This window comes from Sciurus carolinensis, chromosome 3 (assembly GCF_902686445.1).
Source record: "Sciurus carolinensis chromosome 3, mSciCar1.2, whole genome shotgun sequence".
NCBI classification, from domain to species: domain Eukaryota; kingdom Metazoa; phylum Chordata; class Mammalia; order Rodentia; family Sciuridae; genus Sciurus; species Sciurus carolinensis.
In genome coordinates this window covers 41,777,390-41,845,249 of record NC_062215.1, presented here as the reverse complement: position 1 = coordinate 41,845,249, position 67,860 = coordinate 41,777,390, and the positions used below count along the sequence as shown (strand labels likewise).

The following is a 67,860-nucleotide window of genomic DNA, read 5'->3' as shown; positions in this document are numbered from 1 at the left end:
TCTAGGACTGTGAGAAACATATTTCTATTGTTTATAAGCCACCTATCTTGTGGTATTTTATTATAGCAACTGGAATGGACTAAAAAATTGGGGAAAGGACCCTGTTTCAATAATCCAGTACTCAAGATGGAAGCTATTGTGAGATTGAAGAAAAAAGTCAGATCTAGGATTGTACAAAGTGCAATTTATTGGACACTTACAGACAGAAGTGTATCTTGGATGGGAAACAAGTCAGGTGAGTCCCTGCACCCTAAGGGAGGAGGAAGGGGTTTAAAATGGGCAAAGGTTGGCCACAGCCAATCAGAATGTAGCTGGTCTTTCTCAAAACCTATTAACATATTCAATGTTTGTTAAGAAACAGTCTGGGCATCAGCAACTGGCACGACACACTATCTTAATGACTTTTTTGCCTTATAGGGAAAATCCATGATCGCCTGGCATGTAAAATGGCAGTTATGACCAAGATGGCTGTAGTCATGTCAAGCCAGTTTCCTGCAGAAGCTTTTCCAGAACCCCCCAGTGGACACCATAGCTGGATCATGTGCTCTTTCTTAATTCATGACGGGCCAGAAAGCACACTGAATTACTGACTTATACCAATCCTGGCAGCATATTAGAATCACTTGAAGAACCAAAATCTCAGGATCCTAGGCATCCTTATTGTTAAAGAAATTCTCAAAATTGAGTTCTGTTAGCAAAGAGAAAGGAAGAATGGTTTTGGCATTGACAAGAACAGTATCTGCCACAAGCACCTTGGTCCAGATGGTCAGTCCAAGCCTGTTACATTGACTCCAGAAAAATTCTGGGAAAGAAGAGAACTCAAGAGAAGAAGCCACCCTGCTGTCACCCAAGGGTAGTGCTGGCCCACAAGAGAAGTGGAGCCAAGAAAACCTCAGAAGCAGAGCAGGAAACCTGGGTCCAAGACTGGTATCCACCCTCCCTCCAGACTTCTGGAATGTGAGGTGACAGACATTCTCACTGTTTAACCTTTTTGAATCAGGATTTGCTGTTATTTCAACCTTATTCTGAAGCATGATGATTGGGATCCCTGAGGACTTCAGTGTGAGAACAGAGAGATGACCAGGGACTAACGTGGTGTGTAGGTGAGGGTGAGGGTGTGCAGAACTCTAGACATGGGTCTCCCTATTCAAAGGAGATGGTGTGGGGATGACCTGGGGTTGATGGTAGTGAGGAGAGGAGGGACAAAGGTTATTGCAGGTCAGGGTCTGTGTCATGGGGTGCATGACCTACCTTTCCATCAGTCACCTCCTCTATTGGTCATCACCATGCCAACAGATTTCCTTATTCTCTGCACAGCACTGCATTTTTAAAAACTGTTTTGAAAACTGTTTATTCATGTGTTTATGGTCTACCTCTGTCCACCCTGGAGAGACATTTGCTGCTCAACAAATAATGATTGCTTCTACATATTTCCCAGCACCCTTTCAGCTCTGTGGGCTGTGGTTCTGTCCTTGGGGCATGAGTGAAGGTGACTTGGGGTGCATGCCCCTCAAATTCTTTCTTCCCTTACTTGGGTGAAGCCCCCAGCCCTGCAAGGAGATGGAGTCTCTGGTTGGCTTTGTGAAGCAGAATTTCACCAACCTCCCACTGAAACAGAGCAGGAAGGGTGGAGCCTCCCCCAAAGGGTGTTGTTTTGTTTTGTTTTTCTGTTTTTATCAGAAGGAGCAGTTTTTGCAGATGATCGGAGATACCTGGGCCTGTGGGAGCAGGCACCACCTTGCCCGGTGTCCAGCCCCTGGCGGACAGCTGCCACAGCCCCAAAGTGCAGCCAGATGGCCACACCAGCCTGTTGGACCCTGTCAAGGTGGGATGGGGATCTGGCTGCCTCTTGCAATGCTCATCGCTCGCTCAGAACCCGGATGGGGCAAGAGGCTGCAGGGGAGGCCATCATCTCCCCACCCTGTCCTTGGTGGAGACTCTGGGCACCACAGGGAGGCTGCTGTCGAGGCGGAGGCAGCAACCCTGTCCTGGCTGTGTCAGCTGCTGTTTTTGTGCAGCTGCCCCAGCAACCTCTGCTCTGATCACCACAGCTGCTGCCACCACCATGGCACTTCCCCTGTGTCTGCTGACAGCTACTGCTGTTTCTCTCCTGCTTCTGGCTGCTGCTGCCAGACCCAGTGTGGGTGATGGTCCTCAAGGCTTGCCAGGGTATCTTTGAGTGGCCTCCTGGGGTGGTGATAGGGAGAACCTCCACCATCTCCTGACAGCTAAAAGTAAAGAACCGAACTAGCACGATGGTGCAAAAGGGGCAGCTCTTGAAGATACAGTCTGCTGTTGTTTGCAGAATGATAGAATTTCTTATTATCTTGCAGAAAAAACCCCAATAAAGTCTCGTTTGCATGGTAGTGCTTTGCCTTTTTGTGATTTCTACCTTGAATTGAGTAGAGTAACCCTCAGCTGAGCCAGTAGCTCTAAGGTCTGGTAACACTGAGAGCTGCCAACACTTGCAGCTGAGAACTGATAACACCATAGGAGCTGTACTTCATTTTTTCATGATCCAAAGGACTCTCTACTGATTGTTAACACTACTGTGTTAACCGCAAGTATTCTGAGTTGAACTTGTTATGACAGTGTGACCTAGCCTATCCTGACTAAATATTCCAATCAATGTAAGGTCCTCAAAATGATAGCTTGTTTGCAGTTTTCCCACCACCTGGAACAGCCCACCCAATATACATTTGTTGAGTGAACAAATAAGGATAAAATCTTCCTTTCTGTTCTATAACAAGAACAAAAGATAAAGGGTACCAGCAAAATGGAACAAAGATAGAAGGCTTCTATGGGTAGAAACTTTGCTTTTTAGTTTGTAACTTGAAAGAGACTATGATTACAAAAACAAAAAAAGTTTTAATCAGAATGTAAACACTACAGGCAACAATGGAACTGAAGAATGATTTGCTGAAGTTGTGGCTACTGGTCTATAAATTGGAATGTCATAGGCATTCTCCTGTGTACTGTGCATAGGGAGTCATGGACTTTGTGGGCAAACCAGGAATGTCCTGCTTTCCCTCGTGACACACAGATTATGACAATTCTTGGTCATTTATGTTTGGCTGATAGCCCTTGTTTAAAAGGATTGAATCATAATTGTGCACATAGTTTTTTAGCCCATTCCTTAACCATGAAATAGAAAGAACAAACAGTAGGTTGAATCAGGTTACTGGGGGTAGACCAAGTGGTTTTTTTCTCTTTAATTGATTTAAGTTCAAATCTACTTTGGAAATAAGGATTAGTGGAGAACAGGTCAGGTTTGAAACTTTATGACTAAAAGAGTTTATACTGTAAATTGTGTTATAATACACATGATAAATAGGGAAAGAAAAATAAGAGGATGAAAAGAAGAGGAACAAGAGAAGAGGGAGGAGACAAGGAGGGAAAGGAGACACATTTATAATTACTACCCATAGATACTATTCCTCTCTTTTTTTTATTGTAAACAAATGGAATACATGTGGTTTCTCTGTTTGTACATGGCATAAAGGCATACCATTTGTGTAATCATAAATTTACATAGGGTAATGTTGTTTGATTCATTCTGTTATTTTTTCCCTTCCCTCCCACCCCTCTCACCCCTCTTTTCCCTCTATACAGTACTTCCTTCCTCCATTCTTGCCCCCCTCCCTAAACCTAACTCTAACCCTGACACTAACTCTTCCCACCCCCCATTACGTGTCATCATCCACTTATTAGCGATATCATTCGTCCTTTGGTTTTTTGAGATTGGCTTATCTCACTTAGCATGATATTCTCCAGTTTCATCCATTTGCCTGCAAATGCCATAATTTTATCATTCTTTATGGCTGAGTAATATTCCATTGTATATATATACCACAGTTTCTTTATCCATTCATCAATTGAAGGACATCTAGGTTGGTTCCACAATCTGGCTATTGTGAACTGAGCAGCTATGAACATTGATGTGGCTGTATCTCTGTAATATGCTGATTTTAAGTCCTTTGGGTATAGGCCAAGGAGTGGGATAGCTGGGTCAAATGGTGGTTCCATTCCAAGTTTTCTAAGGAATCTCCACACTGCTTTCCAGAGTGGCTGCACTAGTTTGCAGCCCCACCAGCAACGTATGAGTGTACCTTTCTCCCCACATCCTCGCCAACACCTGCTGTTGCTTGTATTCTTGATAATAGCCATTCTAATTGGGGTGAGATGGAATCTTAGGGGGTTTTGATTTGCATTTCTCTTATTACTAGAGATGTTGAACGTTTTTCCATATGTTTGTTGATTGCTTGTACATCTTCTTCTGTGAAGTGTCTATTCATTTCCTTAGTCCATTTGTTGATTGGATTATTTGCATTCTTGGTGTAGAGTTTTTTGAGTTCTTTATAGATTCTGGAGATTAGCGCTCTATCTGAAGTATGACTGGCAAAGATTTTCTACCACTCTGTAGGCTCTTTCTTCACATTACTGATAGTTTCCTTTGCTGAGAGAAAGCTTTTTAGTTTGAATCTATCCCAGTTATTGATTCTTGCTTTTATTTCTTGTGCTATGGGAGTCCTGTTGAGGAAGTCTGGTCCTAAGCCGACATGTTGAAGCTCTGGACCTACTTTTTCTTCTATAAGATGCAAGGTCTCTGGTCTGATTCCAAGGTCCTTAATCCATTTTGAGTTTAGTTTCGTGCATGGTGAGAGATATGGGTTTAGTTTCATTCTGTTGCATATGGATTTCCAATTCTCCCAGCACCATTTGTTGAAGAGGTTATCTTTTCTCCATTGCATATTTTTGGACCCTTTATCTAGTATGAGAAAATTGTATTTATTTGTGTTTGTGTCCGTGTCCTCTTCTCTGTACCATTGATCCACCTTTCTATTTGGTACCAATACCATGCCGTTTTTGTTACTATTGCTTTGTAGTAGAGTTGAAGATCTGGTATTGCGATACCCCCTGCTTCACTCTTTCTACCAAGGATTGCTTTAGCTATTCTGGGTTTTTTATTCTTCCAGATGAATTTCATAATTGCTTGCTCTATTTCTGTAAGGTACATCATTGGGATTTTAATTGGAATTGCATTGAATCTGTATAGCACTTTTGGTAGTATGGCCATTTTGACAATATTAATTCTTCCTATCCAAGAACATGGGAGATCTTTCCATCTTCTAAGGTTTTCTTGAATTTCTTTCTTTAGTGTTCTGTAGTTCTCATTGTAGAGGTCTTTCACCTCTTTTGTGAGATTGATTCCCAAGTATTTTATTTTTTTCGATTCTATTGTGAATGGGGTAGTTTTCCTAATTTCTCTTTCTGAAGATTCATCACTTATGTATAAAAATGCCTTAGATTTATGTGCATTGATCTTATATCCCGCTACTTTACTGAATTCACTTATGAGATCTAAAGGTTTTCTGGTGGAATTTCCTGGTTCCTCTAAGTATATAATCATATCATCAGCAAATAGGGATAGTTTGAGTTCTTCTTTTCCAATTCGTATCCATTTAATTTCTTTGGTCTGTCTAATTGCTCTGGCTAGAGTCTCAAGGACGATGTTGAATAGAAGTGGTGAAAGAGGGCATCCCTGCCTTGTTCCAGTTTTTAGGGGGAATGCTACTAATTCCTCTCTGAAACATGCAGAGGACACCCTTGGAAAGCCTGAGCCTCCTCTTCTCCAGGTTGAGTACTTCCAGTTCTGTCAACAGCTCTTCATGCAAAGGTGTTGAGGAGCCACCATGGTGTCAGTAAATAGCAGATGCTCCTGAGGCATGGTACCTGTGACCAGTACAGTGAGACCTTGGCCAAGTGGCATTACTTCCTGAGCCTCAGTTTCCTACTCTATAACTGGGTTTATGTCCTTGCTGCATAGATCTGTTGGGGGTGAGGGTGGGCGAGAGAAGGTAGAGGGTGCCAGCCAAGCCTTTCTCCTTCTTCCCATTCCACTGGGAGACAACTGTCATTTATCAGGGTGGTGCCTGTGGGTCTCTCACCTTGGATAGGCCCTGAGTGGCTCTGAGGAAGACAGTAGGACACATCATCTTTGATCAGGATGTTGTTGTTAATATGGCTGCAAGCTTCTGGGCTGGGGCTGGGTGTATAGCTCAGGGGTAGAAGTGCTTGCCTAGTTTTGTGTGAGGCCCTGGAGTCAATCTCCAGCACCACACAAAAATAAGTAAGTAAGTAAGTGGATAAATAAATAAATAAATAAATAAATAAATAGTAAAACTTTTCTGGGTTGTTTCATCCCACAAAATTGGTTCATATGAAGCTTGTCATCAATTAAAATAATATAATTTCAGATAGGATGATGACATGGGGTGGGGAGAATCAGAATAACAAAAAAATCACCAATGATGCAATTTAAACCATTCACTTCTTCTTCCTTTACTCCACAGGTATGTGTTAAGCACCTACTATGCACTAGCCATAGTTCTGGCCCTTAGTTTGAACAAATCAGCATGCCAAAGTAGCATATTTTGGGATGGCATCCCCTGAAATCCTTCAGTGATATTGAGGAAATATAATTAAAACCACAATCTCCCAACCCAGCAATTCTCTCTACAGAGGTAGCAAAGAAAGAAAACGGTTTAGCTATTGAATAAGCATTAAGGTAATTTGTTAAGAATTTGCAAAGGCAGAAAGGAAGCTTATCCCCTTATAAGTCAATCATATATAATCTCTTCACGTATGTTTTCAAGATGAACAATAACTAGCCCTCATGTAAGGGGACATAACAACACCACTTGTCACACACAGTTCCTCCTGACTGATAGGGGCTGAATTGCGTGATCCTCCCCAACACCCTTCCCAAATTCATGTGTTGCAGTCCTAACTCCCCATATTGCAGAATGTCATAGTACTTGAAGATGAGGTCTTTTAAAAATAAATTTTATTATTTTATTAAGAATAATTTCATTCCAAGTTTTCTAAGGAGTCTCCACACTGCTTTCCAGAGTGGCTGCACTAATTTGCAGCCCCACCAGCAATGTATGAGTGTACCTTTCTCCCCACATCCTTGCCAACACCTGTTGTTGCTTGTATTCTTGATAATCGCCATTCTAATTGGGTGAGATGGAATCTTAGGGGGTTTTGATTTGCATTTCTCTTATTACTAGAGATGTTGAACATTTTTCCATATGTTTGTTGATTGCTTGTACATCTTCTTCTGTGAAGTGTCTATTCATTTCCTTAGCCCATTTGTCGATTGGATTATTTGCATTCTCGGTGTAGAGTTTTTTGAGTTCTTTATAGATTCTGGAGATTAGTGCTCTATCTGAAGTATGATTGGCAAAGATTTTCTCCCACTCTGTAGGCTCTTTCTTTACATTACTGATAGTTTCCTTTGCTGAGAGAAAGCTTTTTAGTTTGAATCTATCCCAGTTATTGATTCTTGCTTTTATTTCTTGTGCTATGGGAGTCCTGTTGAGGAAGTCTGGTCCTAAGCCGACATGTTGAAACTCTGGACCTACTTTTTCTTCTATAAGATGCAAGGTCTCTGGTCTGATTCCGAGGTCCTTAATCCATTACCCTATGTAAATTTATGATTATACAAATGGTATGCCTTTACGCCATGTACAAATAGAGAAACAACATGTATCCCATTTGTTTACAATAAAAAAAAAGAAGCTTGTGGGACTCTGAAGAAAAACAGCTGGTTCTGAATAGTGACACAAACAAATAGAAATCATGTATGTATTACCCTTGTAAGACCCCAGTTCCTCCCTCTGTAAAAAAAGGAATTCATACCCAACAAGTCAGATTGTTGTTAAAATTATATATTAAAATTCCTGGCCCATATCAAATCTTTAATAAATGATATTTTTATTTAAAAAAATAATTTCAAATGGGTTATGAAGAAAACTTATTCATTGTGTTTGAAGAGTTTAAAAAAAACTCTTAGGGAATATATGTTCAATCAATAAACAAAGCACCAGCAGAATTATCATATACTGGGCAAAGAGTCTGGCTGATACCAAAACAACACACAACATAAGAAAGATAAACAATATAAAGGAAGATGCTCTGCTGAATATTAAAAGTCATCTCAAAATCAACTCTTGTTTTTTGTTCTAAATAGTTATACATGACCGCAGAATGCTTTTTGACACATTATATATGAATAGAGTATAACTTCTCATTCTTCTGATTGTACATGATGTAGGATTACACTGGTCATGTAATCCTATATATGCACATAGGGTCATAATGTCCTATTTGTTCTACTATCCTTCCTACCACCAAGCCCCCTCCCCTCCCTTCACTCACCTCTGTCTAATTCAAAGTACCTTTATTCTTCCCTAGCCATCTCTCTTATTGTGAATTACCATCAGAACATCATGCTAAGTGAAATAAGCCAGTCCTAAAGAACCAAAGGCCAGATATTTTCTCTGATATGTGGATGCTAATTCAATATGAACTCTTTAAATCCAGTACAGAATTAGCCATGGAATCCAAACCACACCAAGGTAAGTTTGACTGATGGAAGCCAGGAGTCAATAATGGGGAAAAATTGTTAAGTTCCTTAGTACAAGATTGCTGAATAGCGTTTTGAGGCATTTCCCTGGTGGTACAAGCAGTATTAGAAAATCCTTTTCACAAAGGATAGAAATAAACACAAATGGAATGCTGCATGTTTAAATCAGCAGACTGTCCCAGGAATGGTAAAGATATTGGTTAAGTGGCGATTGGATAACTTTAAAATATTACTTATTGTGGGCTCAAAAAACATTCAAAACTGATTTACTTAATGGTGCCACAATAGCTATGTTCAGGTATTTAGGTTTAAAGGAAGTAAAAATTAAAAGAGAATACTCTTTCCCCCAAGGAGAATTTCTTCAAAACCAGGCATATTGCTAAAAGGCAACATTATACTTGGTAAATAATAATTGGCAACAAAATAAGTTTAAACACTGTAATATTCTGCTCAAACTAGTCCCACAGTTAATAACCAAGATACAAATGAATTTTGTTGTATAAGCCTACAAATTCTCTTGAACATATCCTTAGTTAGATATCCAGTTTCATTTAATGTTTTGAAACCTCATTTGACAGCCAGTTAAATTCCTTATCACAGACCAGTTCCTCATGTGGCAAAAGTGGCTTGAACATGCTGTTCCACTATAAAGAGACTGAAGACCGAATTTATCTGCCATTTCACTGAGAGCTATAACATTTGGTTATGTTTATTCGCAAAAAGCAGCAGCATTTCACCTCGAAGCTCATCTTCCCCAAGCATTTTCTGCACTGCTTGGGCTCCTTCCTTCCTTGCTATCTACCACAAAAATAAGACCCCAGGTATTTTGGAAGTAATGACGCCAGAGGGCCTAATTTTATCTTGATCATCAACATCTCATATTATGAAACAAATGTTCTTATACTTTACTGTTTCCACATTAAAACCAGCGGTAGGAATGGTAGTGACTTTCTCCCCTAACTTCAATTTATACAGAATGTTGGTCTTGCCAGCAGCAAAAGTATGCATCTGTTTCTTGCCAAAGAGGTTGGATAACAGGAGATGGTGAGGCCCATGGCAATAGTGGCACTTGTGATGATCAGAAAAGGGGGTCAGGGTGTCCCTGGGCCTTCTTCTTTCATACTCCCAACAAACTAAGCAGAAGGGAAAAGAAAGAGCTGGGACAGAAAGGGGGCTTCGTGACTGAAACTAATGTGTCGAGGACCTGCTTGGTGACTGGTGGTGTAGCTCAGGCTCTGACGTTAATTCTCTGCCTGTGCCACATCACATGGTAGGTTCAGCCCCGCCCTCCAACACAGACAGATTCACATCACCATCAGGACATGGGGTCTTTTGAAAAGGTGAGTAGGTGAAATGAGATAATATGAGTGGCATTAACCCAGTGTGACAGGTGTCATTAAAGAAGAGAAAATTTGGACACATGTTGGGGGCTGTGCCAGCCAGAATGGCACCTGATCACATTGGTAGTGAGGAGGTTAATTGACATAAGTGCACTCAGGTGATTTATCACTGGCCGTATTCAGTTAAGTCCACGCGCACAATGCATGCACAGGTGTTCCTGAGCGCACCTGCTTGGGCCTGCTCGTTTTGACCCTTGCCATGATGGGGCAGCTGCCTCCTCGCCTGATCACAACTGGCGTGGCCCCGCCCTACGCCTCCTGGAGGGAATATAAGCGGGTGGTGGGCAGGGACGCGAGAGTAAGGAGCAACAGTAAGAGCAGCAGCTAGCAGAAAGGAGCAAAGCCACTAGCAGAAAGGAAGAAGAAAAGGCAGCAAGCAGATAGAAGCAGCTCACAGAGAGAAGCAGCAGGCAGCGGCGGAAGGCAGATCACAGAGCGGAGAGCTGAGAACACACCTCTAGATCATAGGCAGATCGCAGTATGCGGGACGCATCACTAAGAAGCACCTCAGATAGACGTACGCTTAGTCCACAGGATGCAGGATGCACCTTTAAGAAGCAGCAGAACTAAGAAGATATAGATCTCTGAAAGTGTAGTCTCTCTATCTTAAGCAAAGTCCCTCTCTCTCTTATGCAAAACCTCTCTCTCTCTCTCTAAGAAAAGCCTTTCTTCCTCAATAGCCCAGGGAACAAGTGAATAAGTGAGAAAGCAGCCCACTAAAAGAAAGATAGAAGCAGTTTGTTTCCAGTCCACCACCGATAAAGACCTGTGCAAATTGTCGCTGCAGGCGGTGACAAATACCTGTGGATTTGGCACCACAAAGAACCAGTGACAAATGGTGCCCTGTATGGGTATGGGGAGTGTACGGGGCGGGAAATTGGCAACAACCTTACAGGGTAAAAGGAAATCAGCATGGTGGGGAAAGTAAACTGAGGAAGTCTGTCTTTGGGAATAGGTACGGCAGGGAAAGTAAGAACCTCGCAGGAGTTTCTGGCCAGAGCGGTTTAAGGGCAAGGGATAGTTAAAGATCACAAAGGGCATAACAGTGAAGTGCAAAAATATGTGTATTTTGTGTTACTTGTGTGTTTGTCATAACAGAAGTCTGTCCCGAGAGACAGCAGAAAGAGCGTAACGAGAAGATTCCCCTAGTGAGGGAATGTACGTCCTATAGTAATGTGTGTATTTTGCATCGTTTGTGTGTTTGTACTTCTGTTAGTGTGGCCTTTGTATCACATATTCAAACTCTAACAGAAATAAGCCCAGGCTTTATAGAAGAAAAGCTGCTCAGTGTGCCACAGCGGGATCTTCATAAACAGGATCTAATAGCAACAGAAAAGAACTCTTAAAGAGAACAAAGAGAGGAAAAATTGAGTGGTAGTAACCTAGAAAACAATTACTCAGAAAATTTAAGAACAAGGGAAAAAGGAGAGAGTTAAATCTAATACAAAGAATCCCCAAAAGGAATAACCAAGTGGTAGTGAAAACTTAAGAACAAGGGGAAAAGGTAGGAGAAAGCTACACCTAATACGAAGAGCTTCAAAATTTGTAGAACCTACCCATATTTGAGGACCAAAATAGAGATACCATCAACCATTAGGAAAAACTTTAAAGAGACAGTTAGGACTGATTGGAAACAGCTATGCAGAGCAGTGTTATCTGGAGGACAATGTCTAGTTGGAGAGCTCAATGGCAAAGAAATAGCTGTTGAAACTGCTTGCAGAAACGTAGTAGCAAGGTTTCCTGATAGCAATGTTGAGATGTTAATAGGAGAAGGCCAATATGCTTCAATAGATGCACAAAATCAGCAGCAAAGAGATAATGCCCTAACAAAAGATAAGAGATAACTATAGTAAAATCTGTTATACCTCATGCCCCAGGTCTTTGCCCAAGGCGCAGAAAAGAAAAACATTGGGCTAACAAGTGAAAATTAGTTACTGATGTTGAGGGCAAGATGTTACCAAATCATTTAAGAAACAAGGCACGGGGCTCTTCAACTCAAGGCTCACAAAATGGAAGCAGCCATTGTAGCCCTGGTAGAGTTTAAGGAGTAACAGATCTTTTTGCTGCTAGTGATTGCATCACTCGGGCAATTCCCAAATTGGAATTGGTTGGACCCATAGCCCCTCATAAGCTGATTTAGCCACACAGATGATTTTCATCTTTTTCTCAGTAAAGCAAGCTGCTTATTTTTATCCTGTGTAACTTTTTAATTCCTCATGTTGATACCTCACCTTTAAGGAGGGCTTATAAGTAAAGGGAAGTGCACTGATCAAAAGGTTAATGGAGTTATTGTTTTTTCAGCACAGTTTGGCACCAAATTTTGGGGATTTTTAGGTTTTACACTAATAAGCTTGGGTGTGATTGTGTTAATTCTGTCTTACATCTACAAATGCCTCAAAGGCAGTCAACAGGCTCATAATGTGATCATAAAACAGGCCATGGCCGCCCTTGAAGCAGAACAATCTCCCAGTATATGGCTTAGTATGCTGGATCGGTAATCAAAGAGGGTAAGATTCATGGGGAGCTCATACCTACCTAAGACAGGAAATGAGGGCTAGAGCCTCATTGTCCAATGACGGGTAAGGATGTTGCTCTGCCATGGACAACCTAAGACAGACACGATCCTTGCCAGCTTTCTTTTCATTTTATATAAAGAAGGGGTAATTGTTGCGGGCTGTGCCAGTCAGAACAGCGCCTGATCATATTGGCAGTGAGGAGGTTAATTGGCATAAGTGCACTCAGGTGATTTATCACTGGCCGTATTCAGTTAAGTCCACGCGCACAATGCGTGCACAGGTGTTCCCCAGCGTGCCTGCTTGGGCCTGCTCGTTTTGACCCTTGCCGTGATGGGGCAACTGCCTCCTCGCCTGATCGCAACTGGCGTGGCCCCACCCTCCACCTCCCGGAGGGAATATAAGCGGGCGGTGGGCAGGGGCGCGAGAGTAAGGAGCAACAGTAAGAGCAGCGGCTAGCAGAAAGGAGCAAAGCCACTAGCAGAAAGGAGCGAAGTCACTAGCAGAAAGGAAGAAGAAAAGGCAGCAAGCAGATAGAAGCAGCTCGCAGAGAGAAGCAGCGGCAGAGGCAGAAGGCAGATCACAGAGCAGAGAACTGAGAACACACCTCTAGATCATAGGCAGATCGCAGTATGCGGGACGCATCACTAAGAAGCACCTCAGATAGACGCACCCTTAGTTCACAGGATGCAGGACGCACCTTTAAGAAGAAGCAGCAGAACTAAGAAGATATAGATCTCTGAAAGTGTAGTCTCTCTCTCCTAAGCAAAGTCTCTCTTTCTCTCTTATGCAAAGCCTCTCTCTCTCTCTAAGAAAAGCCTTTCTTCCTCAATAGCCCAGGGAACAAGCAGATAAGCGAGAAAGCAGCCCACTAAAAGAAAGATAGAAGCAGTTCGTTTCCAGTCCACCACCGATAAAGACCTGTGCAAATTGTTGCTGCAGGCGGTGACAAATACCGGTGGATTTGGCACCGCAAAGAGCCTTTGACAGACACACAGAGAGACACTAGGAACATGCACAGAGAAAAGACCACGGGAGGGCACAGCAGACGGTGAAGACAACTATCTGCAAGCCAAGGAGAGAGGACTTGAGAAACCAGTTCTGTCTACAGCATGATCTCAGACTTCCAATCTCCAGAACTATGAGAAAACAAACTGTTGTTTAACCCACACAATCTGAGGTATTTTGTTATTGCAGCCTGGGAAGACTATTGCTACCTTTAAGTGGAAGTTGGGACAATCATTTGTGTTAGCTTTACCCAAAGGGAAAACAGACTTCTCATATATTTATGGCAAAAAGTAGTTCTGCAACATGGAGAGAAGTGTGGTTAGGTTCCTATCTTCTGTTAAATAAAAGTTAGAGGAGGCCATTGTTTGGGACTAGCTTCCTGAACTAGATCCCAGAAGACCAGATGAAACCAGTGGGGTCTCTCACACTAGGTACCAAGTATTTAAAATGAACTCCAACTCAGGAGGCTGAAGCAAGAGTATGGGAAGTTGGAGGCCAGCCTGGGCAACTTAGTGAGACCGTGTCTCAAAAGAAAAAAGAAAAAACAATGGATGAGGATGTAGCTTAGTAGTAGAGTACCCCTAGGTTCAATCCCCAATACAGCAAAAATAAATGAATAAACTGAACTCTGAAGCAGGCCACTTTTCTAAAAAAAAAAAAAAAACAGGAAATTCAGAGTAACCAATCAAAATGGGCCTAATTTACATAACCCTCCTATTTTAACCCTATGAGGAAAGTAACTTTGGAGCAGCAGTCCTCTTCTGTTCTGTTTCTGCTCTTTTCAGCACTTCTCTGTCTATACGCCCAACCTCCTCTGCTCATTAAAACACAGCCTATTTGTAGAATGAGGTGTTGCCCAATTATAGAAATGCATATAAAAACCAACTAAGACCTTTAAACTACATTTGCTTTAATTTCCTCTTTTGATATCTCCCTCAGGAACTAGGAGATGGGGCCAGTTCCCTCAATGATTGCATTTTAAAGAGATGACTCCCAGATTCTTGAGAAAGACATTACTGGCTCTTAAAACCAGCAAGCGTCTTCTTTGGCTTCTAAAAAGTTTGATCACACATTTTAAAGAGAAAGAGTTTGCAAAGACAGCTTTCCAAAGTAATTAATCCAATAAAAGTCAGGGAAATCTCTTGTATTATTTTCAACAGGAGGATTATGCCTATTATTTTTAATTTTTAAAACTGACCCTTGTGATGTCATGCTCTGAGTTTTGTTTTAGGAGTTTCATCTGTTTTCTCAGTGAAGGGCGAATCACAGGGGCAAGACTAGAGGAAAGGTGTCCACTTGGGAAGCATGTGATGGTGGTCAGACCAGGATGCCACGGGGAAATAATGCAGAGAGGGGCACATTTTCCTGAGAGCTGCAGGCCTCCCTGAGGTCATGAAGGAAAGCAGCGAGGCAAGACTGACTCCTAGCTCTGGCTGCAGCAGCTCTCTGAAGGATGGTGCCATGTTGGCAAAATCGAGAATTCTCTTCTGGGGCAAGTGAGAAGTTCCTGTTCAAAATCCAAGTTCATATGCCAGGAAGATAGTTGTGTCTAAGAGTCAGGAACTCAGGGTCAGGGCTGGAGACTTTAATTTGACAACAAAGCTGGTGAGGAAGGAAAATTGACGTGTGTGAGATCCAGAAAACCAGAGAAGACAATGTTGGGAGGAGGGCATGAGCAGACAGGGAGGAAGTAGCTGAGAGTGTGTTACAAGGACACAGAGGCTGCTCTGCTAAAAACACTGACTCTGCTTTGACCCGAAGATGCCCAATGGGTAACCAAAAGTAGGATAAAAACTTGGCAACTCTGCTTGCATTTTCCACCTATCTCCTTTGCTCTGAGTCATTATTACCTGTAGTCACCTTGGATTCCAAGAACAGGTCTGATTGATAAATATCTTGTGATGAGTGGAAAGCACACCCTGGCAACAGCAACTTTATCACTGCCAACAAGGCCCCTCCTGACTAATCCTGAGACGATGATCTACTAGACCTCAGTTTGACCAAGATGGCTTGACTATGCATACTTCTGGCTCCCCTACCACATATAACCTGAGGGCTCCTGTCAGTGCCCCCAAAGACAGTGCTAGGAACAGTGGTCTCCTTGTCTTCCTGTTATAGCTATGTTGATTCATGTTCCTTTCCTGCCTTCACCTCTTGTTATGGTTAGGATATTAGGTGTACCCCAAAACTCATGTGTGAGACAGTGAAATAAAATTTGGAGGTGAAGTGACTGAGTTATGAAAGCCTTGACCTAATCAGCACATTAATCCCCTGATAGAGATTAACTTGGGGGTCACAGTGGGTAAGTGGGGTGTGGCTGGAGGAGATGGATCATGGGGCATGTATTTTGTCAGTGGTGAGGGGAGTCTCTCTCTCTCTCTCCCCTGCCTGGAGCCAGACTCCCAGCTCCTTTCCTCCACTACACTCTTCTGCCAGGATTTCCTACCTCCCCTCTGGCCCAAAGCAACAGAGTTGGCCATCTGTGCACCGAGACCACTGAAACTGTGAGCCTTCAAATAAACTTTTCCTCCTCAAATTGTTTTTCTCAGGTCTTTTGGTCACAATTGCAAAAAAGTCAATAACACCACTGCTTGTCTCTTCAAATAGTATTTTGGAATGGATGACAGAACTTGTCTATTGGGACCCCTGAAGCCAAAGTCTTTGCCCTACAATTCTAGTAGCAGGTGCAGCAGCTGGAGGTGGCCAGGAGACTGTGGGACAGTCACACAGTGAAACCAAGGGAAAAATAAACAAGTCCTCTAACTTCACTTGCTTTTAGTTTGCTTTCAGTTGACTTTAAAAAGCACTAATTTTTGAAGTCACACAGCTGAGAAATATGTTCTTAGTTTCCCACTAGCTGACCTCTGACCTGTGGGGTATGATGGTTGCCTAGGTTACTTTTCAAGACGTGAAGGTGGCTTTTGTCAAAATCACTGACTCTTCACTTGAGCCCGCACAAGTGTCTGATTGGTGAACTTTTGAAGTCAGAGGGCTGAAAACTCCACCCTCACATCATGCCGATGCTGCCATTTTCAAGAACATGAGCGCCCCGAAGAGCCAAGAAGTTTGATTATATGTGCACAGTTTGAAACCGAAAGCTTGGTCCTGGTGCCAGATGCCAATCCAGTAACAAAAAGCTTTGAGAAAAAGGAAAAAGAGGTTTTATTGCCTTTCTGGTGAAGGAGAAAGACAATGAAGTCATGTCACACAGCTTCCATTCTACCTGCCAGGGGAAACAGAGGGCTTTAAAAGAGGGAATCAAGGGCTGTTTTCCACATATCATTAGTGGTAGATCTAATTAATGTTTAACTTATATCCTTGAAAGAGCTGGGGTTCCAAATTCCAGATCCAGAGTTTCATTATTCTTGGGTACAGTGAGTAGGGGGCAGATAACTTGGCTGAGGACAGGAAGAACATTCATCTTGTTTCTGTCATGGTTGGGAGGGGAAGAGGGAGAAGAGGAAGTAAAAACATGTCAGTTCTACAATAAGCTGCCAGTGGTCAAGCAGGAAGTTATATTCAAAATATGAAGTGAACCCCTGTTACAATAAAGGCACCCCTGTAGCAATACCACTGACTTCTTCACCACCGATGCCTTTCCCTGTTCTTTAAGCCTCCTTTCTTCCTTACTCCATAAGTATCCTCATACTTTGTCCCATGAGAGGCAGGGTCCCCTCTTCCACTCTCAGCTACCTTGTGAATAAACTGTTTTGCAACATCATGGTCTCAGTGATTGGCACACTGTGCAGCAGGCAAAGTGGGTCAGGTTCAGCATCAATGAGGGTTGTTGGTACACTGGGCAAGAGTAGTTGGATAGTGTGGAGGTAATGGAGCCTCACCTGGCTGGGCTGGGATAAGTGGAAGCAAAAAGCGACATCCAAGAATAGACCACCATTCAACAGAGTCTCACTGGGAAGGAGAGTAGAGAAATGAGGCAGCAGCCAGAAGGAGAGAGGCTTGTGAGAAGACTCTGGTTTTCCTACTATAATTCACCTTTCTGGATATGGGTACAGCAAGTCCCAGGAGCACATTAAAACATTCCAACAATGCAGGGAAGTTCCCTCACTAGAGGGTGGGGAGAGCACAGGTAACTGCTTAAGGTTTGGGGTGCTTTGGGGTTGGGGAGTTTTATATGAGGTGTGAGGTGTTAGCAACAAGGAATGATCCAGTACAGGAGACAAGAGCAATGGTGCAGGAGAGAGTGCAGGGTCAGGTGTGGGAAATGGGGAGATGGGGCAGGGCTTGGGCTAGGCACAGGGTTGGCCTGTCTTGGGAGCGGCAATGATTGGTGCAGTCACAGGAGGGATGACAGAGGTAGGACCTGGCAAATGGAGATGACATCACAGGGTTGCAGTGCCTTCAGAGTGGCACCTCAGTCACAGTCATTCTTACCAGTTTCAGGGAGATATTGGCTTCCATGATGCCAGGAGGGTCTACTAGGGCAGACCCAGCTTCACAGGTTACCACCCTACCAGCCCAACTCACCTACCTGGCCCAGGTAGGGCTGATGCTTGACTCTCACTCTGACCAGCCTTTCAGACCATCATCCCCTTTTAGACTTCCCTCCATGGACCCCGATTCCTTAGGCCCTTAAGGATGGAACCTGGGAAGAGTTGCTGCCTAACAAATCTTGATTTTGTCTTTCTGCCTCCCCAAGCAGCACTTTGACATTGCCGATGGGGCTTCCTGTTGACCACTGTGTTTTTAGGAGGGACCCCTACCATAAATGCCAAATCAGATTTAAGAAGAGTGCATTGGTCTCTGGTGTTGGAGTCCCCTAGTCATCAAGGTTCAGTCTCCTCAGTTTCTCTACGGCTGGACACAGCAGGAATGGAGCTAACATCCCAAAGTCTAAAAAACACACCACCCCAACACCATGACCTCCTGCCTCAAAACCCCTTGGGCTGATGTGAGGCTGTGAGGAGGCCTTCACTGGTTCACTGGAATGACCAAATCTCAAAGGGCAGTGGGATCAGGTTGAACAGGGCCAGTGAATGCAATTTGCAAAAGAAGAATTACCAGCATGACTTTTTGTTCAGAAAACTTTATTGGTCCCTATGTGTTCTGCAAGGGGCAGGGTCTTGGAGAGTTGAGGCCTGGGGTCCAGCTGGGAGTTGGAAGCTTGGATATGTCAGCAGAGAAGCAAGAGGCCAGGACCAGGGACTCCAGGAGTAGGAGAGCAAGCAAGGGCATCTCATCCTCAGGTGGCAGCACAGCACAAATAGGCCAGGGGTAGTGACCCTTTTCAGTGCCAGGACATCTATAAGGAAGGACAGGTGGGGGCAGTAAGGCCCAAGCCCTTGCCCTTCTCTGGAACAGCCTGCTTCCCCTGGCAACACCATTCTCCACCTCTCACCTTGGCTGGGCTTGGGGGATACCTGGCCTTGTGGGCATCGTCATTCAGTAAAGACCTCACCAGGCAAGAGCGGCTGTGGGAGAAGGTCTCGAAGCTCTTCTTGCCATGGTAGGCCCCCATGCCGCTGTTTCCTGTGGGAGAAGCCTGCTCAGGGCCAGGATTACACTCCCAAGTTGTGCCTACAAGCCTTTAGGGGCCCTTTTCTGAGCCTCCTACAGGTGGATAATCCTTAGGGTGTCTCCCCGGGCATCCATGCTGGGGACAATATAAAGAGTGCCCAGGAAGAGTCCAAATTGTGCCAGCTATGCCACTAAACAGGTGTAAGACCCTTGACTTGGGGCCTTCCTGGAACAGGTTAGTGCATCTAGGATGCACTAGTGCTCTAAGGCAGAAGTTGGAGGTCCAATTAGGAGAGGTTAGTGGGAATCTATGACCCCTGACTGCTCCAGGTCCCCCTGAATTCCCCCGATGTTTCGCCTGGCCCTGCGGGAACCCTGGGCAGGGGGGAAGCAGGTGGGCAGTGAGCCTAGTCCTAGACTCACCCACACCTCCGAAGGGCAGAGAGTGCACAGTGATGTGTACGATGACGTCATTGGCAGTCACCCCGCCACTTGATGTCTCTGAGATCATTTTCTTAATCACCTGTATGAAGATCAAGCTGCTGGTCATCCACTCCTGCTGAGAGGATGCCCAGAGCTTCCCTTCCTGTCCTGCCTCAGCACATTCTGGAGCTACAAGGACAGAGGTGGCAGAGGCATAGCTACCTACCATCTCAGCCCTTCTCAAATATCACATGACCCTCAGCACCATCTGGGAAGATAGTATGAGCAATAGCTGTGACAACCATGTGATGCTACTGTCTTCTTAGATACTTCTTAAAGACAAGGTTAAAGAGGTTTAGAAGGTTTAAATGGCATGTCCAATAGTCAATAAACTAGGAAGCTGCAATTTGAATTCAGGCCTGTGGATTCCTGGATCCTACTTGTGTGTGAGTGCTGTGCCCAGAAGCCCCAGGACCCAGGTAGGAGGATTCTCCAGCTCACATTGTTATTGTTGGAGAATACGTAAAGAGCCAGGGGCTTCTCACGCTGGTTGATGAACTGGATGGCTTCCTCCAGGCTGCGCACACACACGATGGGCATCACTGGCCCAAAGATCTCCTCTTGCATCACCTGGGACTGGGGGTCCACATCCGTGAGGATGGTGGGGGCTGAGGTGGGAAAGGAGCCAGAGTCAGTGCTGAGACCCCCTTCCACACAGCCAGCGTGTCTAATTCCTGCTTTTACTCTTTCACAGAGGAAGCTGCCCAGTACTAGAGAGGGGCAGGGATAAGACACTGAAGAGTTCTCTTCCCATGACTCGTACACATCCTGGGGGCCATCATGGCAGACCATTGAGACTATTCTGATTTAACCTACATGTGAGTAAACAAAGTCTAAACATAAAGGGGCAGGCACAGCAGCTGACAGACACTTGTGTCCCTCCTGGAGCTCTTCTGTCTCTTCAACAGATCAAGGTCCAAATGGGTCTCATCTGGTGACCCAATCCTAGGCGCCAGGAGCTCTTATGACCTCTACTGTCCCCATCATCTGCTGATGTGCAGAAATGAGGGGAAGCTGAAGCCCCTCTCTCTGGTATTGTGGGAGATGGGAGTCTGGGACTGAAATGGGGGCTTCTTGGGATGCATGCTCAGCCTACTAAGGGCCCCAGAATCTCCCCAAGCCCACTGGTGAGAGTAATTTATACTCATCTCAGGGCTTTCCTTGCTTGTCAAGTATCTGTGCTGCTTGCTGCAAACTTGGTGGGAACCTTGGAGGACTAGGAAGCATGGCGGTGCTCTAGAGGGCAGAATGCGCACCTATGTAGCGGGAGGCCATATCTCCAGTGCCTCCATGGGCCACTTTCTGGCCCTCGATTAGTCCCATCACCCTCTGGAAGTGCCGGGCATTAATGATTCTTCCGTAGTCACGTGACTTCTTGGCATCTTCCCCATAGAACTCCTGAGAAGAGATGGAGGCTTCAGGGAAGGATGAAGACCCTGTTCATAGTCAAAGTCTTCCAAGTCACATGTCAGCAGACTGTAGGTGATGGGATGCAGCTTTTTTTAAATGCTTTTAAAACTTTTTGAAATTATCTCTATTGAATATATATTCCTTTTATGATCAGAAGAACTCGCTATTTCCTAAAGTCCTACAAGTCAGTCCTGGTGTCACACCCACCTCTTGCCTTACAACTGTCACTCTCAGTCCCCGGGACCCATACTCACTTTCAGAGACTTTTTTAGTTTCTCCACGATTTGGTGCTGGATTGAGGCATCACAAAGGATGTAGTCGGGTGCCACACAGGTCTGGCCGCTGTTCATGAATTTCCCCCAGGCGATGCGTCTGTGAAATGCAGAGTAGACTACATTCTGCAGGCCATGGAAAGATTCCCAAGAACACAGGCCTTATTCCATGCGCTCAGGGTCAAGAAAAAATGGGCCCAAAGATCTCCTCTTGGTCAGTGGGAGCCACGGGCTGTGAGCAGGCCATAGTGAGTCCTCCTAGGCAGCCCACTCACTTTTAGGCACTGGACTGAGAGCACCCACACCCCTCACCATGTGCATATGGGTCTTTGGGAGCCAATGTGTGCTAAGCTCATTGGTGGCAGGTGGGGAATTTCTGGAGGATGTCTGGGGTTGGTGGGTTTTGTGCCTCTATGATCACACTCACAGAGCCCTTCATGGCCAGGTGTTACCTCTACTTGCACCCTCATATCCAAGGACCACATATGTGGTGCACAGAGGTGTCCAGAGCCATGGCTAAGGTTGGAAGGTCAATATACAAGTTCTGCCTTGGTCCCTGAGTGGCAGCAGCTCTTCTCATGGGTCATGGTCTCCAGATATCAGCTCAATTGTGGCAGAGGGCTCAACAGGCCCAACTTCTTCATGCCCTGAACACCCCACATTTGCTTTTCTTGCAGTCTCTGCTTGGATCATTGCCTACCCTGTGATGCCGACAAAGTGGTCAAAGCTCTGCCTGGAGCTCTCCCCCTCCAGGAAGGCTTCCTGGACTCATTGCACCTTTTCTGTGAATGAGATTCCTCGGCAACTCCCACCACCCCCAGAACTCCTGCTGAGGACTTTAGGACCCGTGGGGAAAGGCCCATTTGTGCTGCTCAGAGCAGAAAGGCAGTGCTTGGCACATGGCCTCCTCACCGGCATGCCACATCCAGATTGCAGTCCTTGTCCACATAGCAGGGGCTCTTTCCTCCCAGTTCCAGTGTGACAGGAGTCAGGTGCTTGGCAGCAGCCATCATAACAATCTTCCCTACACCTGTGCTGCCCGTGTAGAAGATGTGGTCAAATCGCTCCTTGAGCACCTCTGTGGTCTCAGGGACACCTCCATTTATCACTGGGTACAGGTCCTTCCATGCAAGGAGAGAGGAGAATCTCAACAAAGACCAACTCCCTCCTCACCCCTGAGCTTAGGGCTGGCCAGTGGTTGAGACCAGTGGCCCTGTAACCCTGCGGCTCAGCACCCGCTGGCTGGCCACTGGCAAATAGAGCCCCCCTCTCAGGGTGTAAGGACTCTGTTCACCCCAGCAGCTGCTGGGAGTTATACTCCACCACCCTGAAGCTTGGTCAAGTCCCAAAGACCTGACCTCAAACAGTTATCTTTGAGCCCTGGAGGGCACCTTACCTTATCCAGGTACTGAGGGAGGATGGTGGCAAGCAGGTTTGCCATGTTCTCACTCAGCTCCGAGGGTTTGAGGACCACTGCATTCCCTGTGAAGCATACAGACTCAGGGCCACACCAGGACACCCCAAATGCTCTTCTCTCCCATTGACCAACCCTGGAGCCTTCCTTCCAACATCAATGTCCTCGGAGGAGTGGAGGGAAGAGTTGCAGGCACATAGGTACATGCCATAGGAGCACAAGCACAAAACATGTAGACACACAACACAGAAGCACACACTATACACGTGTGCTATACACGCTATACACGCTATACGCATATGCTGAGGAGCACAGGTGAACAGATGTCACAGGAACAAACACAGGTACATAGGTGTACACATAGGCTCATGCTGGCTAGAACCACAGCAACTTCCCCTCTGCAGTTGCTGGGAGGTTGGAAAAACAGAATGAGAAAGGAGAGAGAGAGATGCTCTTGGGCTGATTGGGAGAGTAATGTTAGCCCCGCCTTGTCTATTTAGCTGAGAGCTGCCCTAGCCCTACACACATGGGCAGGTGGAAGCTGTTCTCATGGTCAACTGCATCTAACTAGCCGCAGGCACCTGGAGGCCTCACTAAATGGTTTGGTCTCCACAGCCTCCTGTGAAAGTCACATCAAACCATTCTCTGCCACCAGGTTTCCTGTTCCCACAGGCCTGAGCCCTTCTTGGAATGGAGCCTCCAGTACCTGCAGCAATGGCGCCCACCATGGGCTGGATAGTAAGGTTGAAGGGGTAGTTCCAGGTGCCAATGATAAGGACCACTCCCAGGGGTTCAGAGTGGATGTAGGACTCATCCTGCTGGGTCTCAGGAGTCTTCTCCACAGGCTCATCCTTGGCCCACTCAGGGAGCTTCTTGATTATATATTCAATCTCCTCCAGAACGTAGATAACCTCCTCATAGTAGGCAGTCCATTCATTCTATGGAGAAGACACTATGTAAGCTTCTAGCCCAGAGCCAAGGCCAAACTTCTGGGGGTGCAAGTCAGGCATCCCCAGCTGCCAGGGTGATAGGGATTGTACACCATGGGTTCCCCAGCCTAGGTGGGGAACCAGGAATAGAAGGTACATGGGGATTGGGGGAGAAAGAGAGGTGAGGGTCTGACATAGGAGTGGTGAATCTAACTTCTGCTAGGTTGGGGGCTCCAGCAGGTTCCGATGTGTCCCATGTGAGGGATCCTCTAAGGGAGAGGGCTGGTGAATGAATGAAAGAGCCAAGTCTGGATGTGGGGGCTAGGGGGATGGATTTGAGGGTCATTAATGAGTGGGGAGAAACTGAGCAATATGTTGTCTGGAAAAGCTTATGGATCAAAATAAAACCTGAACCTAGAAAGGAGCCCTCAAAAGACCACCCTGAAGAAATGGGGACAGAGAGAGGGCTTCCCAAGAGTCAGAAGAGAATCCAGAAGACAAGGGAAGAGAGGGAGTGGGCAGGGAACAAAGGGCTTTTGGGATCTCAGGGCCTCCTGAAGTAGCACAGAGTGAGGAGAGGGGAGGCACAGACAGAAAATATGAACTTTGGCTGTAAGATCAAGAGCAGGTTTTCTTTTCTTTTCTTTTCTTTCTTTTTTTTTTAAGATTAGAAGTCTTGAGTGATTTTCTAAAACTACAGAACAGGTTGGTGAGAAGGCCTTGAAACAGCAGAGCACTGCGCTCCAAAGTTCTGAACCCTGCAGGGCTACCTCATGTCTTCTCCCAAGAGGGAGGGTGAAAACAGGTTCAGGTGAGTCCTGGGCAGTAAAGAGAAAGTTTTGTGAACTGGAGGAGTCTGATTCTCTCAGAGTGAGTGATGGAGCGGCCCCAGTGTGGACAGGGGGGCAGGTGTCCTCTGCACTGCAGCAAGCTGTTCCTTGGTATGGAGAACCAGATGTTCCTAGGTGGGACTGAGGACACCAGAAGCTCCCACTGTCATGTGGGAGATTGGTTGAAATGAGTGGTCCTATGATACAGGCTGGATGAAGAAAACCAACCAGGAAGGAAAAGCAGACAGATAAGGAGAAGAAACACCCTGCACAGCAGCAGGATGCACTGGCGTGTGGTGGGACCACTCTGCTGAGAGTGAGAGGGCCGTAAGCCGTGTCTCAGCTGTTGATGGACTGGGTGACCCCCAAATCGTTCCTAAACATTTCCAAGCCTCACATTCCCCTCTATAATATGGTCATAACACTGGCAGAGGGTTTTGGGAGTGGAGCATGGTCCTTTGTAAAATGCTGGGCACAGAACCCCTGACATGCTAGAGATGCCCTACATCAAACCACAACTGTTCCCGCTCTTGGAGGTCTCCCAAGCCACCGCCGCAGCCCTGCTAGCCTGAGCACCTTGTGCAGATCAGCCGCCAAAGCCTCGGTGATGTCGGACCGGCGCTCCTGGATCATGCGCCGCAGCGCCTCCAGCTGCTGGATCCGGAACTGCAGCGGGCGGGTTAAGCCTGTGTTGTAGGCGGCCCTGGCCCGCTTCACCACGTCACTGATCTTGCTCATGGTACCTAGGGACAGAGAGGCTCTTGCAGCAGGGTGGTGGAAGTTGGAAAGAGCGGAGACCCTGGCCCAGTGTTGCACTGGGGTACCTACACCAGTGTACTCGTTCACCCTCACTGCTCCCCCCATACCCTAACTCTATAGGAAGAGGGTTATCTCCCCTGGATCCAGAAAAATGTCATTTTTACTACAAGGTCCCTTTTCCTACTACAAATTTCAGAACGCTTCTGGTGTTTTGAGACGTCCCAGAGCAAACTGCCACCCGCAGTTAGGGTGAGGAAGCTGTGACACTGATCCTAGGCATAATTGCTCAGAGTGGGTCCTTGAGGGGACAGGACCCTTCCTGGCATCTCTGGTGTCCCACTTCTGCCTCTATCTGCTTCCAAGGTGGTAACACGCCCCCAGACAAATATTTCAGAAACTCTGTAACACACTTTCCAGATTAGATTGGATGAGCATTGGTTAAGATTCCACACTCAGGCTCATTAAAGAAAAACTAGCATCAAAATGCCTGCACACCCTTTCTGTTGGTGACATGTTAGAGCTAAAGCAGGCTTAGTCTTTAAATCGGTGTGTGCTAAACCTGGGAAACACAGATCAATGCTAGCAAAGAACTTGCAGGTTTCTGTGCAAAAAAATATGGAGGTAATTCCTTTTACTTGTTTCAAGAAACCATCCTGGCAGATTGGATTGGTTCTTCTGAGGGCAGTTGGGCAATATCTAGCAAAAGGCTTTCAAAGGTATTTTACCTGCACATAAGGAGTTTATAGTAATTATTGTGTTCCTAATCTGTCATGAATGAGAAAGTCATCACAGTTTGTATACAATAGAGAAATACTGAAAACACTCTAAAGGCCCAAGGGCAGGAGGCAGTTCAAATGAACTATGCTGCATTTATGTGATGGTTATAATGTGCAGTACTCAGGAATGAGATAAAGTTATTCAGCATGTTAATAAAGGTTCCATGTGTGGCAGATGTGTCCCAGGGTCTAGGGATAAGGAATAGATTATAGAATGACAGGTGTGCTAGGCTTGCGTGTGTGTGTGTGTGTGTGTGTGTGTGTGTGTGTGTACATGCACTTGCACATGCCTATGAGAGAAGACCAGAAAGATAGCCTCATCATGGAGGGAGCAATTGATGGGGGTAATATTTTTGATGATCTTTGTTTTCTTTTTTCTTTTCTTTCCCTTTTATATTTTTTCTTTCTCTCTCTTTCTTGTTTTGAGGATCAAACCCAAGGCTTCCCACATGCTAAACACTCTACCACTGAGCTACGGTACTCCAGTTCCTGTGAGCTTTGTTTCTATTTTCTCTAGTGTGTGCCTTTTTCTGCAATGAGCTCATAATTTTAAATTTTTGTTACATTTTTGAATAGGCATACATGTTCATGGTGCAAAATTTAGAAGAGACAAAAGGGATCACAGAAGGTGTCTCTTTCCTCCCTTCTCTACCAGCTGTCAGGTTCCACCCCATAGAGATGCCACTATTACCAGTTCCTCACTTTCCTTCCAGAGATGTTCAGCCCATTCACAGACATTGCCTAACATCAGGCGGGGCATGGGGAGTGGGGGGAGGGAAATGAGGCTATTTCCATCTTGCAAAATTAAAAACAAAAAAATCACTACATATTACACACACACACACACACACACACACACACACACACACACACTTAATTATATTAGATAGAGATACAAGATCCTGCTTGAATTTTGGTTCCTGATTCCTTCCACCACCTCCTTTCCCATGAGTGCTGACCCTAGCCCCAGATCCAGTCCCAGGTTTTCTGCTCAGGGAAGAGGGACCCTGCTGATCTCCAGGACACCTCAAGCCTGGACATGCTACTGCTTCCTCCCTATCACTTGACAGGTGGCTGGGGAAGCCTCCTTACTGAGACTTCTAGGCCCTACCTGCCTGTAGGCCAGGATCCTCCTGCTGAACATGACCCCAGCTACACAGCCCTGCAGGAAGTTCATGCTCCCTTCTCACATGTGGATGGTTGAACCAGGATGGTAACCTCAGCCACTAGCCACTAAGACCAGGAGAAGAGCCTGGAGTGAGTAGGACAGTGCTGGGCTCATGCCCCAGAGTCACCACTCAGAAGCACGTGGGCCTCATCTGTGAGTAGCCAGGGATGATGATAGAACTGCTTCCCAGAGTTGGCAAAAGACTAATGGCAACCCAAAGCACCTATCATAGCACTTGGCACACAGATGGGAGCAGTTGACACAAACTGAGATCCTTCTCCCAGAGCCAGTCCACCATTCCAGTGATGCCCCGCCTTCCAGCTTCCCTGAAACCCACTCCCCTCGCCTGTGCTGACTTTGCCCCTCATCCTCCTCTTCGGTCATCACAAAGCTCTGTAATAAAGCCCATGAAGAAGGAACAGCAATGGATTTGTCTCACAGATGAGGAAAGTGAAGCTGAAAACTGTTCAGTGCTCTATCTTCTGTGTCACAACTGGCAAATACCAAGGTCAGGGTTTGAACCCACATCCATCTCTATCTGTGGTGCAGACCACACAGTACCTCTGCCTTCCAGAGGAGTGAAGCACCCTGACAGCACAAGTCATTCCACCCAAAGACCACCTCAGTTCCTCTGCTCCATGGATTCCCAGGACCTCTGCCTCCTAGTGCTGAGAATGGCAGAGTTGCCAGAAATCTGACCCGAGGCCGTCAGTGCATCCAACTGGGAGGATGCTCACTCAGAAGATGATGACCCTGGGGATAGGAACCAGCCCCCCTCAGGGATGGATGGAGGACTTTTCACCCTAGGGTCCCTGCTCCAAGTGCAGGCTCTGCCCAGGTATTCCCACCTCGGGGTGGGAGGGCAAAGGAAAGGGAACCTAGGAGAAGAGGATTACCTTTGACACAGTCTCTCCTAGTGGCTGAGGCTTCAGGAGTGAACAGAACCCAAGAGGGGACACATTTAAGGACCTTTCTTCCCGCCCATTTGGCTCTTAAGAGTCCATGCCCAGGAAGTTTGCGTGACAAGGAAAAAAATAATATTCAAATGTGGGGTGTAGCACAATCCAGACCTCCGCTTCTACAGCTGGGGCTTGGGGATTAGGTCTTGGGTTGTCTGTTTTTGTTTTCTTCTGAAATGCAAGATGATTCTGTGAAGCCTTGGGCAGGGCTCACATCCAACCTTCAAAAGGAGACTGGGATTATCCTGGGCGTGGGGACCACTGACTGATTCAGCCTAGCATGGACCTTGTCCAATTTCCGAAATATGTTTGCCAGATGCTGTTTGGGAGTTCCCTGTTATATAAGGTCAGCAGTGGGTGAGCCACAGGTCACAACTGTGCACATGCAGTGCCTCCCCAAATTCACACTCTCCTCTGTCCCCACAATGTGCAATGGTGCCATGGCTCCATTGAAGCAGAGACCTCAACCTGAAGACTGCGGCTTTCTATGGGGGTCCCCACTGATGTGGGGATCTGCTCCCTCACTGACTAGCAAAGGGTCAGGACCAGCGAGTGGTGCCAAGAACCTTCCCCTGCAAGGTCACCTAGGAAGGCTATATTCCTAGAAGCCCCTTCCCCTGCAGTTTAACAGATGTCTGCTGGGCATCTGCTCTTTGCCACACTGTGGGCCACTGTATCCTGTGTATCCTGTCACCTCTCACTGTACCACAGACCCTGCGCCTTCTCCTACTTCATGCTTCCCTGACACCCTTGCCCATGTGCAGGCTGGCATTTGGGTGTCCTGGTCTTCCATTTACCGAGGGGGTCCTCATCACGGCCTATGAGCCCCTGAGGATATGTTCTTCCCCTTCCCCTCCCCCCACCTGGATCAGCCTGAGGCATATATCCATCCAGGTGGCTCTGCTCAATGTCATGTCACATGGCACCACCCTGATCATTGTTTCCTTTTTCTCCAGAGCATCTTTATCCTTCTGAGGTGCTATTTGTCTACATGACAATCCATGTATGATGGTGGTTCCACAATATCATAATTCGGTTAAATTCCTACTGCCTGGTGACAGTGTGTCAGTTGTAATATCACAAGGCAACACCTTGCTCAAATGTCTGCTGGTGTAAACAAATCCATTGCACTGCAATTTTTAAAGGTGCAATACATACAACTATGTGCAGTGCATAATACTTGATGGTAATGAATGACAATGTTACTGCTATATGTATTTGTTATACTATATTTTATCATCATTTTAGAGTGTATACCTTCTACTTGCAAAAAAAAAAAAAACAAAAAAAAACAAAAACAAAAAAAACCCTCCCTGTAAAGAGTGTGCTGTGTGATGCCAGCAGATACCTCATACATCATGTGTTTATCGTGTCTTTTGATTACATCATTTTTTCTTGTGGGGACTTAACTTTGTTGCTTTGATCATCGTGGCTGTGGAAGCAGTAGGCCATATCACATGTGGACCAGGTAGTGCAGGTGTGTAGTGGACGAGACCACCTAGTTTGTGTAGGTGTGTTCTATGATGAAATTACCTAAGGATGAGTCTCAGAACACATGCCGTTATTAAGTGACACATGACTGTACTTATTTTGTTTGCTACATGGCTTCCCCTTGTTGGTCCCCACCAACTAGAATGTGATTTGTTCGCTGCTGGATCTCCTAGCACCTAGAATAAGTTTTGGCACATAGCAGATACTCAATAAATATTTGTCGAGTGGTGCAATAAACAAAAACAAGAATAAAATGAAAACTGTAATGATGAGGGTATGCATGGGATGCTAGAGGGGCCTAGAAGAGGGTCCTGTGAGAAGCACATCTGAGCTGAGTGAGAGGGATCCAGGCAAGGGACAGCAAGGGACCTTGAAACAGAAGGCAAAGGTACAGAGGCAGGAAACAGAAGGCTATCCACCAATGTTTGTCACTAATAAGCCGTGATGTGTATGGTGTGACCAGCAGGAGGTGAGGAGATGGATGGGTGTACATGGGCACAGAGGCTTGTGGGTCAGGCCAGGCTGTGGGGGTGGGGAGCAGCAATGTGCTTATCATACTGATATGTCTTGATAGTTTTGGTTTGCTTTTGCCATAAGTAGCAAAAGTAGGGGGAGGGGTATCAAACGGAGCAAGAAACCTTGAATGGGTTTACATCAACAGAGAACAAAACCTCCAGGGTCATTTTCTTTGTGTTTTGGTTGAAAGTTTCAGTTATAGGACTTGGGTTTAGCTCAGTGGTAGACTGCTTGCCTAACACATGAGGCTCTCTGTTTGTTCCCCAGCACTTAAAAAAAAATAAAGTTTTAGCTTTGGCATAGCTTGGGTTGTAATAGAAACTCCTACAGATACCTGTTCTTGAGATTTGTATCTCTGCAAGCCCTGACAATCAATTCCTGATGCCTCATCTTAGACTGGGCTACCACACTCTTCCTCCTGGGTCATGGTCATCACCACCTGCCTGCTCTCTCTGAAGCCCATAATCCTTTTCCATGATGCCTCCTCAAAAAGGCTGCCTATGGGATCTTTGGACAGTGAAGAAAGGCCTGAGCATGTCTCTTCCCTGATTAAGAACCTTCAGTGGCTTCCTCTTGCTCTTAGGGAAAAAATTCCATGGCCTTGGAGTCCTGTGTATCTTGGCTCCCGACTGCCTCACATGCTTCATTTCATACCACCTGACGCTGTTTCCACTACCTCCAGGTCACCAGCATTTCTCAACAGGGCCAGGAGATTTCCTTCCTCAGGGTCTCTCCCATGCCGTTCTCCTTCTCTGGGACACTTTCCCTTCTACTTTGTACCAACGTAATTCTTATCTTTATTCAGATCTCAGCTTCCCTGATTCCTTCCCCCATAATAATACATCCCTTACTTCTAGGAGCTTGGCAAAACTTGCAATCAAATCTTTGTGTAACTATTTTCATCGCTTTTCTTTTCTCCTTGTCTCTCCATGAACTGGAATTCACATGAAGGCAGTGATCTCAGCCTTTGTTCAATACTGTATGCCCAGCACTTAGCACAGTGCCTGGAACAGAGGAAGACCTCAGAAGATATGGAAGCAGCCTAATGTACCAAATCATCCTATGTGTGGGGGTGCATGGGGTCTAAGATAAAAAGAAATTATCCATCATATTAAAAGTCATCTTTTATTAGAAAGATGATTTTCAACAGATTTAACTACGGACAGGAAAACCTACACATGATGCTTCTTGTAAGCAGACAGAGATGGTCTGTGAGCATGGGGCAGGAACATTCAGGAACACTTCCAACCCCATCCAACATGAAATTCCAACAAGTGCAGGCCTGACAGATGATCCCAAGAAGTGAGAAATTATTTATCACTTGACTGAAAAACACCTCATGGCCAGATGGGTCTGTCAGCCTGAAAAAGCCACCTTAGAGGCCAGGACTGACAGCACTTGTCATAGATGCATGGATAAGCAGGCAGCGGCCTTGGTGGGGTCTCCCAATTGCCTTGGTGACATGCTGATGACTCTGGAGACTGATAGGATGAGATGGCTTCCGTCCTGTGCACACCAGGCCTCCTCCTGATACCCTGGCTCCACAGCCACTTGTAAGCAAGGAGAATATGCTTTGGCATCATTGACTTGTCAGCTATTCTTGTCATAGTGTAAAAGACAGACAGTCCCAATGATGGTAAGAATGTTGGGAACTTCTTGCATCACTGGGGGAGTGTAAAGTGGTGCAGTTACTTTGAAGCACAGTGTGGCCATTCCCCAAGTAGTTATAGAGTTACCATATGACCTCACAATTTCATTGCTGAGCATGTACACAAAAGAAGGAGAACATGTGTCCACAGAAAACCTGTGCATGAAAGTTCCTAGCAGCATCATTCATAATAGCCAAAAAGTGAAAACAACCCAGATATCCATCAACTGATAAATGATAAACAAATGTGCTGTAGCCATGTAATGGGTTAGTATTCAGCCATAAAAAGAAATGAGACTGATACACGCTCCAACATGAATGAACCTGGAAAGAAGTCAGACACACACATTCACGTATTATATGATTCCACTTATACGCAATGTCCAGAGAAGGCAAATCCATAGGGATGGAAAATAGGTTAGTAGTTTCCAGGCCCTGAGGAGGCGGTAAAGGCAAGGAATAAGAAATTGGTATGGGCTATGGGGTTTCTGTTAAGGGAGATGGAAATGTTTAAAAATTTGAACCAAAGGGTTTAGGTTTGTGGTGGAGGTTGCATAAAAAACTTACAAAATCAACTTGTACACTTTAAGTATGAAGTATGTTTTTATTATTTTAATTTTTTTCTTTTGCAATGCTGGGATGGAATCCAGGACCTTCCACATGGCATTACCCCCAATTCCTTCTATCTGAGCAGCAGTAGTGACTTCCTCCTGGAGAGGACAGTATGGATGAGGGAGAGAAGAGTAAGGTACAGCAAAGAAACCTGACAAACATGACCTCATCAGAGATTGAGGCTTCTATATGTCCTCCATATGATGGGATAAAAAGGTCACCTCCACTCTGTGGTCTTCTTCCCCAAGACACTTGGCCCCAGCCCAATCATGACAAAGCAAGGAAGGTCAGAGCCAAGAGGAGCCTAAGGGGACATGGGAGCTGAATGTAATGGGGGCTCCTGGCTGGAACATTATGATCACTCTACTGTCTTTGCAACTTTTCTAAAGTACCTTATATTAGGGGTACTGGGTATTAGACCCAGGGTTTGTGCATGCTAAGCATGTACTCTACCACTGAGCTACACTCAAGCTCCTAAAATAGTTTATTTTTTAAAAAGCTCATTTTAAGGCAGAAGCTGGAGTGAAATGAAGCTTCACTGCTCTCTAGCTGTGTGGCCTGGGAAAGGCAATCCTCTCTGGGCCTGACTTCCCATCAGTTGAAATTCTTCAACAGTGGGTATGGGATCCTAATGAGGTAATACACACCAAAGAGCTTTGCAAAATAAAATTTCTTTAAAAATAGTTGATTTAAAAGGGTAAGCCTCAGTTAGTTGGAAAATATACTCTGAGGGGACCATCATCTTATATGTAGACTTGGTATGTGGTGCGTGCCTGTATATCCATGTGGTGCATGCCTGTATATCCATAGGTATTTTCCACTGGACTAAGCCTTCTGGCTATTGGTTGGTTATATTTCTCTTTCTTCCTACCCAGCCTTCCCTATGGATGTGCTCCCTACCATCATTCTATACTTCTTACTACCTGGTAAGGTATCCTGATTACTATCCTGATTCCCCCTATCAAAAAGGTCTACAAACCCGGATCCTCTCTAGCACCCTCCCACTGGCTAGGGCTCCTTCACACACACTCTTCCAGATGATGTACCAGTAATGGGGCCTGATGACTTAGGAGGCTGACTTCCAGGCTTCTCTGGAATGAGGATACTAAGGGTAAGAGGGAGTAGGGACAGGGATGCTGAATGTGGCTTCTCCCTGCTGCACATCACTTCTGACCTAGGTGGACCCCTCCCAGGCACCCTACAATCCCTGCAGTCAGCAGGTAGGGTCCTGGCCACCAACTCTTGAATGCTCAGAGGAGCTGCAAGATGATACAAGTTTTTAGCAGTTGGGTCAACTAAAGTCAACCCTCCTCAGTATCCAAAGGGAATTGGTTCCAGGACCCCTTTGAATACTCAAATCACCAGATGCTCAACTCCCCTACATAAATAATATATCTGCAAATAACTTACATTCTCCTCTCATAAACTTTAAATCACCTCTAGATTACTTATCATAAAATGTAAATGCTTTAAAATAATATTTATACTATACTGTTTAGAGAATAAGAAGGAAAAAAGTCTGTACGTGTTTGGTAGAGACACAATTTTTATTTCTAATATTTTTCATTTGTGTTTGGTTGAACTGGTGGATGCAGAACCTGAGCTCCCAAAGGGCCAAATGTACTGATTACAGAACCCTCCTTTTGAGAGACACAAAGTTGACAGAACGGAGCACACTGGAGTACCTTCCTTTAAGCATTCAATTTCCTTCAGTTAGTAGGCTGTAGTTCTCTTTCTTCTTACCCAGCCTTCCCTTTCACTGCCAACTGTGCTCCTACTGCCATTCTGCTCTGGGATTCAGCTGTATCTTCTTGGAAAATGCAGGAAAGTAAATGAGGCCTCTTTATCTCTCTTTATCTGCTGCCAGTAACAGTTCTTGCGTCAGAGAAGCTATGGGTTTCCGGACCTGGAAGGTAGGACAGAGCAAGAAGAAATCTTCCCCAGAGATTCTGCAGAGATCCCCAAAAGTCAAGGCATCCCTTGGATTTTCCTGCTGTCAGGAACCTATGGCTCACTGAAAGCAACCATCAAGTTAAGACAAAGGGCTAGGAAAAGAAGATAAAATCAACAACAAAAACAGAAAACAGGATATAATTAAAATCAGAGCCAAAATTATGAAATTGAAACACAAAAATTTCAAAAAATTGATGAAACAAAAAGTTCTGGTTCTGGGCTGAGGTTGTAGCTCAGTGGTAGAACACTTGCCTAGAACATGTAAGGCACGGGTTGGATCCTTATCACCACATAAAAACAAATAAATAAAATAAAGGTATTATGTCCATCTACAACTAAAAATATTTCTTTAAAAAGTTGGTTCTTTGAAAAAATAAATAAAATTGATAAATCTTTAGCTAAGCAAATGAAGAAAAAAGAAAACTCAAATTATTAAACATTTGTAATGAAAAAGGAAATATCACCATGGACACTAATCAAATACAGATGATAATGAGAAATTACTTTAAAAATCTATACTCCAATAAAATAGAAAATCACAAAGACAGACAAATTTCTAGAGAAATATGACCTACCCAAATTGAATCATGAAGACATAGACAATTTAAGCAGATCAATTTCAAGTAATGAAATTGAAGATGCCATAAAAAGCCTACCAACAAATAGAAGCCTAGGACCAGATGGATTCTCAGCCAAGTTTGACCAGACATTCCAAGAACTAACACCATACTCCTCAAATTTTTCCATGAAATAGAAAATGGGGGAATCCTTCCAAACTCATTCTAGGAAACTAGTATCACCCTGATACCAAAACCACACAAAGACACATCAATGAAAGAAAACTTCAGGTCAATATCCTTGATGATCATAGATGCAAAAATACTTAATAAAATACTAGCAAATCACATAAAAACATATTTAAAAGATAGTGCACCATGATCAAGTGGGGTTCACTCCAGGGATGCAAACTTGGTTCAATACATGGAAATCAATAAATGTAATTCATAACATCAATAGACTTAAAGACAAAAATCACATGATAATCTCAATAGATGCAGAAAAACATTTGACAGAATATAGCACCCATTCATGTTCAAAGACTAGAAAAACTAGAGATTATAGGAACAAACCTCAATACTATAAAAGCTATCTATGCTAAACCCAAGGCCATCATTATATTAAAAGGAGAAAATCAGAAAGTATTCTCTTTAAAAACTGGAACAAGACAGGGATGCACTCTTTCACTACTCCTATTCTACATAATCCTTGAAAACTAGCCAGAGCAATTAGATAAAGGAAAGAAATTAAAAGGATACAAATAGGAAAAGAGGCCCTCAAATTTTCCCTATTTATCAAGATTTTATATTCAGAAGAGTGAAAGAAACCACCAGAAAGCTTCTAGAACTCAAAAATTCAGCAAAGTAGCAGGATATAAAATTATCACATATAAGTCATGTTCCTATAAACCAATGATGAATCATCTGAAAGAAAAATCAAGAAAACTATCCCATTCACAGGAGTCTCAAAAAAAAAAAAAAAAAAAAAAACCTGGGAATCGATCTGACAAAAGAGGTATAAGAGCTCCACAGTGAAAAGTACAGAAGATCTTAGAAGTTGGAAAGATCTCTTATGTTCTTGGATAGGCAGAATTAATAGTCAAAATGGCCATACAGATTTAATGCAATTCCTACTAAAGTTCAAATGATATTCTAAGAAATAAAAAAAAAGTCATGAAACTCATTTGGAAAAACAAGAGACACAGAATAGCCAAAAGCAATCCTTAGCAAGAAAAGTGAAGCAGGAGACATCACAATACAAGATCTCAAATTATGCTGCAGAGCTATATAACGAAAACAGCATGGAGTTGGTACCCAAACAGACATGAAGACCAAGGAACAGAATAGAAGACTTAGAGACATATTCACATAAATATAGTTATCTCATACTAAGACAAAGGTGCCATCAACATACGTTGGAGCCTCTTTAACAAATGGTGCTGAGAAAACTGGAAATCCATATATAATAGCATGAAATTAAATCCCTATCTCTCACCCTGCACAAAACTCAACTCAAAGTGGATCAAGGACTGAGGTATCAGACCACAGACCTTGCACCTACCAGATGAAAAAGTACGCCCAACTCTCCATCATGTAGGCTTAGGAACTGACTTCCTCAATAAGACTCCTGAAGTGCAAGACAAAAAAATCCACAATCAAAAAAAAAATCCACAATCAATGAATGGGGTGGTATCAAATGGAAAAGCTTCTTCACAGCAAAGGACGTGATCAAGAACATAAAGAGAGAATCCACAGGATGGGAGAAAATCTTTGCTACTTGCACCTCAAATATACACAGGGCTCAAAAAACTTAAAAAAAAAAGCACCCAAATAACCCAATCAATAAATGGGCAAAGGAACTGAACAGGCACTTCACAAAAGAAGAAATGTTTTACATTGGTAAATAAATATATGAAAAAAAAATGTTCAACATCTCTAGCAATAAGAAAAATGCAAATTAAAGCCACATTGAGATTCCATCTCACTCCACCTCAGAATGGCAATTATCAAGAATACAAGTAACAATAAATGTTGGCAAGGATGTGGGGGAAAAGGTTCAGTCATGCATTGCTGGTTGGACTGCAAATTGGGAAAACCACTCTGGAAAGCAGAGTGGCGATTCCTAGAAAACTTGAATGGAACCACCATTTGACCCAGTTATCCCACTCCTTGGTTTATACCCAAAGGACTTAAAATCAGCATACTACAGTGATGCAGTCACATCACTGTGTTTATAGCAGCTCAATTCACAATAGCCAAGCTATGGAATCAAGCTAACTACCCTTCAACAGTTGCATGGATAAAGAAAAATGTATTATGTACACTCAGCCATAAAGATGAATGAAATTATGGCATTTGCTGGTAAATGGATGGAACTGGAGACTGTTATGCTAAGTGAAATAAGCCAATCCCCCAATCCAAAGGCTGAATGTTCTCTCTCCTATGTGGACGCAAAGGCACAATAAGAGAGGGTGGGGAAGGGAAAAATAGAAGTTCATTGGATTAGACAAAGGAAAAGGAGGGGGAATAGGAATAGGAAAGACAGAATAAATCAGACATAACTGTCCTATATTTATGAAGACACAACCAGTGTAACTCCACTTCATGTACAACCACAAAAATAGGATCCTAATTAGAATAAGCTATACTCCATGTATGTATAATATGCCACGTATATCTAAAAGGAACAAATTTTGAAAAAGACTAAGGGAAGCCCACTGGGGCAGAAAATAGGGAGTAGGCAGTTCCAGGATGGTGCCAGCAAAGTCTGCCCACTGGGAAAGGTGTGGCTAAGGGCACATCACTATGAGTTAGGCACCAGCCACCTGGCAGCAGGAATGCCCGGTCCACCTAGCCCAGGTAGAGACCGCCTGGGGTGCTGCCTGGACCCCATCCAGTTGTAGATTCCCCCACCCACTAGCCCATGCTCCTGTGGGTGGGGGCACAGCCAAACATGTCAGAGCACACCAGGACATGCTTTGGTTGGCACTGCCGCTCGATCTGCCTGGGTTTGAGCACCCCACCCTGGATCACAATAAACAAATGCATCCTCATGACTCAAGAAATGAACTCCAAAAATGGAAATGTCTATTTCTTTGCAACAATCACCTAGATGTCAACCAGAAGCAGAAAAGGAACTGGCTCAACCTTTTGCTCATACATACTTTGCTCCTTCCTCAACATCAGCATCTCAGGATTACTCCTCTATGTTTCCCAACATTTCTCTCACTACTTGTGTAACATACAAAAACATAAATAAAAGCATGCACAACACAGTGGGAATGTTCATGGTTCTAAAAAGGTCTGGCAGGTTACGTCTTCCCATGGTAGTCTAGGAATGCCACTGTGGACAGAGTCAATTCTATGGTTTGGATAAATGCCCCCCAGAGGCCCAAGTGTTTTAACCCTTTCAGTCTGAGATACTATTGGCACTCGGTGCACCACTAATGGGAGTCCTAACTGGAAAAAGGTGGGTCACTAGGAGGGTGCAAATGAAGGGGAGATTAGGACTTCCAGGAGCCTCTTTCTCTTTTGCCTCCTGGCTATCATAATGTGAGCACCTTCCTCTGTACTTGTTCCTGCCATGATATACTACAAAATCCGCAAGGTCAAATGACCATGGACTGAAACCTCTGAAATCATCAACCAAAACAACTTTTTTTCTTTGTAAGTTGATTCATATCAGGTATTTCTAACAGTCATGGAAAACTGACTAATAAAGTCAATAATACCAATGGCTCAGCAGACACCAGGGGGGAAAAATACAACAAATGGGGTCTTTTTATACTCACTTTTCTGAATCTTCTGTTCCCACTGCAGGTTGAGGAGGGACAATACCTTCAATGCAGCTCCTCAGCTTGACTCATTCATTTTCCTTGCTGATATCAACATTAATAATGTGCCACACGCACATGACCACAATGTTCCCTGTTGATAGAACACCTTGGACACAACAATCCATAAACACACTTGAACTTACTGATGTTTTTATTTCTATGGAAGAGTCTCCTGGGAATATGTGCATTTTTCATTTTTTCTAGATGCTGCCACATGGCTTTCCACCAAGGCCAGTCCTGTGAGCATGTGGTGGGAGTAGATAGCCTGATGGGTGCACAGTGCTAGCTGGTGTGTCTTTAATTACCTTCCCCTGTCTGGGGGACCTGGAGTCATGCCCACACAGGCTCTGGATCTGTACTTAGGTCTCCTATCTCATGCATCATCTCCTATATGTCTGCTACTCCCTTCTTCTTTTGCAAGAAAGTGCAACTCCTGATAAGCTTGAGGTTTTGCTGCTGAAGATCAACCCATGATGGAATTGCTCACCTTTCTGCTATGAATGTGAATGTAAATGCATCTTGGTTTCCCAACTCACTAACTTGTTTTTATCTTTATTAGTTACTGCCTCCCAGTTTCCTTTCATACTTAAACCATGTAGGTCTTCTTATTTTTGTCTTGCTATTTTAACATACAAGTCATATAACTCTCATTTCTCTACTAAATACTTTTTTGTTCATGACCCAGGAGTTTGAGAATGAAGGGTTCTTATTTTCAGATCTTCCCCAACAGATTTCAAATCTGCCTAGATAGTCAGTCCTCTTTAATCCAAGTGTATTTGAGAAGTATGTTTCTAGAATTGTAAAAGATAATTTATTGAACATGTTATTATTTATTACTAATCTTATTAGACTTTCATAAAAATAGGGCTTTGTCCTCTAATTCTCTGCATTGGTTAAGTCTTCCTGTGTGGCCAAATATAGAACTGATTTTTGCAGTGATTCCATAGACATATAAACAACATGTTGTTTTCTGCTTATACAAGCAACAATCTATTTACTGAGTCAAGGTATTCTATTCTCTGTTGACTTGATCTAATTTTCAGAGACACAGATGGAAACCCATCCCTGTCGATGTCTTTTTATTGAGCTTCCTGACATTTCTAGTAGCTTTGACTTTGGAAATTTAGCCACTATTTTGCTTACTTCAGGCAGGCTCATGACTGCTTTATTTCTGTTGCAACTTTACTTACCATCACATTACGTCACAGGTTGGAACTATGGAGTCTGTCTTGTCTTGTCTGATGTTACTATTGCCCATCCTGCCTTGTCTGAATGTCCAACAGTCTGAAAACTTAATTACCACCAGCCCTCCTCCACCATGCTGGTTCACAGTGTATTTTTTGTAAACAAAACATGGTTAGCAATCCATTTACATACCATCTTGACACTCTCTGTGCAAAGAAACGTTCTTTTCATTTCCCTTTGCTTAACTATGCACTTCACCTTGTCATTTCCTCGCCACTTACTATTTGATCCTTTTCTGTGCTAATCTGTACGTACCTCTCCACTGTCTATTGCACTGGGAGGTGACTCCCCTTCTCTGTTCTTACAATGAATGTGAAGAACAACCTGAATAAGCATTCTGATATCACATGCTTTTAGTTATTTGGGTTTTTTTTTTTTAATGAAGGGGGGTTCTCTGGGGATTGAACTCAGGGGCACTTGACCACTGAGCCATGTCCCCAGTCCTATCTCACATTTTATTTAGAGACAAAGTCTCACTGAGTTGTTAAAGCCTTGCTAACTTGCTGAGGCTGGCTTTGAACTCAAGATCTTCCTGTCTCAGACTCCTGAGCTGCTGGGATTACAGGCATATGCCACCATGCCAGGCTAGTTATCTGTTTTTATCCCCAATTCCATACTTCATATAGCTAGAAAATATAAAACTCCTAGTAGCTCTGCTCTAGATAACAACACAACCATGCAAGTCACAAAGTTAATGTTTGAGTAAATTGATTTTCAACAATTGAGAGGTTTTTCTTTAGATCAAAGCAGCTGAAACCCTTAACTCTTTCAATGGGCCTGCACAAGAGTCCCATTGGTGAGCTTTTGATGTCAAAAGGCCAAAAACTCCACCCTCAGATCATGCTGCTGGGGCCATTTTCTGAACATGAGACCCATCAAGTGCAATGTAAGTAGACTATGCACACAGACAACTGAATCCCTCACCTCAGATCACCCCTCAATGGCATTCTGGTCACATAAACACCCCTGAGCCCTATCCTCAGGGAGGCAGATTTGAGTCTGGGGTCTCTCCCTACCAGCCTTACCCATCCTGTGAATAAACGCTCCTTGGAGCAACTTTGAGCAGATTCAGGGAGGATCACACTGTGAGGAAGGCATGACAGGCCTGGTTTGGTAACAGATAAACCACTGCCCAGCACCCCCAGGAGACTCTCTTTCCTCCCCTTCATCTTGGGCTTTAGGGAAGGAAAGAGTCTGCTCTTGAACATACAGTTTTCACTTTGTCCATTTCTTCAGAACAAAGACTTGGTTTATAGGGCAAGCTTCTCTCCAAACTAAGAAGTTGTCACTCCTCACCTCTCTGGCAGCTAAGAGTGACCACAGCTCCAGCTGATCAGATGTGAGCAGAAGGAATGCGGAGACTTGGAGATCAGCTTGCATGGAGCCAACAAAGCTGTGTGGCACTCTGTCCTTCCCTTTCCCCTTCAAACCCACTACAATGCAGCATCTGGGTCAGGGACAGAGTACAGGATGGAAACCAGCTACAGAGAGGCTGGGGCAGGGAGACAGTGAGGTGACTGCATGGGTGCAGTCCAGGTCAGCATACAGCACCACATATAGTTCTTGTAGAGGAGAAAGAAAATCAATCAATCAATCAATCAATCAATCAATGTCTCTCTCTCTTTCTTCTGTGCTCCTGTGATTCTGGAATCTCTGACATGTGTGGGCAAATCTGATCCCAACTGAGGCCCCAGCTTCTCCTTAAATAAATGTGTGAACTCATGCCAGACCCTTCCCTCCTCTGGGACATACATATTCCTGTATGATCATGAGACAGGGCTGGAAATGTCATGCACATATCTGAGGATCTTGTGCAATCCCAAGGCATCCATCCAAGTCCACTTCTTTTATTTTTTTATTTGTTTTAGTTTATTGTACATAACAGTATAATGCATTTATACATTTTGATATATCATACATAAATGGAGTATAATCTCACATTTTTCTAATTATACGTATTGTAGAATCACATCAGTCATGTACAAGCCCAATTCTGATAGTCACAGCAACTCACATTTGCTTTGGGGATCCACCCTTCCCCACACATCCATGCGGATAAGAGAGGCTGATTACACATTCTGGCTTTGGGGAGATGGGACAAATGGACCTCACATTTCAGATTTCAGAAATGATGGGAGACACACATGTTCTGTGGGGCTCTTTCCATGCCCATGACAACAGCAGCACACACGCAATGAACACAAGGCTAGGCTGCACCAAGCAGGGTGCACCTGCATCCATCCTGGGAAGACAGTACACATGGGAACCTGGAGCACCACCCTGCCCAGCCCTAGCCACCCTGGGGAACTATTCAGCACCCACCCGAAGGGCCAATGTGTCACTACCACTTTAAACCTTCTTTGGACGTACGGAAAACTGAGACCCACTTGTCAGGCAGGGACTGGGCCAGGGAATAGGACAAGTACAGACTCCAGAGGAAAAGGCAGGCTCCTCACTTCCTAGGTCAGGACTCCGTCATCACCCATGGGGTTTCTGTGGGGAAAAGAACTCCCATGATCCTTGACACACCTCCCTGCCTTTGCCATGTGACAACACTGCTTCTCTGCCTCCCAACAGGTACATACACATAGATGCACACATACACTGACACCGCATGTGGGGAGCAGATTGTAGGTCACAGAAAAAGGGGGCCCAAGGAGGTAACAGAAAAGGACAAAGAGGCCAGGCGTGGTGGTGCACGTCTGGAATACCAGACGCTCAGGAGGCTGAGGCAACAGGATCCCAAGTTCAAAGCCAACCTCAGCAACACAGAAAAAGGGGTGGTGGTGTGACTTGGTGGCTGAGTACCTTTAGGATCAACACTTAGGTGGGGGAGTGGGATTGGAAGAAAGAAAAGTAAAGAAGAAAGAGGATGGAGACGGCGCTTCCATGGAACAAAAGCAGCCATCTCCATGTACCTGACTGGGACCCAGAGAATGGAAAAGGGGAAGACACCAGAATTTCAGGGTCAGGGTGTCCCTGAGGTGACCTGCTTACTCTCACTCATTCCCTAACAGAACAAGGTGGGTGGCTCTGGGAGATGACGCTGTCCCCACTAACTGCAATTCAATCCTCTCAGGATGCAGACAGGGAAAGAAGGCAAGGAGGAAAACGGCAGTTTCAAAATCAGCAGGCAAGAGGCAAGTCCTCTCTTTAGGTCTATTCTATGTGACATTCCTCCTGCTTCCATATCTTCTCTACTTTTGTGCATTACAGACATGTGACAACGTGGTTTCTTAGTGTTACCTCACCTATGCCTGGTGACACTGCTAGGAAGCTGATGCTAGGAAGACCCCACTGTGCAGGGGAGACTGGGCAAGCACTGACTTGTCCAATGTTATAGGAGAGGAAGGAGGAGGAGCTGGGTTTAAGCCTAGCTGGGTCTCCACAGAACTGGGAGCCTGGCTGCACCCTGGGCTGTAACACGGATGTGGGGTCATTGTTGGGGATGCTGTGTACACTTCTAGAAATGTCATGGGGCTGCAGGAGAGCAGACAGGAGCCCAGAGGGACCTAGGAAGAGTCAGGTCAGGGACCCCAAGACATGGCCTCCCTTCCTTGATGATAGATCCAAAGAACTTGGCACCCAGTAACCAGGCACCCCATAATTCTAAGAACAGCCACCTCCCCAGCTAATTAAGTAAAAACGTTTGATCAAACAAAAAGTTATGTTTCCCTGTGGGAGGAGTAAAGGCTATAGGAGGCCTCACAATCAGACATACCCCCATGGCACTGTCCCCAGGCCCCAGCCTCAGCACATCCAGCAGACGGAGGTTTTGGAAAAGCTTCTATTCTTGCTTTGCATCCCACTCCCCTTCCCTTTCCCCTTCCCATTCCCAGAGCCTCTCTGGGGCTACTGCTTCGACTGCGGGGAGTAGCATATGGCCCACACATGATAGCCCTGGCAAGGTCCACCCAGGACACACTGTCACCGTGAGTACCCCTGCAGAGCCCCACCACGCCTTCCTCCTCACTATGAGGAACAGGCACCTAAGGCAGGAGCAGCTGGTGGGAGATTGGGAGCCTGGTGTCCTGTCATGGTCACTCCCACAGGACAGGACTGGAGGTGGGGAATGGGAGTGTCCAGGGTACCTCCTAGGTCCCCAGTGTCATCTCCTGTCCTCTCAGGTACATGCCTGGGACACAGGGTCTGGGTGAGGTCTGGGGAGCACAAGGTCACAAGAGGCAGAAACACCCTGAACGCAGGCCAGCAGGACCTGGGGCTCCCTGCCAGCTACCAGGCACCACCTTCCCATGCCCTGCACAGGTTCTCATCGACCATCGTTGGAGCTGGAGTGTAAGTTCCATCAACACTCAAGAAGAGCCAGGGCCAGGCACAGCTGGCATTGGCTGGGCCTCAGGGTAAGTGTAGGACAGGTGGGACTCCACTGGCAGGGCCTCAGAGAAGGACAGAAGCGACTCAGGGACCTCACATCACCAGGACCACCTTCCCTGTAGGCCTGGGAGGAGGAGGGGCATAGTCCCACACCATGAGGAATCTCAGCACCAACTCCTCGCCCATCCCCACCCTCTCTGCCAACCTGGGCCTTGTCCTCATGCAAGGTCACCGTTCCCATATTTGTCACAACCTCACAACACTGAAACTGACCCTATCTCACCTCTATTCTTCTGATGATTTTGCATTCTGCCATCCAACTGATTCCAACTCCTGCACCCACATGTCCAGCTGGCAGTGGCCTGACTGTCCCTCCACACACTCTCCAAGTCTAACACATTGTCAGGATTAGTAGGGCTGCACTGAGCCAAATTATCAGGGGACTCTTGCCAATCAGTCCATTGCTCTGTCACTTGCTGTCTGAAGGAACACACCCCAGACTCTGAGGGCAGAAGCTGGGGCCCCTGGGTGTCACCACCTTCCACTTGGCCCACTTCCCACAGCCATTCAGCCTTTCAGGGCTGTGACACCTGGACCACATTCCCTCCTGGACCCATGTCAACTGCGCCACAGAGAACCATGTCCTGGGTGTCCCCACATACAGAGCCTCCTGTCTGGGATCAGCCTGCTTTCTCCTCTCCAGAGGCCATGTTCTGCTGGGACTCGAGGGATAATGCTCCCAATGCAGGGAGCTGCCACCTCTTGCCAGCTAACACACCAGCCTGAAGCTGCTCAGGCTTCTAACTATTCCCTGGGCAATTCCTCCTTCAACTCTCCCAACCATTGTTCTGCGGGGACTCTCCTGGCCCCTCTGGGACAAGCCCCTAACGGCTTTGGATACTTCCCTCAACTCCATCCCCAGACACTTCTGGTGGGTCACACTTTGGCACTGATCTCTGTCTCCTCCATGCCCCAACCCAGAAGGCACAGGAGGCTACACAGGTGGATGACACCAGCACTGCATGTGTCTTGCAGGAAAACTCAACAGACAGCCTGATGTAGATCCCTGAGTCAGACTTCCTCTATGAATTGTTCTCCTCTATGTCAAAGATGTCGAGTTCCACCACTGAACAAAAGCTCGAACTGATGTTGGACAGGTAATCCCAGCCCATGGGGACAGGGTCCCATATACCTGTGATGCCTGGAACTGGCCTTGCACCTCTGAGCCTCAGCCTGCTCCTCTGAGCAATGTGGTGCCACCAAGACTGACCTCATGGGAGAAAAGGCCAAGCCTCTCCTGCTGCTGCCCCCCATCCCTCCTGGGTGGTCTCCTCACTCCTGGGCTTGCACTTGCTTCACTATCCACTTGGTAATTTCCACAGCCAGGTCAGCGAGACTGGCCCCAACTTGGAGGACCAAGGCCCCAGGGTCCCAGCCCTGAGAAACTTCCTGGAGTCCATGGAGGAAGAGGTCGAGGGTGAGCTGGACTGAGGTGGGTGATATGAGCATGTTGGAAAGGGACAGGTCTGGACATGCAAAGCAGATCTTACAGAAGCTGGTGTGGGGCAGCGACAATGACAAGCAGAGTTCTCACTGTCTGCATGCATTCTGGGAACACTGCCCTGGGCTGGGTCTCTGGGTAGAACTGTGTGCAAGGCAGTGAAAAATACTTTGTCCCTGCAAGGAATATGGATAGTCTGTTGAACTTTGCTCCTCTTGCAGCTGCAGGGCCACTTCCAGTGCTTGTGGAAATTCCAGTTCAAGATCCACCACGTCCACCACCTGAGAGAGACCTGGGGCTGGAAACACCAGCAATGGCAGATCCAGATCAACACCTCCTGCTGGCCCCCCTCAGCTGGTACTGCTTACTGAGACCAACCCACAGCCTCCGTTCCTCTCCCCTGCCCTTTCTTTATTCCTTCTTTAGTATAATTAGCATCTTTTAAAATTAAAGATTTTATTCATTTTTAAATGATTTTAAAGGATTCAGTTTACTAGCATTAAGTATATTCTCTAAACTGTGCACTAATCACCACTGTGGAGTTCCAGAATATTTTTCTGAATTGGCATCCATAACCACTCCCTCTCCTCCCACTAGTCCCCAGCAACACCACTCTTTCTACTTCTGTGATATTCCTGGTGTGCCTTTTTCAAACCAGTGCAGTTTCATTTTTCTTGGCCACATAATGGTGGAAGGGACTAATTAAGTTTCCTTACGAGGGGAAATGCTATTCAGGTCCAAGTTTTTTAGCTCTTTAGTTACTAGGGTTGAACCCAGGGGGCACTACTGAGCTACATCCATGGTCATTTTTCTTCATTTTCAGACAGGTTCCTGCTCAGTTGCTGAGCCTGACCTCAAACCTAAACCCTTTGGTTCAAGCTATTTGGAAACAGGGAGTGGAAAAAACAACAACTCTTACCTGCAATGCCTGGAGAAAAGATAAATCAGCTTTGGAACAGTTACACCAGGGAACACATCCGGCAGTGGAAAACAACAATGTCCAGCTCCAAGTCATTAGGCAGGTGGATCTCAACACCAGGGCTGAACAAAAGAGTACGCAGAGACGTCACTGATGGTAACATCCACAACAAGCCAAGCAAAATAATAAAGCACTTAGAAACATACACACTCACAGTAGACTGTGAAGATAAGTAGGTCAGGATGAAGGAAAAGACAGGAAACTCCAGCTCAACATCCATTACCACCTCCACCACCTGAGAGAGCACCAGCCTCAGAAATACCTTCAGCAGCAGCTTCAGGCCTGTAGCTCCTAGTGGCCCCACAGCCAGCACTGCCCTCTGACCACCCCCTTGCACCTGCTCCTACCTACAGCAGCCCTTTCCCTCTCCTCCCTTTGATATTTTTCCTCCTTTTTGTTTTTCTATTTTTATTAAAACTAGCTTCCTTTAAAATTTAAGATTGTATTTTTAAAACAAGTTCAGCTCCTTGACTTTAAGTGTCGCCCTTTGACCTCTATCTGGTACCCATACCCACCCACTCCCCCTCTCCCTCCTGCTAGTCTCCATGGAACACTCATCATTCTCTCCCTCTCATTTACCTCTTCTGGGTCTTTTACAACAGTGCAGTCTGACTTTTGTTTGACCATATACATTGGAAGGGACTGTTTGAGTTTGAATTTCCTTTGAATGGTAAACCCCACATAGATCTAAGATTTTTAGTTTTTGTATTGTTTATTTTTGTTTTATTTGTTTGTTTCATTAGTACTGGGGATTGATCCCAGGTGCACTTTTAACACTGCACCACATCCCCAGTTCATTTTCTTTTTGAGATGGAGTCTCACTAAGTTCCTGAGGAACTTCCTAAGTTGGGAAAACTGGCCTCCAACTTTGAATCCTCCTTCCTCAGTCTCCCAAGTCACGTGGTTATAGTTATGTGCCACCCATCCAGCAGGTCTAAGTTTATATGTAAAAAGTAAAGATTCTTAGAAAATACTTTCATAACATTGAAGTTGAAATATATTTTTGTGATTGAAAGATCAGAAGTCACAAAGGAAATGACTGACTCCTGATGGAAAATCAAAAAGAACATAGATACTTAGACAAATCACAACTAGAAAAGTATTTCTTAAAAACAACAACTGTTATATTCCAAGGACACACAGAACCTCGAGTCAATCATCTTTTATTGGTAATAAGGACAAATTTCTGCAATTCAAAAGGAAATCACTGCACTAGCAACTGTCAAAGATGCTCAAACTCTGAATGGCAGCACACATACCACTGAGATGTCATTTGTTCCCATTGAGTGGGCAGGTTTTAAGGATGCTGCTGAATAGCCCTGGTAAGAATACAAGAGACAGAGACCTGGACAGAGCCCCCGGGAGATCCGGCCATGGATACTCCTCTCAGAATCCTTTGGCAACACCCTTGCAAGTCTTAGCATGTGTCCCTTTTTCATGTAGCTTGTCTAAAGCTAGGTACATATCCTGCCAGCACTGGTTTAAATGCAAAAACTTGTGCCCTCAGTAACTTCCATGTAGAAAGAAAGGACAATCAAATCTGTTCCCTGTGCACCATGGAACACGGTGGCTGCTGAGGTGAGTGTGCCTGTGCCAGAAGGGAGAGAAGTCAGGAATTGTTACATGAAGAAACACACTGACCTGTTCAGGATGTGTCTATAGAGGACCTCATTTGATAAAGGACACATCAATGATATAAATCTACATGAACACACAGATGTAATGAATGCTGGCAAGAACTGCATGTTGGCTTTTCCCCACAGGATTTGGTGCAGGATTAATGGTACCAGGTGACAGACTAAGTGGCACGGCCTGGTCTCCCACAGTGACTGCTCAATGTGTTGCGTCCATCCCTGGAGCAGCAAGGTAGGGTGAATTCAGGTTCACAGAAATGAATTATGCTAGGAGTGCTACCTAGCTTTCTCTTTCTTGTCTGAGCTGCAGGACTCTAAACATGACTTGAATGAGCTTTGAATAGGTCAGACTATAAAGTTACTGTAATATTACACAAACCACAGCAAAACCTATAGGTATAGGTCAACAAATGTCCATAAACACAAAAATTCTTAACAAACTACTGGTAGAACAAATTCATCAAAACATTCATTAAATCATACACTAGGACCAAGTGAGATTTATCCCAGGGTACAAGAAGGCTTCAAAACACAAATAATTCAGTGTGAAAAACCATGCTGACAGAATGAAAGATAAAATCACATTATCTCTATAGGTGTAGAAAAATGATTCTGAAAAAAAAATCAACACTTTTTCATGATGGACGTCCTCCAAAAATTAGGTGAAAAAGGAATATACCACAAGACAATAAAGGCCATATAGGATCTGCCACATCAAATATATGCAGTGACTGAAGAAGGGAAACCTTTTCCCTTAAGATCAGGACCAAGTGCCGGAGGTCCCAGCCACAGGAATCAGTGAGGAAAAAGAAATTGCAGGCAGCCAAACCAGGAAGGAAGACATAAGTGCTGCTTCTGTTGGCAGATGACAAATCCTCTTCATAGGAATTGGGGGGAAATGTTTGCCAGATACTCTTCCAATAGGGCATTAATCAACACACTATATAAGAACTCAAAAACATAACACTAAAAATAATTGATAACCTGCTCAATAAGTGTGCAAAAGATCTAAAAGGAGAAAAGAAGAAATTCAAGTGGCCTCCAGATATATAAAAACATATTCAACATTTTTAGTAATTAGAGAGATAGAAGTCAAAACTACACTGAGACTTCATCCTAGCCCAGTCAAAATGGCAATCATCCAGAATACAAATAAGGATAATTGTTGAGGATGTGGGAGAAAAAGTATGCTTATATACTGCAATTAGTACTACTGCTTTGGAAAGCAGGGTGATAATGCCTCAAAATAGAACCACCATACAGTCCAGCTCTCTCACTTCTTGGTAGTTATGTAAAAATCTAAAGTCAGCATATTATAGAGATATATACATACCGAAGTTTATAATAGCACAATAGCCAAGTTATGGAACCACCCTAGGTTCCATTGTATATATGTGTATATACATACACATATATACAATGGAATTCTACTCAGCCATAAAGAAAAATGAAATTATGTCATTTGCTGATAAATGGATGGAACTGGAGAACATCAGGCCAAGTGATGTAAGTCAAACTGAGAAAGAAAGGGTCAAATGCTTTCTCTCATAAGTGGAAGTTATAGAGAAAAAAAGGAATAAAAAGGGGGATCTTCCAAAAATAGAAAGGAGAGGAGTAGAAATAGGAAATCAAGGGTGAGAGAGGACAAGAGGCAAAGGGGAAAAACCAGGGAACAAAGTTGACCAAATTGTACTATGTGCATGTGTGAATACATCACAATGCATTCTAATTTTCTACATAACTCTAATGCACCAGTTAAAAGAAAATAAATGAGAGACTGGGAAGATGGTGGAAGGGAGCAAGACAATGATTCCTGATCTCCTCACTATACAGAAAGGAGGCAGGGAGGGAAAAGCAGAATTGAGACATGGTTCTAAGACTCAATATACTAAGTCTGAGACCTGGAGAGATTTGAAGACTGGTTAAGATGTGGATAATAAGCACACAGATCCCTGATTCTGAACCCAGACCAGGGTGGCAGAAGGGGTGAGAGGCAGCAGAAAGAAAAACAGAGAGTATAAAATCTTTTAAACTCACCAACTAAAAATATTTGGAAAGGCAGACAAAAATTTAAGTGTGACAGGAACAGCAGATCCCTTAAGACAGATCAAACAGGTGAAAACCAAATTATGAAAGGAAAGCTGAGCCAGGGGTTTGCAGTCATCTCATGACAAGACATCTTCCCATGTCCAGACTGCTGCAAATGAAACCAGAGAGAAGCCCCCTGCAGTGGGACCTCTTAGGGATCCAGTCAGCATTTCTAGAGGAACCACAAGTAAACCAAAATCACTAAAAATCCCTCCCCCATGCCCTTACCCCAAACAAGGGAGTAGGGTTGAGTGGACTGTGCTTGGAAGTGTTATTAAATCAGCTCTGCAACCCAAGCAAATGAAGGAGAAAAAAAATTAAAACAGCAACAAGAACAAAAAACACTGTGCAGCATCCACCAACCCAGACAGTGATAAAGCAGCAAAGCAGCTTTGGCTCTGAGCAGAGGAAAAGGATCCATCAGGACCACAGCAGGAACAACCACTGACACTGGGGGGAAGCACTGTGAGAAGCCTAGGGACTGTTCTCTCGATCAGGGGCCATACTAGAGGGAAGCTGCCTGAAGTGACCTAGAGATCTGGTTGCCAGGTGGATGCAGCTGTGGGCAGAAGGCTGCTAAGAGAAGTTCCCTGAATATCCCAGGAAAGTTAAGTGGTAGACACCTGCAAACACAGCCAGAAGGAGATTAGTTAAGGTGGAAAATTGACTGATCCAAGGCAGTAGGGAGTGTCTGCTCCCAGCCTGACCAGTGGTTACAACTGGTAAGGAAAGGGCATCATTTGGACATTATTATGAAAATGCCCAACCTACAGAAGAAATATAATTTTAATAGCTGCCATGGAAAAATGACAGATCACATTTAGAAGAAACCAATTCAGATCTCAGTTGATTTCTCAACCCAGACCCTAAAAGCTAGGAAGTCTTGGACTAATAAATACCAAGTCCTGAAAGAAAACGGATGCCAGCCAAGAATACTATACCAGCAAAATTGAGCTTCAAATTTGATGAACAAATAAAAACCTTCCATGATAAACAAAAGTTGAAAGAATTCACAACTACAAAGCCTAAACCATATGCAATGAAATATTTCTTGAAGAAGAAACTAAAGATAAAATTGAAAACCTGCAAAGGGAGGAAGTACACTAAAAGAATAGTCAAAGAGAAACTAATTCAAATTAAAAACAAGAAATACATCAAAATGACAGGGAAAGAAAATTACTTCTCAATAAAAACACTGAATGTGAATGACCTAAATGCATCAATCAAAAGACACTGGATTAAAAAACACAACCCAACAATATGCTGTGTCCAGGACACTGACCTCATAGGCATAGACATCCAGAGACTGAAGGTAGAAGGGGGGGAAAATGTATCATTCACATGGATCTCATAAAGAATCAGGGGTTTCTATCATATCAGATGAAGTGGACTTTGAGCCAAAGTTAAGCAGAAGGGACAAACAAGGTCATTTCATATTGCTTAAGGAAATTATACATAAATTATATATATACATATATATATACACACATATACATACATATGTATATATATATAAACACATATATAAATACACATATGTATACACACATACACACACACACATACCTCAATGGGGCATCTTCATACTTAAAAAAAAAAACCTTCCAAATTTCATGAATCAAAGAGACCACAACACAAGAATACTGGATGACTTTAACATGAATCTCATCATTGGATAGATCTTTAAAACCAAAACTGAATTAAAAGCTGTATAAATTTTAAAAATGCAATTAACAATTCAGGCTGAAGAGACACATAGAGAATATTTCATCCATCAATGATTGAACACAACTTTCTTCTCAGCAACAGGGATTATTTGTAAAATAGACCATATCTTAGGCCACAAAGCAATGCTTAGCAAATACAAAAAAATAGAGATAATAACTGCATTCTATCAGATAAAATAAATGGAATAAAAATAATAATGGAATAAAATTAGAAATCAAAGATAAAATAAAAAAATAGAAACTAGTCTAACACCTGGAGAATAAATAATATGCTATTATATGACCAATGGATAGCAAAAGAAATCGGGGGTGAAATAAAGATATAACTTAACCATAAATGAGAAGAGTGACAAAGCATATCAAAATCTCTGGGACACTCTGAAGGTTATTCTAAGAAAAAAGTTCAATGCAATGAGCTCATTCATTAACAAAAAGTTGGTTCCTTGAAACAATTAATGAGTCCTAAGATTCAGGAGCCTCTCCTTACAAAACAACCTAAGAGAGTAGCAGCTTCCCCAGAGCCAGAGATCCCAAGGAGACAGGGAAGAGGACACAACAGGAAAAGAAGAAGAAAAGAGAGAAGATGTTAGCCACAGTCATTTCGTGAGTAACTCTTGGAGGTGATGACACATGAACATTTATGTGCCGTCAAGGGAAACACTAAACCCAGGTGACTGCTCAGATGTGCTCACAAGGGTGAGGGGAGTTAGGAGCTGCTAAGCAGGAGGCCCAGCACACAAGCCTGGCGGACTTCCATTACTGGAATTATTCTTAATTTCAGTGTGGCCACAGAACTTATTTTGTATGACTTGAATCATTATTAGCATGATTGTTTTACATCCCAGAATATTGTCTTAGTAATGTATGTGTGCTCAAAACAAATGCATCTTCTGATGTCCCAGAATGGAGTGTTGTAAACTATGAAGTAGAGTCCCCTGGTTGACAGGGTCATTCACATCCTCTGCAGGCTCACAGATTTTCTACTTGTTCTATCCATTACTGACAGAAGAATAATGAAATCGCTGACTATCTTGGACTTATCGATTTCTCCTTGCAGTGATCAGGATCTTCTTTGCACATTGTGAAACTATGTTCCCAGTTCATAATGTTTAGGATTATCACAAATTCTTGAATAACTGAGCCCCTTGTCATTACGATACTTCTTGTCCCCACAATATTCTGTGCTCTAGTTGGTTTGTTATCAATGTAGATAACTCTAGCTCTCCTTTAAAGAATTAGTCTTACAGTGGCATATCATTTATTTCCTATTTCTTCTTCACCTACACCCTCCTCCTCACTGCCTTGTGCCTTGCTTCATTAGGTCCCTGGTCAAAGCATGTCCACCTCCCTCACTAGCCAGATTCCTCAGCAGAACACTGGGTAGGTATCACTGTGTATAACACCGAGTACAAAACAAATGTTCCAATCTTAAGAATGCAACACAGAGGCTGGAGAGACAGCTCAGTTGGTAAGGTGCTTGCCTTGCAAGCACAAGGCCCTAGGTTCGATCCTCAGTATCCACACCCCCCCCCAAAAAAAGAAAAGAATGCAACACGTTCTTCTGGTTTTGGTTTTCCAACACCAAAATTAAAATACCCTTTTATCTAACAGCTCACAAGAATAGCTAAAAACAAAGAAGAAAAAATGGGGAATATACTGAATCTCATCAGTACTATCTACACTAGACACAACCAATGACATGAAAAGCAAAACCCTGAAAACACAAAATCCTGTTCCTTAGAGGGATAGAAATTTCACCTCTGTCAGGTTTCCTATGTACACTGTACAACTAAGGAAAGCTTGGTTATACCATTAGTAATTACTTCAAGGAATTTAACTTTAGGCTTAAATCATTCTACTTCAAGATAAAGTTTTATAAAGTTAAATTTTGCCTCTTTCATTGGAAAGCATAACATTTTTATCATATCACATGTAGTTTCATTCTTCTGTGGTATTAAAAAAAATCTCCAAGGCATGTAAGTAAATATCTATTGGTCTGGTACTATCAATGAGAAATCTGATATATATTTCTAAGAAAAAGATGATAAAGCCTTCACAGAAGCAGGTGTGTACCAAATAATCAACATAAAAGTGCACATGTATATATGAGTATATCTGTGGATATTAACTGTATCTAGGACAAGTTAGAAAATCAAATGAAGAAGAGTTTTCTAATATTTGGTAATTATTCCAACATTTAAGATTTGGTATTCAGGACTGGGGATGTTGCTAACTGGTAGAGCACCTTCTTAGTATGTGCAAGGCTCTGGGCTAAATCCCCAGCATTGTAAAAAAAAAAAAAAAACAAAGAAAGAAAAAGAAAAAACAGTAGAAGAAATAAATTTAGTATTGATATAACTTTAAATCCTTTCCTACGAAAATTCTTTAACATTTTTTCTTTAAAGCAAATTTCTTTAAAAGAAATTCTTAGAGAAAAAAAGTTCAGCCAAATGGAATGGCAGCCTCCACAGTACAGACTACACACATTAGTTCCTCCTTCACTTTTAAGACTGGCTCTGCAAACAAAAGACCAAAGAAACCCCAGCCAAAGTCCACCCTCCAGCCAGAGGACCATTTTCCCGTGTCCCATCAAGTGCGATGTAAGTAGACTATGCACACAGACAACTGAATCCCTCACCTCAGATCACCCCTCAATGGCATTCTGGTCACATAAACACCCCTGAGCCCTATCCTCAGGGAGGCAGATTTGAGTCTGGGGTCTCTCCCTACCAGCCTTACCCATCCTGTGAATAAACGCTCCTTGGAGCAACTTTGAGCAGATTCAGGGAGGATCACACTGTGAGGAAGGCATGACAGGCCTGGTTTGGTAACAGATAAACCACTGCCCAGCACCCCCAGGAGACTCTCTTTCCTCCCCTTCATCTTGGGCTTTAGGGAAGGAAAGAGTCTGCTCTTGAACATACAGTTTTCACTTTGTCCATTTCTTCAGAACAAAGACTTGGTTTATAGGGCAAGCTACTCTTCACACTAACAGGGTGTCACTCCTCACCTCTCTGGCAGCTAAGAGTGACCACAGCTCCAGCTGATCAGATGTGAGCAGAAGGAATGCGGAGACTTGGAGATCAGCTTGCATGGAGCCAACAAAGCTGTGTGGCACTCTGTCCTTCCCTTTCCCCTTCAAACCCTCTACAATGCAGCATCTGGGACCAGGGACAGACTCCAGGATGAAAACCAGCTCCAGAGAGGCTGGGGCACAGAGACAGAGAGGTGACTACATGGGTGTCAGGGGCGGGCTCTGAGGGCCCCAGAGCCGCACCGTGGCCTGATCTCTAAGATGGCGCCTGGCAGCTTGCCAAACATAGTTGTACTCGTAAACAAGTTTTAGGAAGTAACTCTGATTGGCTGTTGTACGTGAGGCGATCCTGGTATCTGCCTGGAGACTGTTCCTTGATAGGCTGACTTTCCTGGTAGTCTACTCTCTGATAGGCTGATGTTCTCAATATAAGTCTGAGACTTGTGGAATAAACGGCTTTTTGGTTCCTGTGATCAAGAGTGTACGTGTTGTGATTGTCCCCGCGGGCGGTGGGCGATCATACATGGGTGCAGTCCAGGTCAGCATACGGCACCACGTCAAGTTCTTGTATAGGAGAAATTAATCAATTCTCATTCTCTCTCTCTCTCTCTCTCTCTCTCTCTCTCTCTCTCTCTCTCTCTCTCTCTCTCTCTCTCTCTCTCCCCCTCCCTCCCTCCCTCAACTCGTTGGTCTGAGCTCCTCAGATGCTGGGATTTCTGCAGTGTGGGGGCAAATCTAACCCCAACTGAGGCTCAAGCTTCTACTGAAATCACTGTGTGAACTCAGAAAAGACCCTCCCCTGTGGAGACAGGGCCAGAAATAACATGCGCATTTCTCAAGATCTGATGTCTTCACCATGCGCCCATCCAGCCCACTTCTGATAATCACAGCAACCCACATTCGATTTGGGGATCCACCTCTCACCACACATCCATGCAGATAAAAAGGGCTGATTAACTTTCTGGTTTTGAGGAGATGGGACAAAAGAACCTCATATGTAAGATTTCAGAAATGATGGGAGACAGGCACGTGTTCTATGGGGCTCTTTCCATGCCCATGACAACGGCAGCACACACACAATGAACACAAGGCCAGGCTGCACCAAGCAGGGTGCACCCACATCCATCCTGGGAAGACAGTATACAAGGGACCCTGGAGCACCACCCTGCCCAGCCCTAGCCACCCTGGGGAACTATGCAGCACCCACCTGAAGGGCCAATGTGTCACTACCACTCTAAACCTTCTTTGGACATACGGAAAACTGAGGCCCACTTGTCAGGCAGGGACTGGGCCAGGGAATAGGACAAGGACAGACTCCAGAGGAAAAGGCAGGCTCCTCACTTCCTAGGTCAGGACTCCGTCATCACCCATGGGGTTTCTGTGGGGAAAAGAACTCCCATGATCCTGGTCAACCCTACCTGCCTTTGCCATGTGACAACATTGTTTCTCTGCCTCCCAACAGGTACACACACACAGATACATACAGACACTCACACCGCATGTGGGGAGCAGAGTGTAGGTCAGAGAAAATGGGGGCCCAAGGGGATAAAAGAAAAAAAGAAAAAGAGGCCAGGCATGGTGGTGCACATCTGGAATTCCAGCAGCTCAGGAGGTTGAGGCAACAGGATCCCAAGTTCAAAGCCAACCTCAGCAACATTGGGAGACCCTCTCTCAAAATAAAACACAGAAAAAGGGGTGGTGGTGAGACTTCGTGGTTGAGCCCACCCTCGGGTTCACTCCCTGAGGTAGGGGGCGGGGGAGGAAGAAAGAAAAGGAAAGAAGAAAGAAGATGGAGATGGCGCTTCCATGGAACAGAAGCAGCCCATCTCCATGTACTTGACTGGGACCCAGAGAATGGAAAAAGGGAAGAGGCCAGAATTTCAGTGATGGGGTGTCCTTGAGCTGCCCAGGGACCTGCTTACTCTCACTCATCCCTAACAGAACAAGGTGGGTGGCTCTGGGAGATGAGGCTGTCCCCACTAACTGCAATTCAATCCTCTCAGGGTGCAGACAGGGAAAGAAGGTGAGGAGGAAAATGGCAGTTTCAAAATCACCAGGCAAGAGGCAAGTCCTCTCTTTAGGTCTATTCTATGGGACATTCCTCCTGCTTCCACATCTTCTCTACTTTTGTGCATTACAGACATGTGACAACGTGGTTTCTTAGTGTTACCTCACCTATGCCTGGTGACACTGCTAGGAAGCAGATGCTAGGAAGACCCCACTGTGCAGGGGGAGACTGGGCAAGCCTTAGACACACACTGACTTGTCCAATGCCACAGGAGAGGAAGGAGGAGGAGCTAGGTTTAAGCCTAGCTGGGTGTCCACAGAGCAGGGAGCCTGGCTACACCCGGGGTTGTATCATGGATGTGGGCTCATTGCTGGGGATGCTGTGTACACATCTAGAAATGTCATGGGGCTGCAGGAGAGCAGACAGGAGCCCAGAGGGACCTAGGAAGGGTCAGGTCAGGGACCCCAAGACATGGCCTCCCTTCCTTTGTGACACATCCAAACAGAACTTGGAACCCAGTAACCAGGCACCCCCACTCTAGCAACGGCCTCCTCCCCAGCTCATTTCGTGAAATTCACTTGAACCAGAAACTATGCTTTCCTGTTTCCCATGTGGAAGGCGAGGTGGTAGGAGGCCTCGCAGCCAAGGTTCCACCTGTGGCTGCACGGCCCCTTCCCCAGGACCGAGCCTCACCACACCCCGGAAAAAAAAGTTTTGGAAATGCTTCCAATCCTGCTTTGGATCCCACAACCCTTCCCCTTCCCCTTCCCCTTCCCCTTCCCCTTCCCCTTCCCAGAGCCTCACTGGGGCATCTGCATCCACTGGGGGCAGCAGCATCTGGCCCACTCCTGAAAGCCCTGGCCAGGTCCGCCCAGAACACACTGTCACCGTGAGTACCCCTGCAGAGCCCCACCACGCCTTCCTCCTCACTACGGGAGAAAAGGCACCTAAGGCAGGAGCAGCTGGTGGGAGATTGGGAGCCTGGTGTCCTGTCATGGTCAGCCCCCCAGGACAGGACTGGAGGTGGGGAATGGGAGTATCCAGGGTACCTCCTGGGCCTCCAGTGTCATCTCCTGTCCTCTCAGGGTAGATGCCTGGGACACAGGGTCTGGGTGAAGTCTGGGGAGCACAAGGTCACAAGGGGCAGAAACACCCTGAACACAGGCCAGCAGGACCTGGGGCTCCCTGCCAGCTACCAGGCACCGTCTTCTCATGCCCTGCACAGGTTCTCATCCACCACCAGTGGAGTTGGAGTATGAACTCCATTGAAACTCAAGAAGAGCCAGGGCCAGGCACAGCTGGCAAGGAGTTGGGCCTCAGGGTAAGTGTGGGACAGGTGGGACTCCACTGGCAGGGCCTCAGAGAAGGACAAAAGTGACTCAGGGACCTCACACCACCAGGACCACCTTCCCTGTAGGCCTGGGAGGAAGAGGGGCATAGTCCCACACCAGAAGGAATCTCAGCACCAACTCCTCGCCCATCCCCACCCTCTCTGCCAGCCTGGGCCTTGTCCTCATGCAAGGTCACCGTTCCCATATTTGTGACAACCTCACAACACTGAAACTGACACTATCTCACCTCTATTCTTCTGATGATTTTGCATTCTGCCATCCAACTGATTACAACTCCTGCACCCACATGTCCAGCTGGCAGTGGCCTGACTGTCCCTCCACACACTCTCCAAGTCTAACACATTGTCAGGATTAGGAGGGCTGCACTGAGCCAAATTATCAGGGGACTCTTGCCAATCAGTCCATTGCTCTGCCACTTGCTGTCTCGAGGAACACACCCCAGACTCTGAGGGCAGGAGCTGGGCCCCTGGGCGTCACCACCTTCCACTTGGCCCACTTCCCACAGCCATTCAGCCTTTCAGGGCTGTGACACCTGGACCACATTCCCTCCTGGACCCATGTCAACTGCGCCACAGAGAACCATGTCTTGGGTGTCCCCACACACAGAGCCTCCTGTCTGGGATCAGCCTGCTTTCTCCTCTCCAGAGGCCATGTTCTGCTGGGACTCGAGGGATAATGCTCCCAATGCAGGGAGCTGCCACCTCTTGCCAGCTAACACACCAGCCTGAAGCTCTCAGGCTTCTAACTATTCCCTGGGCAATTCCTCCTTCAACTCTCCCAGTCATTGTACTGCTGGGACTCTCCTGGCCCCTCTGGGACAAGCCCATAACGGCTTTGGATACTGCACTCAACTCCATCCCCAGACACTTCTAGTGGGTCACACTTTGGCACTGACTCTGTGTCTCCTCCATGCCCCAACCCAGAAGGCACAGGGGGCTACACAGGTGGATGACACTAGCACTGCATGTGTCTTGCAGGAAAACTCTATGAACAACCTGCTGCAGACCGCTGAATCAGAATTCCTCCATGACTCAGCATCCTCCATGTCTACCATGTTGTGTTCCACCATCGAACACAAGTTCGACATGATGTTGCAAAGGTAAGCACTGCCCAGGGTCACATAGAGCTCCAACACCTGGAACTGGCCCTGCACCTCTCTGAGCCTCAGCCTGCTCCTCTGAGCAATGTGGTGCCACCAAGACTGACCTCATGGGAGGAAAGGCCAAGCCTCTCCTGCTGCCACCCCCCATCCCTCCTGGGTGGTCTCCTCACTCCTGGGCTTGCACTTGCTTCACTATCCACTTGGTAATATCCACAGCCAGGTCAGCCAGACTGGCCCCAACATGGAGGACCAAGGCCCCTGGGTCCCAGCCCTGAGAAACAACCTGGAGCCCATGGAGGAAGAGGCTGAGGGTGAGCAGAAGTGAGGTGGGGGGTGTGAGCATGTCGGAAAGGGACGGGGCTGGACATGCAGAGCAGATCTTCCAGAAACTGGGGTAGGGCAGGAACAATGACAAGCAGAGTTGTCACTGTCTGCAGGCCCAGGGCTGGGTCTCTGTGTGGAACTGTGTGCAAGGCAGTGGGAAATACTTTGTTCCTGCAAGGAATAGGGAGACTTTGTTGACCTTTGCTCCTCTTGCAGCTGCAGGCGCCCCTCCCATACTCGTGGAAACTCTCCCTCAACTCCCACCACCTCCACCACCTCAGGGAAACCTGGGGCTGGAAACACCCATGATGGCCGATGCAGTCCAAAACCTCCTGCTGGCCCTTCAGGAGTTACTGCTTACTGAGAACGACCCAGATCCTCCATTCCTCCCCCCTGTCCTTTCTTTATTCCTTCTTATTATTTTCTGTGTTTATTTCTTTGTGTATTATTAGGTTCTTAGAAAATTAAAATATTTTCTTGTTTTTATAAGACTCACTTTATTGGCATTAAGTACAGTCTCTAAAATGTGCACCAATCGCCACTATGTAATTCCAGAACGCTTTCTGGAATTCGGATCCATACCCGCTCACTCTCCTCCCCTCCCCTCCAGCTAGTCCCCAGCAACCCCTTAGCTTTCTAGTCCTCTCATGGCCTAGTCTGCAGTTTTCAAACCAGTGCAGTCTCATTTCTTCTTGGCCACATCATCGTGGAAGGGAATAATTAAGTTTCCTTACAAGGGGAAATGCCATAAGGGTCTGTTTTTTAGTTATTCTGATTGAACCCCCCATGGTATTTTTCCTTTTTCATTTTGAGACAGGCTGTTGCTCAGTTGCTGAGCCTACCTCAAACTTAAACCCTTTTGCCAAACAAGTTAGACTTTCATAACACTGAAGTTGAAAATATATTTTTGTGACTGAAGGGGGTCAGAAGTCATGAAGTAAATGCCTGAGTCCTTTTGGAAAATCAAAAAGAACATACATAGTTCGACAAATCACAACTAGCAAAGTTTTCCTTAACAACCATGACTGATATAGTACAGGCACACACAGAATCTCCTGAGTCAATCGATTTTTAGTGGGAATGAGGACAAATTTCTGCAATGCAAAAGGGAATCACTACACATAGTAACTGTCAAAGATGCTCCAACTCTGAATGGTGACACACAATCCACTGAGATGTCATTTGTCCCCATTGAGTGGGCAGGTTTTAAGGATGCTGTTGAACAGCCCTGGTAAGAATACAAGAGGCAGAGGCCTGGACAGATCCCCTGGGTGATCCGGCCATGGATACTACACTCAGAATCCTTTGGCCACACCCTTGCAATCTTAGCATGTGTCCCTTTTTCATGTAGCTTGTCTAAAGCTACGTACATATCCTGCCAGTGCTGCTTTATATGCAAAAACTCAGGCCCTCAGTAACACCCACGTAGAAAGGATGGACAATCAACTCTGCTCCCTGTGCACCAGGGAACACAGTGGCTGCCGAGGTGGGTGTGCCTGTGCCAGAAGGGAGAGAAGTCAGGAATTGTTACATGAAGAAACACACTGACCTGTTCAGAGTGGGTCTTTAGAGAATATCATTGGATAAAGGAGACATCGATGATATAAATCTGCAGGAACACACAGATGCAATGAGTGCTGGGGAGAACTGCATTGGCTTTTCCCCTCAGGATCTGGTGCAGGACTAAAGGTACCAGGTGACAGGCTGAGTGCTCTGACCTGGCCTCCCACAGTGATTGCTCAAGGTATGGGGTCCATCCCTGGAGGAGGGTGAGTTCAGGTTCACAGAAATGAATTATGCTGGCAGTGCTGCTTGGCTTTCTCTCTCCTGAATGAGCAGTAGCACTGTAAGCACAACTTGCATGAGCTTCAAATACTACACACTCTAAAGTTGCTGCAATATTACAAAAACTACATGAAAACCTACACGTACAGGTTTCATGTCCACAGACACAAAAATCTTTAACAAAAAACACACAAATAATGTGATAAATTATGCTGACAGAAGATATATTATCTCAATAGGTGTAGAAAAATGATTCTGAAAAAAATTCAACACTTCTTCATGATGGACATCCTCCAAAAATTAGGTGAAGAAGGAATGCACCACAAGACAATAAGGTCATACAGGATCTGCCAAATCAAATGTTGTATGCAGCGGGTGACAAATGGAAGCCTTTTCCTTGAAGATCAGAAGCAAGGTGAGGTTGCCCACACTTGAGCAACTTCTATTCCATTCCATGTAGTGCTGGAGGTCCCAGCCAGAGGAATCAGCGAGGAAAAAGAAATCGCAGCCATCCTAACCAGGAAGGAAGAAAAGAAGCTCTGCCACTGTTAGCATGTGACAATACTCTTCACAGAACATGCTACAACCTTCTCCAGTTAAAACTGTGAGAACTAATTAACAAGCTCAGTCAAAGTTCAGCAAACAAAATCCATCTGTGAAAATCAGAAGCATTTCCATACCCTCAATAATCAAGTATTGAAAAAAAAAATGAAGATTCCACTGATGATAACATCAAAAGAAACAAAATACTCAGAAACAAATTGAGCCAAAAGTCTTCTCCAAAAAGCAAATTTACCTGTATTGTAACAATTATAAGACACTGATGAGAAAAACTGAAGACATATATGGATAAAAAGATAGTGTGCTTATATATTAGAAGAAGAAAATACTGTTAAAATGTCCAGGCTACCCAAAGCCAGAAATTCAGTGACATTCCTGTCAATCTATCAATTTTACTTCATAGAGAAAGAAAATCCTTTAATTCCGATGGAACCATAAAAAGGTATGAATAGTCATCTCCTATTGAGAGGTATTACAATTAAGAGGTGTTACAGTACCTATTTTCAAATATATTATAAGGCTCCAGTAATCCTGTCAGATACTGACACAAAAATAAGGGAATAGAGAATATAAATATGGAACACAGGAGAGAAGTGTATGCAGACTCAATTACTGAAAAGCCACCAAGAACTTCTAAGAGAAGTTCACACAGCATCCACGTGTGCTGCTGGGAAACGTGGATATTTACATGCAAAGCAATGAAGCTGGACACGTATCTTAACAATGCATAAATGTGAACTGAAAATGGATTAAAGACACAGGCAAATCCACATAAATCTGATTCTTGACAAGGGTGCCAAAAGCATACATTGGAGAAATGATGACCTCTTTACCAAATGCTGCAGGGAAAACTGAAGAGCCATATGAAGAAGAATGAAATTACAACCCGATCTTTTACTCTACACAAAAATAAACTCAAGGTGGATCAAAGCCTTAGGAATTAGTCCAGAAACAGCAAAACTGCTAGAAGAAAACATAGAGGCACCATTCCAACACACTGGCAGGAGCATGACTTCCTTAATCAGACTCCTAAAGCTCAAGGATTAAAAGTGAAAATCAATTAGTGTGATAGCACTAAAGTAAGAAACTTCTGCACAGCAAAGAAAACAAGAGTGTGAAGAGAGCCTAGGGAATGGGAGAAAAAGTTTGCCAGATTCTACTCCAACAGGGCATTAATCACCACAATATAAAAGAACTCAAAAACAGAACACTAAAAAACAAACAAAAAACTAATATGTCACTTAGTAAATGAGCAAAAGATCTAAAGGGACATTTCTCAAAAGAAGAAATTAAAATGGCCAAGAGATATATATAAACAGGTTCAACATCATTAATAATTAGGGAGATAGAAGTCAAATACCCCAGTCAGAATGGCAATCATCAAGAATACAAATAAGTATAATTGTTGAGGATGCGAGAGAAAAAGTATGTTTATACATTGTTCATGGGACTGCAAATGAGTACTACCACTTTGGAAAACAGTGTGATGATTCCTCAAAATGGAACTACCACATAGCCCAATTCTCACTTATTGTTAGTCATGTAAAAATCTAAAGTCAGCATATTATAGTGATGGCTTTTTTTTAAATGTTTTCAAGTTGCTGATGGACCTTTATTTTCTTTATTTGTATGAGATGGTGAGAATCGAGCCCAGTGCCTCACACATGCTAGGCAAGCACCCTACCACTGAACTACAAATGCAGTCCCATACCAATGTTTATAATTGCACAATAGCCAAGCTGTGGAACCAGCCTAGGTACCCAGGAATGAAGAAAGAATATGATATGTATGTATGTATGTATGTATGTATGAATATTTATATACAAACATGCATACACACAATGGAGTTCTACTCAGCCATAAAGAAAAATGAAATTGTGTCATTTGCTGGTAAATGGATACAAATGGAAAACATCATGCCAAGTGAAATCAGTCAGACTCAGAAAGTAAGGGTCAAATTATTTCTCTCATAAGCGGAACTTAGGGAACAACAAAGGAATAAAAAGAGGGAACTTTCAAAAATATAAGGGAGAGAAGTAGGAAGAGGAAATCAAGGGTGAAGGAGGAAGGTTGGAGTTGTAGCTCAGTGGTAGAGCACTGGGTTCGAGGCTTAGCACCATACACAAATAAATAAGTAATATAAAGGACAACAACAACTTCAAAAAAAGGTGAGGAAGGACAAGAGGCAAAGGGGAAGAACTGAGGAATGAAGTTGACCAAAGTGTACTATGTGCATGTGTGAATACATCATAATGCATTCCAATTTTCTACATAACTATGATGCATCAATTAAAAGAAAATAAATGAGAAACTGGCAAGATGGTGGAAGGGAGCAAGACAACAATTCCCAATCTCCTCATGCACCCAAAGGAGGCAGTGAGGGAAAAGCAGAATTGAGAGATGGTGACAAATGAAATGTTCTGAGACTCAATATTACTAAGTCGGAGACCTGGAGAGATTTGAAGACTGGTTACTACAGAAGAAAATAAGCACACAGTTCCCTGATCCCAAACCCGAACTGGGGTAGGGAAAGGGGGAAGAGGCAACAGAAAGAAAGACAGAGAGAGGGAACAGAAAATCCCTTCAACTCACCCACTAACAACATTTGGAAAGGCAGTCAAAATTTTAAGTGTGATGGGAACAGCAGGTCCCTTAAAACACATCTAACATGTAAAAAACAAATTGTGAAAGGAAACTTGAGCCATCTCATAAGACATCTTCCCAAGTCCACACAGCTGCAAATTAAACCAGAGGGAAGTCCCCTGCAGTGGGACCTCTTAGGTATCCAGTCACAAAGAATTTCTAGAGGAACCATTATAGTTCCAAATCACTGAAAATCCCTCCCCCTTGCTGTCACCCCAAATAGGGGAGTGGGGCTGAGTGGACTGTGCTGGAAAATGTGCCTAAACACACACTCTGCAACCCAGACTAAGGCAGAGAGGAAAAACAAAAAAAAAAAATCAACAACAACAACAACAAAAAAAAAACTGTGCAGAATCCACAAACCACTGACATTGTGGGGAATCACTGTGAAAAGACTAGGTTCTGTCCTCTTGATTGTGGGGCCACACCAGACAGAAGCTGCCTCAATGTCCAATGACATAAGAGATCTGCTTGCCAGCTGGGAGCAGCTCTGAGAGAATGCTGCTAGAAGTTCCCTGAATATCCCAGGAATCTTAGAGTGGTAGGCATCTGCAAACAAAGTCAGAGATGATTTAAGGTGGAAAATTGGCTGATCCAAGGTAGCAGGGACTGTCTGCTCCCAGCCTGACCTGGCTCCAAACCTGACCAGTGCTCAAAACTGGTAAGGAAAGGGCACTTGTTGGGGCATTATTATGAAAATGCCTAACCTACAGAAGAAAGATATAATTTTAATGATTCCTTGAGAAAAACGGCAGATCACATTTAGAAGAAAACCAATCCAGATCTCAGCTGATTTCTCAATAATATACTATTATTACCAATAATAAACTATATTACCAGTATAATTCATTACCAATAATGTTCTCATATATACCAAGTCCTGAAAGGAAATGGATGCCAGCCAAGAATACTATTACCAGCAAAACTGAGTTTCAAAATTGATGAACAAATAAAACCTTCCAGGATAAACAAAAGTTGAAAGAATTCACAACTACAAAGCCTGAACCAGAAAATATACTCAATGAAAAATTTTTGAAGAAGAAATTAAAGATAAAATTGAAAACTTGCAAAGGTAGGAAGTACACTAAAAGAATAGTCAAAGAGAAACTAATTCAAATTAAAAACAAGAAATACATCAAAATGACAGGGAAAGAAAATTACTTCTCAATAATAACACTGAATGTGAATGCCCTAAATGCATCAATCAAAAGACACTGGATTAAAAAACACAACCCAACAATATGCTGTGTCCAGGACACTGACCTCATAGGCATAGACATCCAGAGACTGAAGGTAGAAGGGGGAAAAATGTATCATTCACATGGATCTCATAATCAGGGGTTTCTATCATATCAGATGAAGTGGACTTTGAGCCAAAGTTAAGTAGAAGGGACAAACAAGGTTATTTCATACTGCTTAAGGAAATTATACATCAGTAACAACAGTAAATACACACACACACACACACACACACACACACACACACACACACACATACCTCAAACAATGGGGCATCTTCATACATCAAAAAAAAAAAAAAAACCCTCTAAATTTCATGAATCAAAGAGACCACAACACAAGATTACTGGGTGACTTTAACATGACCTCCACCACTGGATAGATCTTTCAAACAAAAACTAAGTACAAAGTTACAGAAATTTTAAAAATGCAATTAATACTTCAGACTGAACAGACCTAGAATATTTCATACATGAATGACTGCATATACTTTATTTCAGTAGCATGGATCATTAATAAAATAGACCATATCATAGGTCACAAAGCAATGCCTAGCACATACAAAAAAACAGAGATAATGCTTGCATTCTATCAGATTATAGGAATAAAAATTAGAAATCAATGATAAAATAAAAAAATAGAAACTGGTCTAACACCTGGAGAGTAAACAATATGCTATCAAATGACCAATGGATAGCAGAAGAAATCAGGGATGAAATAAAGACATACGTAAAGGTAAATGAAAATAGTGACAAAACATATGAAAATCTCTGGGACACAATAAAGGCGATTCTAAGAAAGAAGTTCAATGCAATGAGCTCATTCATTAAAAGAATACTCAGTCACCATAGCAACGACCTAACATTACATCTAAAAAGCCTTAACAAAACAACAAATCAACACCAAAAGCAGAAGATAGGAAATAATTAAAATCAGAGTCAAAATAAATGAAACTGAAATGAAGCAGATGAAAAAATTCAAAAAAAGCTGACAAAACAAAAAATTGGTTCTTTGAAAAAATTAATGAGTCCTAAGACGGATAAGCCTCTCCTTACAGAGCAACATAAGAGAGCAACAGCTTCCCCAGAGTCAGAGATCCCAAGAAGACAGGGAAGAGGACACAACAGGAAAAAGAAGAAAGAAGAAAAAAAGGAGAGAGCGAGATGTTAGCCACAGACATTTCATAAATCTTGGAGATGACAATACATGAACATTTGTCATGTTCTAGAGGTCACAAGGGAGACACCAAACCCGACACTGAAGGGCAGGGGATGCTTAGATGCACTCACAAGAGTGCAGTGAGCTGGGAGCTGCTAAGTAGGAGGCCCAGCAGACTTCTATTATTGGAATTATTCTCAATTCCGGTGTGGCCACAGAACTTATTTTGTCTGACTTGAATCTTATTAGTGTGAGCCTTCTTTTACATCCCAGAATATTGTCTTAGTAATGTGTATGTACTCAAAACAAATGGATCTTCTAATGTCCCAGAATAAAGTGTTGTAAACTATGAGTCCCCTGGTTGACAGGGTCATTCAAGTCCTCTGCAGGCTCACTGATTTTCTACTTGTTCTATCCATTACTGACAGAGATATAATAGAATCACTATCATCTTAGACATATCAATTTCTCCTTCTAATGATCAGAATCTGCTTCATACATTCTGAATGTTCCCAGTTCATAATGTTTAGGATTATTACAAGCTGATGAGAAGTGAGTAGAAGGAAGGCGGGAACTTGGGGATCCACCTGTATGGAGCCAACAAAGCTGTATGTTTTACAAAATGTTCTTCCTTTTCCCCCTCAAACCCTCTACAATGAGGCATCTGGGGACAGGAACAGACTGCAGGATGGAAACCAGCTCCAG

At 44.4% G+C, this 67,860-nt stretch overlaps 1 protein-coding gene and 1 pseudogene across 1 annotated transcript; both read right to left on the bottom strand.

Moving 5' to 3' along the window:
• Window positions 1-9,025: 9,025 nt before the first annotated feature.
• On the bottom strand, window positions 9,026-9,486 carry LOC124979618 (ADP-ribosylation factor 4-like; annotated as a pseudogene).
• An 8,905-nt stretch (window positions 9,487-18,391) lies between these two features.
• Window positions 18,392-27,843, bottom strand: Aldh3a1 (aldehyde dehydrogenase 3 family member A1). Its single transcript, XM_047545749.1, has 11 exons — window positions 27,765-27,843; window positions 24,742-24,908; window positions 23,113-23,344; window positions 22,389-22,474; window positions 21,905-22,113; window positions 20,975-21,092; window positions 20,567-20,708; window positions 19,752-19,918; window positions 19,251-19,350; window positions 18,709-18,839; window positions 18,392-18,612 (listed from the first exon to the last, which is right to left on the bottom strand). The coding sequence occupies exons 2-11, from the start codon at window positions 24,901-24,903 to the stop codon at window positions 18,598-18,600; spliced, it is 1,362 nt and encodes a 453-aa protein (XP_047401705.1). The 5' UTR covers window positions 24,904-24,908; window positions 27,765-27,843; the 3' UTR covers window positions 18,392-18,597.
• Between the last annotated feature and the right edge of the window lie 40,017 nt (window positions 27,844-67,860).

Excerpts from the sequence above, each read along its gene's own strand:
- Aldh3a1 (XM_047545749.1), bottom strand. The coding sequence starts at position 24,903 with ATGAGCAAGATCAGTGACGTGGTGAAGCGGGCCAGGGCCGCCTACAAC. Across the intron at positions 19,351-19,751 it reads TATTCTCCAACAATAACAAT|GTGATTAAGAAAATGATCTC; the intron begins GTGAGCTGGAGA and ends ATCTTCATACAG. Across the intron at positions 18,840-19,250 it reads TCTGCCCTTCGGAGGTGTGG|GAAACAGCGGCATGGGGGCC; the intron begins GTGAGTCTAGGA and ends CTTCTCCCACAG.